We start from the raw sequence: 72,089 nt of genomic DNA on the forward strand, positions 1-72,089 counted from the left end.
ATTCGAGTTCCCAAGCTAAAAGCTCCTTTTTCCCCTTTCATTCCATTTAGGGCCGCAACATGTCCTTTAAGGTCGTGACCCACTACTAGAAATGGGGCAAAGCACTCCATACTGGAGGACACGGGCTGCGACATGCCCCCTTACGGCAGCGTCGCTTAGGCAAACCAGAGGCTTCTCCAGCCTCCTGAAACACGCGGGTCGCGGCTCAGGCCTTCGAAACCCAGAAATCCATCATTTTTTTTTATGTTTTCCCAAACCCTAAACCATGATTCATACTCCAAACACTAGCCAAACTCATAATTAAGCCTAAAACATTTCATAAATTTCATAAACAACTCCATACACTCCAAAAACACCCAAAAACAATCTTAGAATCCATTTTCATGCAAGCCTAAAGTTCTTATAGAATACCACATAATAAACAGAAACAATGGATGAAATTCCTTATGTTTGTGATATCTTTACCCTTGAGCTAACTGCAACCACAGTAGGCTTCCAATTCTTCAAAGAACTTAGTCTAAAATCCTCAAAGTTGAGAGAGAGAGAGAGAGAGACTTAGGAAGAGTTCTGTATTTTTGTGTCTACTTAATTCTGGTGTTTCCTCAAAGCCCCTTGCTGCCTAATTACCAAAATGCCCCTATGCCTATCCTAAACCCTTTAATGCCTCCAAGGGTCATTTTCCATACCCTGCTAATTCCTCTAGTGTTGCTATAAATTCCCATTTAATCCCAATATAAAAAAATAATTGCTAAATTACTATCTCTTACCCGGTAATTCTCGAACACATATTATATTCTCAAAATACCCCTAGGCTCCTCCCGGGCTGGGTATTCGACCCCGTTGTGACTATTTAGCTAAACTACTCCATAGGACCGTCTCAGATCATACTTCACAAATATATCATCACTAACCCGTGGTATCAATCACAATATACACATATCTCTCATTTATGTCCTCAACAGGCTAAAATTACATATATACCCCTAATAACAAGATGGGGTCTACATTCATATTTAATTCACCTAAACATGCATTTATAATCACATGATCATTAAATTCACATAACTAGGGATACCGATCAATTATTTCCCTCCCGGCACGCTAATCAAGGCCCTAGCCTTATTAGAAAATTTGGGACGCTACAACTATCCCCTCCTTATAGAAATTTCATCCTTGAAATTACCTGAATAACTAGAGATACCGATCTCGCACATCTCTCTCAATTTCCCAAGTCGCTTCTTCCACTTTCCTGTTCCTCCACAACACTTTCACTAAGGCGATGGTCTTGCTCCGCAAGACTTTATCCTTTCGGTCTAGAACCAACTTCTCTTCTTTTGATAAATCTTGATCCAGCTCCAAGTTCTCATAACTCAGCACGTGCGTAGAGTCTGACACATACTTACAGAGCATGGACACGCAAAACACATTGTCAACCCCTAATAGAGCTGAAGGCATAAAAAAATTTTAGGCTACCTCTCCAAAAAATCCATTTCAAAATCTCAAAGGGGCCAACAAAACTAGGGCTCAACTTGCCCCTTACTCCAAACCGTTTCACCCCTCTCAAGGGAGAAACTCTGAGAAACACGTGATCACCAACTTGATACTCCACGCTCCTGCATCTCAAGTCTGAGTAACTGTTTTGCCGACTTTGGGAGGTGAGCATTCGAGCTTTAGTCTTCTCAATTGCCTCATTGGTCCTCTGAACAACCTCAGGACCTAGATACCTCCTTTCACCTGTCTCATCCTAATGGATGGGTAAGCCACTCCGATAGTTGCTTGATAATTATTATTGCACGAATACTCAATCAATGGGAGATACTTACTCCAAGATCCCCCAAAATTTAGAACGCAGGCTCGCAACATATCCTTTAGTATCTGAATCGTACTCTTAGACTGTCCATCCATCTGAGGATGATACGCGGTACTAAACCACAACTATGTACTCATAGCCTCCTGCAGGCCCTCCCAAAACTTGGAGGTGAAGGTGGGGTCACTGTCGGATACTATCGACCTCGGAGCCCCATGTAGTCGAACAACTTCCTTCACATACAATTCAACATACTGCTCCACCATATAAGTTGTCTTAGCAAGAAAAAAGTGGGCTGACTTGGTGTACCTATTTACAATCACCCACACCGAATCATGCTATCTAACAGTCTTCGGTAATCAAACCATGATGTCGATGGTAATATCCTCCCATTTCCATCCTAGAATCCCTAGAGAATGCAGCAACCCTACTGGCCTTTGATGTTCAACCTTTACATGTTGACAAGTCAAACACTTAGCCACATAATCCACCACATCCCTCTTCACTCCTGGAAACCAATATAAAGTTTTAAAATCTTGGTATATCTTCGTTGTACCCGATTGTAAGGAATAGGGAGTGGCATAAGACTCATCAAAAATCTCTCGCCGGATAATGGAATCTATCGAAACGCAAATCCAACCTTTGTACTTTAGTAATCCTATCTCTGAAATAGAAAAGTCCTTAGCCGCCCCAGCTAAGACTCCCTCAGTGTGTTCCCTCAACTAGGGATCTCCCCCTTGTGCTTCCTTGATCCTCTCAAGTAGCATGGACTGAAGAGTGATGTTGGCTAGCTGTCCAACTACCAATTCAATACCTGCTCTAGTCATCTCTTCAGCAAACTTATCTGATATCTGCCTCAAACTGAATAACTGTCCTCGGCCCTTTCGACTCAGTGAATTGGCCACAACATTGGCTTTCCCAGGAAGGTATAGAATATCACATTTGTAATCCTTTACCAATTCTTGCCAACGCCTCTGGCGCATATTCAGATTCTTCTGAGTAAGGAAGTACTTCAAACTCTTATGGTCGGTGTATATTTTGCAATTCTTGCCATACAAATAATGTCTCCAAACCTTTAATGCAAATACCACCACTGCCAATTCTAGATCATGTGTGGGATACCTCTACTAGTACTCCTTTAAATTTCTCGACGCATAGGCTATTACTGTAACGACCCAAAATCGCTAATAAGGCTTAAGGGCCTTGATTAGGGTGCCAGGAGGGCATGATGGGATTTATGTGTGACTTTGATGAGTTAAATGCATGATTATGATTTAAAGCATGTTATATGACTATTTGTTTATCTGAGATGCATGGCTATGTATATTAGTATGCATGTAGGCCCGGATCGTGTTAGAAGGGCATAATTGTAATTTTAGCCCGCTGAGGGCATATATGTGATAATTGTATTCCGTGATTTGTACCACGTGAGTGTGGTGGTATTATTGTGATGCACGTGCCGAGACGGTCCTAGAGAGCTAGTTAACTCTAGAGTCGCAACGGGATTTCTATACCCGGCTCGGGAGGAGCCTAGGGGTACCTCGGGAATTTTATGGTTAAGTTGAGATTTAGCGGGTAATGGTTATTGGAGATTTAGTAACCTGGGTAACCATTAGTTACTGCTGAGAGTAACAAGTTTTAGAAAGAAAATGGTAGAATTGAAATATTAGGGAAAGGACTAGTGTACCCTTGAGGAATTAGTTGAGAAAGGATCATTTGGAGGGGTAGCATGGTCATTTGGCAAGGGTAATAGTCAATTCTCAGCTGGGTTTTAGTGGGTCACGGTTTGGGTATTTAGGGTCATTTGATGCCTTGACCAAAATTGGAAGAGAAGAAGAAGAAAGGAAAAGACGTGTAGAAGGGGCTGAAGTTTTGAGACCTAGGAGGAGATTCAAAGGGATTTGAGGAACCAAAAACCAGATTTGAGCTAGGACTACTCAAGCTAAGATTTATATTCTGTTATTTCTTGGGTTCAAGGTTGATTTCTCAAAGTTTTAGTGTGGAATTTAAAGATAGGATGGTTGGTTTAAAGTTTGAGGAATTTGAAACTCTAGATGAGATTTTTAAGTTTTCTTGGGTGTTTGGATGTCTTTGATGATGTTTATGGGTTGTTAGATGGTCTATTTGATGTTTGAAATTTATTTTGGGGTTTGGGTATTGGTTTGGTATGATTTTGGAAGGTTTTAGCTCGGAGAAACGCAAGAGAAAACCCAGATTTTCTGGGTTCGCGAAGGAGCGCCGCGGCCCTGTTCTTGGGCGTCGCGGCGCGAGGTTGCATCAGGAGAGGGGCATCTCGCTGGGCGCCGCGGCCCTTGAGGGGGGTGCCGCGGCGCTAGGCCATTTTCAGGGCACCAAAATTTGCATTTTTGAGCTTTTGCTCTGGGGGTTCGGGGGATGTTTCCGATGAATTGTTTTAGGGATTTGGGAGTCCCGAGAGTGTGGGATTGGTCCCGGGAAGCGGTTTTTGATTTGATTAGTGTTGAGGGATATTTCTTGTGTGTTGTGACTAGGTTATTGGAGAGGCTCATGCTTGAGGACTGTGCTCGCGGCTTTAGTGCATCAGGAGGCTCGGAATACAGGTAAGAAAACTATAACACCCATAGGATGGGGCATGGGCCCATAGTGTGATTGCGGGGCACGACCCTATATTGCATGATGAGATGATTGCCGGGCATGGCCCTATATTGCATTACATGTTAGGGTGTAGAATTAATGAATTAATATTTATTGGAATGTTGTTGTGTTATGCTATATGTGTGATTATAGTAAATTGAACGGCAAGAGCCGAGAACGGCGTAGGCCGGGTACGGCAGCGGGGCCGAAAGTAACACCTAGCACATGGGATGCTATAGTCAGGGTGGGACCCAAGGGATACATGAGTTATCCTCGCGGTGAGAACCGATACCCCAGGGCTTTGGTAAGATTTCTGGGGCGGCATGGCCGTGTTTGCTTAGTCTAATGATTAACTTGTTTATTTGTGGATTATCTGTTATGATAAACTGTATACATTGCATATGTTATGTTCTGCATGAGTTTTCTTGCTGGGCTTCGGCTCACGGGTGCTCTGTGTTGCAGGTAAGGGAAATGACTGAGTCAACCAACCATGAGTACGAAGAGCATGAAGCGACGTGTACATGTTTGGCCTGCCTGACTGCTTTGGTTGGGGGTTTATTTGAAAATGGCTGTAGTAATCTATGATTTTGTAACTGATCAACTGTAAACTTATTTCAAGATGTAAATTGTTTTCAAACCTTATTTTGGGATCCCAATTGTCTAATACTAGAAGTTTTTATTGAGTCAACGCATTTTCAAAGATTACAGCCTTAACTTTTATTAGTCACACTTTTGCTTCAAAACCTCGGTTAGCGAGTTCATTGCACTGTTTTGTCTTAAAAATCACTTAGTAACAGCTCTAAGGAAGTAGGGCGTTACAACTTGGTATCAGAGCGAGCCAAGGTTTATTGGTTCTGGAGATCGACCGAACATGTACGCTCGCTGTCAGTGACAAGCTCGACTCAGGGTTGGTTGGTATGATTGATTGACATGTCTAAATATATGTTTGAATGCCCTGTTTGCCTGCTTATTTTTATGGAGCATGAGGAATGAAATGACATATGCATGAGATACTGATAGGGCCTGACCCTTGACTATCGCATGTTGAGATTGATGCATGCTGGATAATACTATTATGCATATGGATGAATATTGGCATAATGGTTCACATATTCAGTGTATGTGGTTAATTTTCTGAATTAATTCATTAGTTATATCTGTTTATTTGATTGTGTGAAGCATGTTGAGATCTGGGTATACTTGGTGATGATAAATCTGGTAGCTAAATGTATATCATTGTGGATTTGGCCTATATATGCTTGTGTGTGCATTATACCTGTGGATATTTGGATCTAGTTGTGGTTTGGTTCAGGGTATGAACCACAGAGTTCAGGAGTTTGGTCAGTTTTGACAGATGAACTCGAGTTGTTGGTTCCTAGAAGGGTTTGGGGACCTGATATTGTGTTGGAAAGGGGATTCTAGATATAAGTTGGAGTTGAGATCTCTAGTTATCCCTGAAAGCAGCAGCAGTGAGTCACTAGTGTGTGAGTAGGCTGTGGAGTTTGTTAGTTGAGATGGGATAGAAGAACAACGGATTTCTCTGGGGAAAATAGCTGATTTGGATGTTCTAACAGTAAGGTTACCGGTGTGGGTTTACTGTGAGGTATGGACAGATAAGGGTATTAATGAGAGGCTTAAAGGGTATTATCCTCGGGTTTTGAGGAGAGTTCGGATTGATAAGGAATTTATCAATAGACGGGCAGAGTTAATTCCACCCTTGGTTAAGAGGATGAGAGATCCTGTTAGAGGGTTGCGTTAAATGTTGAGGAAGAGAGATGCCTGGAATTGGTACTCGGGATGAGGTACGGGCCCGATGGGTTGGAAAGAACCTAGATGATGATTGTTAGAAGGGATTATTAAGACATGATTTGAACTATGGAGACTGGTGGACTTACAAGTTTGGTTTGGACTGTTAGGGTAACAACAGTGTAAATCAATGGTTTTGGTGAATTGGGTAATTCATTTCGGAAAGTTATACTGGCAAATGTATCTGGAATTGATGGCGACCCATTTAAGGATTTGAGATCGGGAATAGTCTAAGGTATTTGGGCTGCTCTGAGGTATGAGTTTATCGTCTGCATGTGGATGGCGGAGAGGGCCATGTTGTTCGAGGAACTGATAGTCGATGTATACAGCATGAGTGCTAGAGCCGCAAGGGCGGTGCTCCCTTTGATGGAGTTAGTAAAGGTAGATTCGTGATAATCAAGTTGATAGAACCCCGGATAGTTCTGTGGCTTCTGATTTTGCCAGAAAGGGGGAAAGGTCTGATTGATAAGATGGTACTTTTGTTGATAGGACGCAGCGAGGTCGAATTCTCGATTTTTGAGGTAAAAGTACCCCAGACAGTGCTTGGGCACCTAGATTGAGATTGGAAAGAAGCCTGATCGAATAGGTAGTTATCGAGATGGCGACAGGAACCAGGAGGTTATTTGGTATGCATATGAAGAAGAGGATGCCACCTGAGAGGAGGTCAGGTGAGGGCATGAATTCTACGTAAAATGACTCAAGATGTTAGGATGGGTTTCCCATGGTCCGGGAAACAGAGAACTAGAATGCAGCGTTACATTCAAAGTTCGAGGCTGAGTCCTCAAGGATGAGTATTTAACTGACGAGCTTATGCTCTGGGCATGTAACGAACTGGAAAGGCTCGGTGTTGAAAATGTTCCGAGAGGAAGATCGATATAGAGAGGAAGCCTCGAAGGTGCTATTCGAGAGGTTGATGATAGTAATACTTATTGAGAAGGAATTTGAAACCTATGGCAGGTGAATTGGGATGCAAGTGATCAAGAAGTTCATAGTAATAACGACAAGGGTTGTCTTAAGGAAGCTTTAGCATGAGTCGCAGTGAGCGAGCTGATTAGTTAAGAAATAATCATGGATTGTTGAGGATATCATCTGGAGTATGTGATTGAGACTGAGTGGAACAGAGCTGACCAGTGGGAAAGCTATGTGGGTATGCAAAGAAAGATTTAGGGGATACTTCAAGGTCAGGCTATAGATAGGATTGGTATAAGGAATGTTGTAAAAGACGGTTTTGGCCGACAGAAAGTCTATCGAAGCAATTAAAGGAATCTGAGCCTGGTATAGCCAGTGTGTAATACTGCGGGGATCGTTAGCATCGTCGGGTTAGAACGAAAAGTACAATGTTGGGTACCAGTGGGGACGATGTCTCCAAGAGTTGATCTACGACCTGGTTATTACCAGTTGGAAACCAAGGATGGAGACATTTCGGGAAATTATCTAGTTTGCGCCGGCTGGGGCGTGAGGAGCTGGTAACAAAGACTCTAGAATGGTTCAAGTTGCAGCAGCACATGTAAGTTCTTTAGGAAGAGAATTCATGAACGGTATGGACAAGTCCCCTTCAAGCTCATGAGTAGTGCGTGTAGATTACTCCCAGATGGAAATGGTGAGCAAATGATTATGCTGAAGACGTTGTACCCAGAAGGCGAAGTCACAGGTAAGGTTCTATGGAGTGTTAGTTTGGATGTCGTCAGGAGTACTCAGACTAGAGCTACAAGGTGAAAGGACAGGTAAGAGAAGAATTGATCTGAAGCCGTAAAGAAGCTAATGAGTATCTGAAGAATTGAAGGCATAACAAGACTGGTAAGCGCATCATCTATTGCACAAGCATCTCCAGGGACAACTACATCATAGACGAGGAGAACAGTAAAACTTGAGGTTAGACGGACTGAGTGGTGTCACATCAGAAAGAAATTCAGAAGGCAAGGTAAGGTTTGATTGGTTACGGACGATGATGGGATTTGCATGTGTTTTGATTAAGTAAAGAGTGATGGCATAAAGGACTTGATCTATGTTGAGGACATGGAGTTGTGGGGGTGCATTACGGATTATGCACACCCAGGCGCATCTGGCGCGAGGTTGGATCGAACCTTGCGGGAGACGAAAGTATGGATCATGGTTGATACACTTGGAACGTTAAGTCGACTGTTGTACATGGCATAAGGTATTTAAGTCTTGGGTATTAGTAAGAAAGGTTAACGTTGAGACCCAGAGGTGGTGAAAAGTAGCAGACAAATGATCAGTGTTTGAAATCCTCGATTGAGCGAGGGGAGATTTAATGGGAGGCGTGTATCAGTCAAGGAATAACGCTATAGGCTGTAATGGAGGACAAGGCAACGACTGAGATCGGCATGATGTTAGTAGGTAATGGTTAGCTGGTGGGTGTCACTGAGCTATGGAATTCAAAGTGTTGGTTTGAGTTGGAACAGGGAAGGACCCTGTCACGGTGGTACAAAGAGGATACCAGGATCGAGTGAGGGATCCAGTTAGGATTTGGTTTTGAATGAGGGTTCTGAATGGACATCATTCCACCTCCTAGGGTACGCGGTACCGGGTGGGTGGAGCGGGTGTCAGGATCTAGTGTTTTCCTTTGGACCCTGAGGGGTTGAGTGATGTGGTGGTGTATCGTGGAAATGGACCACAATAGACCTTAAGAAAGGTATCCAGACATGAAAAGTTTTAACTCGGTTGTTTGAGTTAACGTGTTGGATCAAGTGAACTGGTTTCAGGGTAAAACGTCGATGATACGGAATTAAGACCCCATAGTATTTTAAATTGTTGGAATGGAATTGGAGGACGAAATGAACAGGGTGGGAACCTGGAATTATCAGTTGATTGCAAGTGGAATGGCAGTCTGAAAGTTTATCAAGGATCTTAAAGAATTAAGCGCTAAGTAGGCGAATACTTGAGGTATTAAGGGAAGTGTAATCCCTGGTAAGTTAGTCGTGGTGGCGGTTGCTGGTGTCTTGCTAATGTAACACGACATAGGGCTTGGTAAGAGGTGAAAGATAATGAATACTACAGTTTGGCTTTAGTTCAGAGGGAAAGCCAAGAAGGTCGTTGAAACTTCTTAAGGCAGGAGTGTTTGCCTATTTGAAAGAATAAAGAGCTGGTAAATTTCTAAGTTATGAGGAAATAAAGTTCCGGGAAGAGAGAGTTGCATCTCTGCGTGGTAATAGACGAGGATCTGTAAGGTGTTCAGAGAAAGGAGGGAGAGTTCTGACTCTTAATTCAGCATAAACTGAAGTTGTACTAAGGATAGGCCAGCGGGGCCTACAAGTTGATCCCACCTAGTAGAGGTGATGACTTTTGAGTATCTCTGGAATCAGGAATAAGACAATGAATTGGTCATTGTACTCTAGGCAGACCCTGGGCTTCGGCAGGGTTGCAGGGTTAACAAGGGGCTATCGAGAGCATGGCTATTAGACAAGATCTGGTGGGGCAAGATAGTTACTCTTGTAAGAGTGTTGTTAAAAAGTAAAGTAAAGGCGGTGGGCCTTGGGAAGTATGGTCAGAGTTGCGAGTTTACAGACTGATATGTTGGATAAATTTCGAGGACGAAATTTTTATGAGGAGGGGATAGTTGTAACGACCCAAAATCTCTAATAAGGCTTAAGGGCCTTGATTAGCGTGCCAGGAGGGCATGATGGGATTTATGTGTGACTTTGATGAGTTAAATGCATGATTATGTTTTAAAGCATGTTATATGACTATTTGTTTATATGAGATGCATGACTATGTATATTAGTATGCATGTAGGCCCGGATCGTGTTAGAAGGGCATAATTGTAATTTTAGCCCGCTGAGGGCATATATGTGATAATTGTATTCCGTGATTTGTACCACGTGAGTGTGGTGGTATTATTGTGAGGCACGTGCCGAGATGGTCCTAGAGAGCTAGTTAACTCTAGAGTCGCAACGGGATTTCTATACCCGGCTCGGGAGGAGCCTAGGGTTACCTCGGGAATTTTATGGTTAAGTTGAGATTTAGCGGGTAATGGTTATTGGAGATTTAGTAACCTGGGTAACCATTAGTTACTGCTGAGAGTAACAAGTTTTAGAAAGAAAATGGTAGAATTGAAATATTAGGGAAAGGACTAGTGTGCCCTTGAGGAATTAGTTGAGAAAGGATCATTTGGAGGGGTAGCATGGTCATTTGGCAAGGGTAATAGTCAATTCTCAGCTGGGTTTTAGTGGGTCACGGTTTGGGTATTTAGGGTCATTTGATGCCTTGACCAAAATTGGAAGAGAAGAAGAAGAAAGGAGAAGAGGTGTAGAAGGGGCTGAAGTTTTGAGACCTAGGAGGAGATTCAAAGGGATTTGAGGAACCAAAAACCAGATTTGAGCTAGGACTACTCAAGGTAAGATTTATATTCTGTTATTTCTTGGGTTCAAGGTTGATTTCTCAAAGTTTTAGTGTGGAATTTAAAGATAGGATGGTTGGTTTAAAGTTTGAGGAATTTGAAACTCTAGATGAGATTTTTAAGTTTTATTGGGTGTTTGGATGTCTTTGTTGATGTTTATGGGTTGTTAGATGGTCTATTTGATGTTTGAAATTTATTTTGGGGTTTGGGTATTGGTTTGGTATGATTTTGGAAGGTTTTAGCTCGGAGAAACGCAAGAGAAAACCCAGATTTTCTGGGTTCGCGAAGGAGCGCCGCGGCCCTGTTCTTGGGCGCCGCGGCGCGAGGTTGCATCAGGAGAGGGGCATCTCGCTGGGCGCCGCGGCCCTTGAGGGGGGTGCCACGGCGCTAGGCCATTTTCAGGGCACCAAAATTTGCATTTTTGAGCTTTTGCTCCGGGGGTTCGGGGGATGTTTCCGATGAATTGTTTTAGGGATTTGGGAGTCCCGAGAGTGTGGGATTGGTCCCGGGAAGCGGTTTTTGATTTGATTAGTGTTGAGGGATATTTCTTGTGTGTTGTGACTAGGTTATTGGAGAGGCTCGTGCTTGAGGACCGTGCTCGCGGCTTTAGTGCATCAGGAGGCTCGGAATACAGGTAAGAAAACTATAACACCCGTGGGATGGGGCATGGGCCCATAGTGTGATTGCGGGGCACGGCCCTATATTGCATGATGAGATGATTGCCGGGCATGGCCCTATATTGCATTACATGTTAGGGTGTAGACTTAGTGAATTAATATTTATTGGAATGTTGTTGTGTTATGCTATATGTGTGATTATAGTAAATTGAACGGCAAGGGCCGAGAACGGCGTAGGCCGGGTACGGCAGCGGGGCCGAAAGTAACACCTAGCACATGGGATGCTATAGTCAGGGTGGGACCCAAGGGATACATGAGTTATCCTCGCGGTGAGAACTGATACCCCAGGGCTTTGGTAAGGTTTCTGGGGCGGCATGGCCGTGTTTGCTTAGTCTAATGATTGACTTGTTTATTTGTGGATTATCTGTTATGATAAACTGTAAACATTGCATATGTTATGTTCTGCTTGAGTTTTCTTGCTGGGCTTCGGCTCACGGGTGCTCTGTGTTGCAGGTAAGGGCAATGACTGAGTCAACCAACCATGAGTACGAAGAGCGTGTAGCGACGTGTACATGTTTGGCCTGCCCGACTGCTTTGGTTGGGGGTTTATTTGAAAATGGCTGTAATAATCTATGATTTTGTAACTGATCAACTGTAAACTTATTTCAAGATGTAAATAGTTTTCAAACCTTATTTTGGGATCCCAATTGTCTAATACTAGAAGTTTTTATTGAGTCAATGCATTTTCAAAGATTACAGCCTTAACTTTTATTAGTCACACTTTTGCTTCAAAACCTCGGTTAGCGAGTTCATTGCACTGTTTTGTCTTAAAACTCACTTAGTAACGGCTCTAAGGAAGTAGGGCGTTACAATTACCTTTCAAGCTTGCATCTACACACACCCCAAACTTTGCTTGGAAGCATCATAGTAGACTACAAACTTTTCATTGTGGGATGACAGACTTAATACTGGAGCAGTGATCAGTCGTCACTTCAACTCCCTAAAACTGTTCTCACACCTATCTATCCATACATACTTAGTCTTCTTATGCGTCATCTAGATCAATGGTGTGGCTATTCTAGAGAATACCTCAACGAACTGTTGATAGTACCCTGCCAATCCCAAAAAGCTCCTAACCTCTTGTAATTGCTCGGCCTGGGCCAATCTCTCACTGCCTCAATCTTACTTGGGTCAACCAGAATCCCCTCCTTATTGACAATATGACCTAGAAATGTTACTTGGGGTAGCCAAAACTCATACTTGTTGAACTTTGCATATAACCTATGCTCTCTCAACCGTTGTAATACCAGTCATAGATACTGTTCATGCTATGTCTCTGCCTGGGAGTACACAAGTATGTTATCAATGAATACAATCACAAACTTGTCCAGATAATCCTTTAAGACCTTATTCATCAAGTCCATAAAGGTTGTTTGCGCATTAGTTAATCCAAAGGACATAACCAAGAATTCATAGTGTCCATACCTTGTGCGGAATGTGGTCTTTGGTATGTCCTCCTCTTTAATCCTTAACTGGTGGTAGCCTGACCGAAGGTCAATCATAGAGAACATTGTCTTCCCCTGTAGCTGGTCAAAAAAGTCGTCGATCCTAGGTAGTGGGTACTTGTTATTAATGGTCTACTTGTTCAACTCTCTGCAGTAAAAACACATCCTTAAGAATCCATTCTTCTTCTTGACGAGCAACACTGGAGCACCCCACAGCAAAAAACTCTGTCTGATGAATCCTAAATCCAGTAACTCCTGCAACTGAATCTCTAGTTCCCTCAACTCTGTCGAAGCCATTCTATAAGGTGTCCTAGATACTAGCTTCGCCCCTAGTGCCAACTTTATGATGAACTCGATTTCTCAGTGTGGTGGCAACCCAGGCAAATCTGCTGGGAACACATCAGGAAACTCACACACTAGTCTGGTCTCATCCGGTCCAATCGAAACAACTCTAGAAGTATCCACAATGTTCGCCAGGAATCGTATGCAACCCTTTTGCATTAGGCCTCTAGCCTTTAGTTCCATAATGATAGGTATTCGTGGTCCACTAACTGTCCCCACGTATACAAAGGGGACCTCCGCTTCGGGTTCAAAGGTCACCATCCTACGCTTGCAGTCAATCATCGTCTCGTACTTTGATAACCAATCCATCCCTATCATCATATCAAAGTCATCCATTGCTCGCTCAATTAGGTCAACAGACAACTCCCTACTGTCTATCTCTACTAGCAATGCTCTAACACATCTTCTAGAGACTACCAGTTCCCTAGTTGGTAACAAAGTCTGAAATCCCCTAGCATACAAATCACTAGGTCTACACAGCTGATCTATAAATCTAGCAGATTCAAATGAATAAGTAGCCCTTGAGTTAATCAATGCAATAAAAGAAGAACCACCACTAGAAATCTGACTTATCACGACCGAGGGGCTAGCCTTAACCTCAGTGTGGGTCATGGTAAATACTCTGGCAGGAGTGAGGCTATAACTCTGTTTCAGCTCTTCCTTCCTGGATTACGGAATGTCCTTCCTTAAATGACTAATGATCCCACAAGTAAAGCAGGCCCTGATCTTGCACTCTCCCTGATGTCATCGTCTACAGCGTGAACACACTTGGAAACTCCTCCAGTTGTCTCCCCCGCCCTGACGGCCACTGAAAGCATGTCATGCCCTCCTATTTAAGCCAGAAGGAATAAAAGAATTTGGGGCATTTCTCTTCTTTTCATTGGGTTCACTACCCTGGCTAGATCCAGTGAAGGGAGACACCATTCTCCGAGCATCGTGCCTAGCAACGCCCTCCTGCCAAATCTGATCCTCGGCCCCTGCAAATGTAAGGTCCTTCTCCACCACTTGTGCATAAGTGGTAGTTACCAGATCCAGAGTTGTCTTGACATCACAGGTGATCATAGCATTCAATCCCCCCATAAATCGATATCTCCGTGCCATGTCAGTAGGTACCAAATCCTACGCAAACTTCACTAACCAGTCAAACTTCATGGTATATTCTGTGACTGTCATCCAATTCTGAGTCAAGTTAGTAAACTCATCAACTTTTTCAGCTCTGACTGTGACACTGTAATACTTCTCATTGAAAAAGTTATGAAATCATCCTAAGTCACGACTACAACATTCCTTCTCTGAGACACAACATCCCACCAGATGCGTGCATCTTCTCTTAACATGTAACTAGCGAAGGCTACTCTTTCATTCCCTTCCACCCTCATCAAATCTAGGATAGAAGAAATCATGTTCATCCACTACTCTTCCTGCAGTGGGTTTGGGCCACCCTCGTAGGTGGGAGGATGTTGCTTCCTAAACCTCTCATACAAAGGTTCCCACCTATTTTCCATAGTAGGTTGGGCAGGAACTGGTGCCACAACCAATTGAACTTGTAACCCAATGCCTTGAGGAGGGGCCTGCTACCTCAATTGTTGAAGTTCTTCTTCTATTTGTTAAAGTCTAGCTTCCATCTCGGCAAACATCTGTTGCTAATTCGGTGGGGCAGGTGGAGGGTGTTGACTCTGGTTGTCATCCTCGACCTTATTGACGCGGAGTCTGGTTGATCGCCATGGCATTACTACAATATGCTTGCAATCAATGACGCCGCACATAAACATGATAAGTGTACGCTCTAATTATCCACGGGCTATTAGCGAGCTAAGAGATGGCATAATTATATCAGCCACGTGGATGCCACGTACCCGGAGCTGCTGTTACCAGGTCCTACCTCTTTAGCTCGAGGTAACCAAAGGCTTACTAAGATTACGAAGGGGTCGGATCAAAAGTATGGACACCATAGGCAAAGAATACATCAAGCTCGAGGTACGAGCTTGAGTTGGCACCTCTGACCTCTTATAAAGTCAACCACGCAATGTAAACATGCATATATCAGACATCACGTGTCTGATATATCCCTGAATTCTTGGACACGCAGTATAAACGTGCGTGTTCAGGCACCCACGACTGGGTTGGGCCGTGCGGCCCATTACCCTCCTTACCTATTGATTAGACCACACTTCATTTGTCAGGTTTTAGGAATTAATCATGAATGTCACAAAAGTGACATGATGGGTAAGAAGGTCACGGGATTACCCCCCTTGCCAACCCCCAGGTGCCCTCTCCCTATAAGTATGGAGACCCGGGGTAATCGGTCCAGGCCTAGCCGGTCGGTCAGACCCCCGACGTCAAACTCTACATCAACATCGCACCACCGGGAGACCACTTTTGAAGAACTACCTAGGGCCGAGAACCAGTACAGCCGATCGGTCCGGACCTCAAATCCCAACTCACTTCCGCCCTTGTGCGCGCCTAGGAGGGCCGAGAACCAGTACAGGGACAGCCCGCCCCGCCCGGCCATCCTGCGCCCCGCTCAAACCACCAAGCACAGGACCCGGAGGTTGGTAGAGCCGAGCGGCCCCGACCTAACCTGATCCGCCCTGACGGGACCAGAATCGCATCCTTGGTCAGGCATCCTCCTTCACCGATAAGATACCCGTCTCCTCCCCAACCAGTCCGAGACATTCCGGCTCATGGGAGAAATCCTCTTTCCGTCGGACCATCAAATCGTAACAGAGCGCCCAGAGAATTCCCGGATCCTCATCCCCCGAGGCGGGCTCCAAGCTTCTCAAACGAGAGCTATATGACCGGAAGCCGTCGAAGTGACCTCTCCGGCGGAGATCTACGCCAACGCTTGAGCTCAGCGCAAAGTCCTCAAGCCACCCCAAGGGACGACCTCCGAGATCGTCTAAACTCTTAAAGGGGAAACCCGGTGGCAAACGGCAGCCGTGCTCGCCAAAGGGAAGACCGGTCCGAGGTACGCAACAGTGGGAACGTCCCATATAACCTGTCTCAAGATAGGAGGGACAATAACCCGCCAAACGTGTACAATGGATCCGGAGCTGTTGAACAGCCCCGGAACAACCAAGGAAATCAGGACAAAACCCTTGAGTGCCTGGCTCAGATGGAGGAGCTGATGAGGAAGCTCCTATTGGAAAAAGAAAAAGATGAATATGATTCAGGGGATGAACTCGAGCTCTTCGCCCCCAGCATAGCAGCAATGACGTATCCACCTGGTTTCCGTATGACGCACTTGTCCAAATTCAACGGAGACGGGGATCCGTCAGATCATCTGGGTATGTTTAATATCCTGATGATGGCCCACAACATTGGCCCCAAGTTGAGGTGTTTAATATTTCCCTCCACCTTTACTGGGACGACCAGACAATGGTTCAAACAGAGTAAGAAACAGTCAATCAGCTAGTGGAAAACTTTCCCCACTGACTTCAAGAGAGCATTCTGAGCTTCCCGGGCTATCCGCGTCAAGGCCGACACCCTGGCAAACGTAAGGCAGCAACCCGACGAACCTCTGAAGGCCTACCTGAGCAGATTTGCGAACGTCACTGCTCGGTCCAGGGACACAGATGACAGCTCCAAGCTCATGGCTTTGAGGACTGGGATCCTCGTCGGAGGGGGAATTTGGAAAGAGATACGAAGAAAGGAAGTCAGCACCGTAAATGAATTCCTAAATAGGGCCCAGGGATGGATCAACCTAGAGGAGGCGCAAGCCTCAGCCGCAGGACCCAGCCAGGCCCCTGAAAAGCCCGCTGGAGTGGGACCGGAGGTCGTGATAGCGACCCAAACTGTTACATAGAATAACCAGTTTGGTGGAGGCAAGAGAAAGGGGAGCAGCGACGGCAACCAGCACGGCCCAAAGAAGAACAAGTCCTTAGAAAAATTTAAGCCAGTCTACGCGACTTATACGGAGCTCACCCACTCTAGGGAGAACATCTTCCTAGCAAATTTTGCTCGCCTTCCCTGGAAGAAGCCGGAGCCGCTAAAGCACAAGAAGGGTAAGCGAGACCCTTCCAAGTTTTGCCGGTTTCATAACGACATTGGCCACAATACCGATGACTGTAGAGACCTGAAGGATGAGATAAAAACTCTCATCAGAGCCGGACCCTTGGCTTAGTATGCGCGGAATAGAGTTCCCGCAGGCCATCCAGCTCCAGAACTCCCGGTCTGTCAGCTCGAGTCTCGAGTAGATCAGGACGTTCCGCCTCCCGTGATAGGAGGAGAGATCTTCATGATCTCTGGAGGTCCCCATCTGGCTGGCATGAGCAGAGGTGCCCAAAAGAGGTACATCAACGAACTTAAGGCTCATAATGGAGTGGAGTTCGTCCTTGAGTAGCATCTCCCAAAGCAACAATGATTGGAGAGGCAACCAATCATATTTACTAAAGAAGATGCCAGCCATGTCCATTTCCCTCATTATGACCCTCTGGTCATAGCAGTGCAGCTCGCTAATCGAAGGGTTAGGAGAGTGCTGGTCAATAATGGGAGCTCGGTAAACCTACTGTTCCGGTCACGCTAGAGAAGATGGGTTTGTCTGTCACCGAGCTGAAAGCAACCTCCATGATGCTTTACAGATTCTCTGGAGAAGGATCGGCGACAATAGGAATGATCGAGCTAGTGATCACCTTGGGAGAGGGACCTCGGACAGTCTCGAAACTCCTCGAGTTTGTGGTCATCAATTGTCCCGCCGCGTAGAATGCCATTTTGGGTCGACCTACTCTTATAGCGTTTGAAATCGTTACCTCCATCTGCCACCTCACGCTAAAATTCCCCTCTTCCACAGGGATATGCACGGTCCTTGGCGATCAACTTGCTGCCAGGGAATGCTACAACATTTCCATGAAGGGAAAATTTAAACCCGGGCCGTTAATGATGACCGTTCAAGGTGGAAATGAGGAATCTCAGGAACCTGTGCCTAATCCTGAGATTGAAAAACCCCAGAGTGCCGAAGGGGAAGATATCGTCCTAAGTGATGATATTGACCCCATAATAGGCGAGGATAAATTCGAGCTCCAAGCTATCAAAGAGCTCGAGGAGGTAAATATCGATCCACAGAATCCCTCACGGATGGTAAAGCTCGGGAAAAATCTATGTGGCGAGAGGAAGGCGGAGCTGATTAAGTTCCTGCTGGAGAACCTGGACGTGTTCGCATGGTCCCATGAGGACATGGTGGGAATCAATCCGAGCATCATTATGCACACCCTCCATTTAGATAAAAGCGTGCCTGCGAAATCCCAGAAACAGAGGCGCCTAGGAACGACTCGAGCTGAAGCCCCAGAAGAGGAAGTAGCCCAGCTCAAAAAGTACAGATTTATACGCGATGCTAAGTTCCTGGTCTGGGTCGCCAATCCTGTGTTGGTCCCAAAGCTCAACGGGAAATGGCAGACCTGTATTGACTTCTCCGATCTAAACAAAGCTTGCCCCAAAGACTGTTTCCCCTTACCGAGGATCGACCAATTGGTAGACGCCACAGCGGGTCACGAGCTCATGTCCGTTATGGATGCGTACTCGGGCTATAATCAGATCGCCATGAATCTAGCGGACCTTGTAACAATAAACGTTAGTTGGGGTCACAGAAGATGCAGCTTGTACCGTATTGGTCTGAGAAGAAGACCGGGTTCAGAAGTCAGTCTATTACATCAGCAAGAGGCTTCTCAGAGCTAAATCCCAGTATCCATTGATGGAGAAGATGGATTTCTGCCTCATTACGGCCTCCCGAAAGCTCAGGCCGTATTTCCAGTCCCACTCACAACATGTCATAACCGATCAACCTTTAAGGCAGGTTTTGCAAAAAACCTGAAGCATCGGGACGTTTGTTGAAGTAGGCTATTGAGCTTAGCCAGTTTGAGATTTTGTACATTCTGCGAACTGCAATAAAAAGTCAGGCCCTGACTAATTTTGTGGCAGAATGCACAGGATTCCGAGAAGATCTCGTGGAAGATTCACCCCAGGCCACCTCGGTCCAGGCCTCATGGAAGGTCTTCGTAGATGGCTCATCTAATGAGAATGGCTCTGGAGCTGGAATCATTTTGAGATCCCCAGAAGGACATAGATTCCACTCGGCATTGAGATTCAGATTCAAGGCATCTAACAACAAGGCTAAATATGAAGCTTTACTAGCCGGGCTAAGGGTGGCCCAGGAGCTGAAGGCCAACTCTGTTCAGTGTTACAGCGATTCCCAGCTCGTGGTAAACCAGGTGCTAGGTGAATACCAAGCACAGGGAACCAAGATGGCTGCTTACCTGGCCAAGGTAAAAGTCGAGCTATCTACATTTGAACGGGGCTCAATCGAGCAGATAACTTGGGAGCAGAATGCGATTGCAGACACCCTTGCAAAGCTCGCTACCTCTGGGGAGACGGGGACTTTGGGGTTAGTACTGGTAGAGTTCTTGGAGAAACCAATCATAGAAGAAGTCGGGGCGGAGGTCGAGATGATCGACGCCAGACCGACCTGGATGACCCCCATCCTCGAATATCTTACCGAAGGAAAGTTACCTGAAGAGCGTAATGACGCAAGGTGGGTACTTTACCAGGCTCCAAGGTATACAGTGGTAGATGGGATGCTATACCGACGTGGGCACTCTCTACCTCTCCTACGATGTGTTCTGCCAGGCGAAGCGAAGACCATTTTGCAAGAAGTGCATGAGCTTTTTTGCTGAGATCACACTGAGGGGCAAAGCTTGGCCCTGAAGATCTTAAGGCAAGGATATTACTGGCCCACTCTATCAAAGGAATCAATCTCTTACGTCACGAAATGTGACAAGTGCCAGCGATTCGCCACAGTTGCCCGAGCTCCCCCAGTCAAGCTGGAGATGATCTCGTCCCCGTGGCCATTCGTGGTCTGGGGAATCGACTTAGTTGGCGCCGTCCCTACTGGAAATGGAGGAGTCTGGTACGCGATGGTGGCTATCGACTACTTCACCAAGTGGGCAGAGGTAGAACCCTTGGCAACAATCACTTCAAATAGAGTCCTCGACTTCGTGCTCAAGAGCATTATCTGCCGATTCGGGCTGCCAAAGAAGATCGTATCAGATTCTGTGAGAGCGACCTCTTCACCTAATTCTGTGAGAGGCATGGCATTGTAAAAAGCTTCTCCTCCGTTGTAATGACCCGAATTTGCTAATCGGGCTTAGGGCCTTGATTAGTGTGCCTGGAGGGCAATAAATGCCTAAATATGCTTATATGTGGATTTATGTGATGGATGTGATAAATGTTATATATATGTGATATGTTTATGCAGCACGATCCGAGACAGTCCTGGGGAGTGGTTAGCCAGAGGTTCAAAATAGGGTTGAGGTTTCGACTTGGGGCGAGTCGAGGGGTAATTTGGGTATTAGATATATTTTGGGGTTATCGGGTTATGAAAATAAATATTTGGAGATATATTTGAGGTTAGGAAGTCTAGGAGGGAATATTGGGGAATTTACCATTTTGCCCTCGGGGACGTTTTGGTACCCCGAGCCTTGAGGTAACCACATATACATAAGTAGAATGAAACAAACCTTAGAATTAAACAGAACACTCCAAAAACCGACTCACTCTTTCTAAACAAGTGGATATTTTCTCTTTGGAAGTCTAGGGAGAAACATGGAGGAATTGGCTAGAAACTAGAAGGATTTCAGCTGAGAAATCCTGGGAGCTAGGAGCTTGAGGATTAAGGATCACCTTCAGAGTTTGAATTCAGCAAAGGTAAGCTCTAATTATGGGGATTGTGTATGGATTTCAGTTGTGTTTTTTGGGTTATGCATGTGGGTAGAACTTCACCTGTTTTTGGGTGCTTTAGTTGAGTTTTGTAGCAAGTTTTAATGGGGTTTAGATGTTGATATTGAGCTGGAATGTATGTGTTAAATATCTGGGTTTGTTAGATAAGTTTTAAGTGAGTTAGCTTGAGGAAAATGCAGGGAAGAAGATGGAAAATTCTGGGTTTGGAGGTGAGGGCCGCGACCCTAGGAGGGGTGCGCCGCAACCCGTGTGTGCGCGACCGGGTGTGGCTGAGGAGTTCATCAGCGCCGCGGCGTTTGGTGCGCATGCCGCGGCTCATGTGTGTTGCAGGGGTGTGCTAGCCTCTGTTTTGAGGCTAGCCGCGACTCTTGAGGGTGGGGCTGCAGCTCTTAGTGCTAGTCTGCATTTTTTAAGGGTGTTAGGCTTGGGAATTCATTGGTTAAGGCTCGGGATGGATTTTATCACCCGGATTGATAGAATTCAAGGTCTCGGAGGTTAGAGTTATGGCTCAAAGTTATTTATTGGGTTAGAACTTGATGGATGGATGCTGTTAATGTGATGTGACTGGGGTTTCGGAGAGGCTCAAGTTAGTGAACTGTGCTCTGGACATCGTTGCTCGGAGAGCTCGGGACTCAGGTAAGAAAACCTTTGTTCCCATAGAGCTTGTATGCAGGGCTGAGCCCAATATGCTTGAATAGAACTTGTATGCAGGGCTGAGACCATTGTGTTTGGACTGTGGGGCATAGCCCTTTAACTGAATATGCTAGAATTCTGTACTTGCTTGTTATTCTATCTAGTCTATTATGTGAATGATCGGTAAGAGCCGGGAACGGTGTAGTCTGAGAATGGCGAAGGGCCGAGAACGGCGTCGGCCACGTTGAGTGCAAGGCTAAGAACGACAAGGGGCCGGGAGCAGCGTTGAGCACGTGGAGTGCAAGTTTCCAGGGTGAGTCCCTAAAAGGATACCTGGGATATCCTCACAGCGTGGTCCGTGAACCCAGGGCTTGGTAAACGCTTGGGATGGCAAGGCCATATGTGTTTAGCCCATTGGTGGCCTGTTTATATGCCTGTTATATGTGTTGCATATGTTATTTGTGTGTGGGTTTTCTTGCTGGGATTCGGCTCACAGATGCTCTGTGGTGTAGGTAAGGGTAAAAAGAAGGTCAGCCAACCATGAGTATAGCAAGCTTGAGGCGGCGTGTACATGTTTGGCTAGCCTGGCTGCCACAGCCAAAGGATTTTGGGAGATGCTTGTAAATAAACTTAGATTTTGTCGTTTAGTCGATTTTGTTCAATTTTCATGTTGTAAATATTTCTAAACTGTATTTTGGGATCCCAGGTGTCAAGCTTTTATTGTTTTCAATGCTATGGTGTTATTTCTAAAGTTTTTCCTCTCTTTATGGCTTAATTACACTATTTGACCTAAAACCTCGATTAGCGAGTTGAAAGCACGTTTTCAAACTCACTTGGTAACGACTCTAAGGAAGTAGGGCGTTACAACTTGGTATTAGAGCGAGCCAAAGTTATTGGTTTTGGAGATTGACCAAACATGTACACACGATGGCAGTGATAGGCTCAAATCAGGGTTGGTTGGTAAGATTGGCTAATATGTCTGAATATGTGTTTGAATGCCCTGTTTGCCTGCTTATCTTATATAGAGCATGATGAATGAGTTAACATATGCATGATGCCAGAGCATGGCCCGTTGTGTGTTTTATGCTAAATGAGTTATTGTTTGTGGATGACTAATGTGTTTGGGAGGTGGTTTTTGATGTTGTTATCATGCCTGATGAGTGGCGTCGTTGGTTGCCGGCATATTTGTTGAGATGCCTCGACAATCAGCTAGACTCTGCGACAGTAGGGCCAAGGATGTCAACCAGGGTCAGGACCCTCCACCTGCCCCACAGAATTGGCAAGAGATGTTTGGCGAGATGGAAACGAGACTGCAGCGAACAGAGGAAGAGTTGCGATAGTTGAGGCAGCAGGCCCCGCCTCAGGTTACTCGGCTGCCAATGCAGCAGGTTGCAGCGCCAGTGCCAGTGCAGTCTGCTATGGAGAATAAGTGGGAACCTTTGTATGAGAGGTTCAGGAAGTATCATCCTCCCACCTTCGAGGGTGGATCAGACCCACTGCGGGTAGAGCAGTGGATGAATATGATTGCCTCAATTATGGATTTTATGAGAGTTCAGGGGAATGAGAGGGTAGGCTGTGCTAGCTACATGTTTAGAGAGGATGCCCGCATTTGGTGGGACGAGGTGATTCAGAGAGGGGATGTATCAGTTATGACCTGGGAAGAATTTAGGAACCAGTTTAATGAGAAGTACTACAGGGTGGCAGTACGAGCTGCGAAGGTTGATGAGTTTATCAACCTGACCCAGAATCGATCGACAGTGACAGAGTATGCAATAACGTTTGATAGATTGGCGAAGTTTGCGCCAGATCTAGTGCCGACTGATGCGGCAAGGAGGGATAGGTTTGTGCGGGGATTGAATGTTATGATCGCTCGCGATGTGAACATTACCTTGGATCCAGAGACTACTACTTATGGCCAAGCTGTGGATAAGGCCCTTACTGCTGAGAGGGCTGAGGATCAGATTTGGAAGGATAGCGCTGCTAGGCGCAATGCTAGGAGGACAGTGCCTCCCTTTGTTGGGTTTATTCATGGTGGTGGTTCTAGTGAGCAGAAGAGGAAGACCCCAGATTCCTTTGTTCCTCCCAGTTCAGATAGGAGGATGCGGGGTGCTTCCACTAGCCGTCAGGGTGGCAGTGATAACTGGAGGAGTTTTCCAATGTGTCCGTGGTACAGGCGTCAACACCAGGGTGAGTACAGGATTAGGGCCTGCTTTGTTTGTGGGAGTGCCAGCCATCTGAAGAGGGACTGCCCTCAAGTTAAGAAGGAGGAGCAAAAGCAGAGTGACAGTCCTACTCCTGCCAAGGTATTCACTTTGACACAGACTGAGACGGAGGCTAACCCCTCAGTGGTGACAGGTCAGATCTCTAGTGCTGGTTCTCTGTATATTGCATTGTTTGATTCAGGGGCTACCCATTAATTTGTATCTGCTAGAGTGATAGATCAGCTTTGTAGACCTAGTGGTGTGTATGCTAGGGGATTTCAGACTTTGTTGCCAACAGGAGAATTGGTAGTCTCTAGGAAGTGGATTAGAGCATTGCCCGTAGAGGTAGATGGTAGGGAACTGTCTGTTGATCTGATTGAGTTAGAGATGGATGATTTTGATATGATTTTGGGAATGGATTGGCTATCCAAGTATGGGGCAACGATTGACTGCAAGCTCAGAATGGTGACTTTTGAACCAAAAGGGGAGGTACCCTTTGTGTTTGTGGGGTCAGTTAGTGGACCGCGTGTACCAATGATTTCAGCCTTAAGGGCTAGGGACCTGATGCAGGTAGGTTGCATAGGATTCCTAGCGAGCGTTGTGGATACTTCTAGGGTAGTGTCGGTTGGACCGGGTGAGACTAGATTGGTGTGTGAGTTTCCAGATTTGTTTCCAGCGGATTTGAAAGGGTTGCCGCCACAGGGAGAGATTGACTTTGTTATAGAGTTGGTACCAGGAGTGGAGCCAGTATCTAGGACACCCTATAGAATGGCTCCAGCAAAGTTAAAGGAGTTGAAGATTCAGTTGCAGGAGTTACTTGATTTGGGGTTTATCAGACCGAGTTTCTCGCCATGGGGTGCTCCAGTGTTGTTCGTTAAGAAGAAGGATGGGTCCCTTAGGATGTGTATTGATTAAGTTAACAAGTTAACCATTAAGAATAAGTATCCACTGCCTAGGATCGACGATTTATTTGATCAGCTACAGGGAAGAACAGTGTTTTCCAAGACAGATCTTCGATCAGGTTTCCATCACCTAAGGATTAAAGAGGACATACCAAAGATCGCTTTTTGAACGAGGTATGGACACTATGAATTCCTGGTTATGTCCTTTGGATTAACCAATGCCCCAGCAACCTTCATGGACATGATGAATAGAGTTTTCAAGGATTATCTGGACAAGTTTATGATCGTATTCATCGACGACATCCTAGTCTACTCCCAATCAGAGGCAGAGCATGAGCACCATCTACGGTTGGTTCTACAGCGGTTGAGGGTGCATAAGTTATATGCTAAGTTTAGTAAGTGTGAGTTCTGGTTGCCACAAGTTACAGTTTTGGGCCATATCATCAGTAAGGAGGGGATTCTGGTTGACCCAAGTAAGATTGAGGCGGTCAGAGATTGGCCTAGACTGAGCAATGTTCCTGAAGTGAGAAGCTTTCTAGGTTTAGCAGGGTATTATCGGCAGTTTGTTGAGGGGTTCTCCATAATAGCTACGTTATTGACAGAACTGACAAAGAAGAAGACAAAGTATGTCTGGACAGACAGGTGTGAAAACAATTTTAAGGAACTGAAGCGGCGAATGATTACTGCGCCAGTGTTAATCTTGCCGACGGAGAGTGAAAAGTTTGTGGTCTACTGTGATGCATCTAGGCAGGGTTTGGGGTGCGTGTTGATGCAAGCTGGTAAAGTGATAGCCTATGCATCGAGACAGTTAAAGGAATATGAGCAGAGATATCCTACGCATGACTTAGAGTTAGCAGCGGTGGTGTTTGCACTTAAGATTTGGAGGCATTATCTTTATGGTGAAAAGTGCGAGATATACACCGACCATAAGAGCCTAAAGTATTTCTTTACTAAGAAAGACCTGAATATGCGCCAGAGGCGGTGGCTGGAGTTGGCTAAGGATTATGATTGTGATATCCTATACAATCCTGGGAAGGCTAAAGTAGTGGCTGATGCATTGAGTCGGAAGGGCCCAGGACAGTTGTTCAGTTCGAGGCAGATATCTGATAAGTTAGCTGAGGAGATGACCAGAGCAGGTATAGAATTAGTGGTTGGTCAGTTGGCCAACATCACTCTTTAGTCTACACTCCTTGAGAGGATCAAGGAAGCGCAGGAGAAAGATTCTCAGTTGAGAGGTCATAGGGAAGGTGCCTTAGTCGGAGCGACTAAGGACTTTTCCATTTCAGAGGATGGGTTACTAAAGTATAAGGGTCGGATCTGTGTTCCGATGGATTCTGATATCCAGCGAGAGATCTTGAATGAATCGCATACCACCCCCTATTCTCTGCACCCGGACTTAAGAGCTCTGTATTGGTGGTCGGGCATGAAGAGGGATGTGGTGGATTATGTGGCTAAGTGCTTAACTTACCAGCAGGTTAAGGCTGATCACCAGAGGCCAGTAGTGCTGTTGCAGCCTATGGGGATCCCAGAATGGAAATGGGAAGATATTACTATGGACTTTGTGGTTGGTTTACCGAGAACTGTAGGACAGCATGACTCGGTGTGGGTGATTGTGGATAGGTATACCAAGTCCGCCCACTTTTTGCCTGTTAAGACAACTTATACTGTGGAGCAGTACGCTGAGTTGTATGTGAAGGAGATTGTTCGACTTCATGGGGCTTCGAGGTCAATAGTATCCGACAGAGATCCCACCTTCACCTCCAAGTTTTGGGAGATTCTGCAGAAGGCTATGGGCACGCAGTTACGGTTCAGTACCACTTATCATCCTCAGACAGATGGGAAGTCTGAGAGGACGATTCAGATATTGGAGGATCTGCTGCGAGCCTGTGTGCTTGATTTTGGGGGATCGTGGAGTAAGTATCTCCCTTTGATCGAGGTCTCGTACAACAACAGTTATCAGGCGACCATTGATGTGGCTCCGTACGAATTGATTTATGGAAGGAAGTGTAGATCACCTATCCATTGGGATGAGACAGGTGAGAGGAGGTATCTGGGTCCAGAGATGGTTCAGAGGACCAATGAGGCAAGAGAAGATTAGAGCGCGTATGCTCGCCTCCTAGAGTCGACAGAATAGTTATTCAGACCTGAAACGCAGGAGCATGGAATTTCAGGTTGGTGATCATGTGTTCCTTAGGGTTTCACCCATAAGGGGTGTGAAACGGTTTGGTGTTCGGGGCAAGTTGATCCCTAGGTTTGTTGGCCCCTTCGAGATTCTGGAACGGGTTGGAGAGGTAGCTTACAGATTAGCGATGCCCCCAGCTTTATCAGGGGTTCATGATGTTTTCCATGTATCCATGCTCTGGAAGTATATGTCAGATTCAACGCATGTTCTATGTTTTGAGAATCTAGAGCTTGATCAGGATTTATCCTATGAGGAGAGGTCGGTTCACATTCTTGACCGAAAAGATAAAGTCTTGAGGAACAAGACCATCGCCTTGGTGAAAGTGCTGTGGAGGAACAGCAAGGTTAAGGAGGCGACGTGGGAACTTGAGTCAGAGATGAGGGAGTGGTACCCCGAGTTGTTCAGGTAATTTCGAGGACGAAATTTCTGTAAGAAGGGGATAGTTGTAACGACCCGAATTTGCTAATCGGGCTTAAGGCTTTAATTAGTGTGCCTGGAGGGCAATAAATGCTTAAATATGCTTATATGTGGATTTATTTGATAGATGTCATAAATGTTATATATATGTGATATGTCTGTGCATCACGGTCCGAGACAGTCCTGGGGAGCGGTTAGCCAGAGGGTCATAACTGGGTTGAGGTTCCGACTTGGGGCGAGTCAAGGGGTAATGTGGGTATTAGATATATTTTGGGGTTATCGGGTTATGAAAATAAATATTTAGAGATATATTTGAGGATAGGAAGTCTAGGAGGGAATATTGGGGAAATTTTCCATTTTTCCCTCAGGGATGTTTTGGTACCCCGAGCCTTGAGGTAACCACATAGACATAACTTGAATAAAACAAACCTTAGAATTAAACAGAACACTCAGGAAATCGACTCACTCTCTCTAAACAAGTGGATATTTTCTCTTTGGAAGCCTAGGGAGAAACTTGGAGGAATTGGATAGAAACTAGAAGGATTTCAGCTGAGAAATCCTGGGAGCTAGGAGCTTGGGGATTAAGGATCAACTTCAGAGTTTGAATTCAGCAAAGGTATGCTCTAACTATGGGGATTGTGTTTGGATTTCAGCTGTGTTTTTTGGGTTATGCATGTGGGTAGAACTTGATCTGTTTTTGGGTGCTTTAGTTGAGTTTTGGAGCAAGTTTTAATGGGGTTTTGATGTTGACATTGAGCTGGAATGTATGTGTTCAATATCTGGGTTTGTTAGATAAGTTTTAAGTGAGTTAGCTTGAGGAAAATGCAGGGAAGAAGATGGAAAATTCTGGGTTTGGAGGTGAGGGCCGCGGTCCTAGGAGGGGTGCGCGCGCGGCCTGTGTGTGCGCACGGCCGGGTGTGGTCGAGTTCATGCGCACCGCAGCCCATGTGTGTTGCAGGGGTGTGCTAGCCTCTATTTTGAGGCTAGCCACGACTCTTGAGGGTGGGGTCGCGGCTCTTAGTGCTAGTTTGCATTTTTTAAGGGTGTTTAGGCTTGGGAATTCAATGGTTAAGGCTCGGGATGGATTTTATCACCCGGATTGATAGAATTCAAGGTCCCGGAGGTTAGAGTTATGGCTCAAAGTTATTTATTGGGTTAGAACTTGATGGATGGATGTTGTTAATGTGTTGTGACTAGGGTTTTGGAGAGGCTCAAGTTAGTGGACTGTGCTCGGGATATCGGTGCTATGAGAGCTCGGGACTCAGGTAAGAAAACCCTTGTTCCCATAGAGCTTGTATGCAGGCTGTTGACGGTGAGAACTCGTCAAGTAAGTTGAGTTAGAAAAAATTATCAAGTAAAGATAGTCAATGAAAAAGCTGTAGAAATTTAAGTAATAACTCAAGGACAATGACAGAACAACAATGGAGAAATCAATCTTTCATTCACTCTCAAGCACTTGCTACAGTAAATTTTCCAACCCTCTTTCAGGTGGAGTTAGAGTTCATTTTATAGTAGGCTCTAATGGCCCTTGGTACATGGTGGTCCAGGAGACCAAGTCTTACATAAGTACTTTGTCAGGATTGTAGTTCCAGAGGTAGTGGTTGTGCATCCAGTACAGGGGCAGGCATCAGGAAGATGTCTCCACTACTTGTCCGTACCCGTGTCATAGGACTGGTGGTAGATGTAGTGGTGTAGGTGGTAGTGGTGTCGACTCTGACTCCTGGCCGTGGACGTACGGGCCATAACTCCTATCCCAGCATTCCTACTCCCCCACTGGTACGGGTGTCCGTATTTCAATATACAAGGTCTTAAGGGCCGTACCCAGTATGAGATCATACAAGTACGTTCCATTCAACTCATACGCAGGCCCCTAAGCATTGGGATCCCAAGGTATAGGGAACGAGACACTTGGCGCGCGTAAAGGTGGTGGCGCGAGGCGAGGCTCTCGGGTCCTTGACACGAGATGCCTGAAGCACCCCGAGGTCACCTGCGTGCATAAGTCATAGGCATGGCGCCTTGACAGATGGGTGCCAGGTTAGATGACTTCCTCGTGGGCCCCTTGGTGGCGAGGCTCCTTTGACGCATGGCCTCATTGTCGAGGCCACCTGGTGCTTCAGGCGTGGCTGTGCGATGCCGAGGGCCTGGTGGGGCGTGAGGCCAGCTGGTGCTTTGGGCGTGGCTGCGCAAGGCCGAGGGCCTGCTGGGGCGCGAGGCCACCTGGTGCTTAGGGCGTGGCTGCTCGTGGCCGAGGGCCTGCTGGGGTGCCAGGCCACCTGGTGCTTCGGGCGTGGCTGCGCGAGGCCGAGGGCCTGCTGGGGCGCGGGGCCTTGGGCCGCACCTGACGTTGGCATGCGCGAGGCGGATGCGCGCAGGGGTGCGGGGCCGTGGGACGCGCCTGACGCTGGCGCGCGTGGGGCCATGGGACATGCACATGCGAGGCCATGGCGCGGGGCATGAGCCTAGGCACGCGAGGCCATCTCGTGGGGCTCGGCCCTAAGCACCCGAGGCCTTCCTACTAGACATGCACCTGGGCACGTGAGGCCTCCCCTGTGCGTCACGCACCTAGGCACGCAAGGTCATCTCGCGGGGCGTGGTCCTAGGCATGTGTGGCCATTGGAAGAAGGCGGTGGCCTGAGCGTCTCATGGCTAAAACATGCATTTAGGCCTTTAAGGGACCTTTGCACACGTCTTGGACCTTTTATGAGCCAGGGAATATTCAGCGTCCACACTTGCCCCCCAGTCTAGGAGGGGACCTTTAGGTGCTCTTGTAGACTATTCTTCTTGTTTCATATAAATAGGCCTCAATGCATGGCCTATTATTTTCACCTTACTTCCTTGGCTTAGTGATTTGGAGAATCCTTCCTCTTTCAAGAGGTAAGGGGTTCAATCCCCCACAACCTCACTCTTGCCATAGCTCCATTTGTTTTATTTTTTCACTTCATTTTCATCATTCACCGCTTTTTTTTTTTTTATACATACGCTAATTTTTGGCATGTCTATTTGGAGGCTAACACATCTTTCTGGCCTATTCTTGCAGACGCGCACCTTCGACCCTTTGGGGCTTTTGGCCCTCGACCTCCTCCCGACCCCGACAACACTCCATCTTATTTGCCTGAGGTATATATATTTATTTAATTTTTTTTTTACACTCATCGGTTCCAAATTAGCATTACTCGGGATGGGGTACCTTGGCCTGAGCTTGTAGTGAGTTTGACCGTATGCATGCCCTCTTTTTTACACCTTGTAGTGGGCCATTTAGGACGTTTGTATATAGAGATATTAAGCCTATTCCTTTGTGTTTTGTAGCCATCCCCTCGTTTATATGTGAACCCCTTTTTGCTGTTGGGACGAGGTCTCATGGCCAGTGACGGCCCGTTCGACATACCTCCGGGGGTTGAGTTTATTGACCTGTCCTCGGACTCAGAGTCCCCTGAGGGAAACCCTTACCGGGAACATGACTCCTTAAGGCAGGCCCGTATCTGCCATCTAGAGTACATGGCTGAACTTAGGCGTAAAATTTGGGTGGTGGAGAGCGAAATTGACTCGGTGTTGAGAGGAGACGGAGCTCATTTCCCCCAAGAATTTAATAACCATGTAGCGAGCCTTAGGATGACCCTCTTAGAGTTGCAGAGGGAGTTGGAGTTTATGGAGGAACACCTTCCGCCTGAGGCTTCCAGCCCATCTTCGCCTGATGACTGTTATGGGGCTGCCTTTGCTTCTCCTCAGCCCCTAGTCTTGGTTTTTCCTAGCTTAGCACTCCCGCGATCGCTCCCTCGATGGAAGACTCTTGCTAGGAAGAAAAAATGGAGGCTCAAGTGTTCTGTCCCTTCCTCACATTTTTCTTTTGATTTTGCAGATATGTCGAGGGCAAGACGACAGGTATCTACCCAAGAGCAGGACGACGCCCCTCTACTAGCGTCCGAGCTGGTGTCGCGTGTGTCCGAAAACAAACTGATGGACATCGTCAATAATTAGCGCGTCCCTCCAGATTATGCTCTATACGCCCCTTTGGAGGCATGCCGGGCTGACCGCCATATTTCCGGCCTCGTGGCCCTCTGTGAGCACATTCTGAAAGCGGGTGGTACTGTCCCGTTACACCCGTTCTTTGTTGCGGTCCTCAACTACTTCGACCTTGCCCCACTTCAGCTAGCACCCAATGGCTGGCTGACTTTGAGTTGCCTTTTCATTGCATATATAAAACTGTTGAAACGCGCCCCTATGGCAACTGAGGTGCATTCCCTCTACAACGTCATGCCCCTTCACAATTCAAAAGGCTTTTACTACTTACAAAAAGCCAACAACGGGGCCTCTTTGATAGAGGGTTCGGTGTCTAACCCGGGGGCTTGGAAGCGGGACTTTTTCTTCGTGGAAGGCCCACTCTCCGTCCGCGAGCATTTCCGGGCCACTCCCAGTAAGTACTCTGAGCATCACTTCCTCTTTTTTTTCTTTTTCTTTTTTTGCAACTTATGGTTTCGTGCTTTACGCTCACATCGACTATGGTGCGTATTATGTAGAGCGATTCGCCGAACCCATTGTCGTCGGGTCGATCCTACCACGACAGACATGAGAAGGTTCCTCAGCGCTGATCCTACCACGGAAGAGGCGGTACGCCTTTTTACCGTGAAAAATCTGAACCGCCACAAGCTATTGCCCGTCTCTGACCCCAAGTTACTGTGGACCATCTCTGGGTCCATGAAGACGAAGGAGGCCTTGGCCGAGCCTTGCCCAGACGACGATGAGGATCAGGAAGAGCCGGAGGAAGCCCATCTTGACCGCGAGGGATCTCACCAGCTGCCTCAATCTCCTGGGGGATGCCCCCCGTGTGCCTCCTATGATCCGGACGTAGCTCTTCGCTCTCCAGGCCAGCAGGCCATTCCAGGGTATTCTGTTTGCCCTGACCCTGAGGGTTACGACGCCTTCACTCAGGCTCCTCTCAACCCCGGACCATCAGGGGCCTTTTACGCCGACCTTCCGGAGCCTCCCTCTGATCTACCAAATCCTCCGTTTTCCACCTTCACTGCGCCCCCTCCCGTTTCGGCGAGCGGGTCGTCCATCCTCATCCAACCCGGTGCCCCTGGTGCAAATGGGGAACCCTGGGTGACTCGGATGGCGACATCTTATGGGCAGCAATACATCCAACTTGCCTCGAACCTCCCCGTATCTGACTGGAATGGCCTTTGGAACGTTGCTCAGGTGGACCTTGGGGAGAACCTGAGGCGTACCATGACTTGGGTGAGTTCCTCCACCTCGTGTCGGCCCTATTATGTATAGGTGTTTATGTACATGTCTTTTTCTTTTGTCACTTATTGTTGTTGTTGTTAACTTTTTTGTGTAGGCCTATACGGTGGCTATGCGGTTTGCCGACACGTCTAGCAACCTCTCCGCGTCTACTGCTGAGAAGGACTGCCTTACAGCCCGAGTCTAGGAGATCGAGAAAGAGCTTGAGAAAACCCAGTCTGAGTTGAAGAAGGTTCAGGTCGAACTTGCCACCTCGTCGGGAAGGAAGCTGAAGGCGGTTTCCAAGGCCAAGGAGCTGAAGGACCAAGTTGCCAGCCTGAAGAGCGAACTCCAGGCGACCAAGGATATCGTGATAGTGTCGCAGGAGAGGGTTACTTATTTAGAGGCCAAAGTCGAGTCTATCAGGGTTGAACTCCAGACTGCAAGGACCAATGTCGCTACGTTGCAGGAGAGAAATGCTTCCGTGGAGGCGGAGAAGACTGCCACTAAGTACAGGTCCATAGACCGTACCCCTTACAACGTATGGAGGCGGGATCCCAATTTTGACTTCTCTTCTTTTGGTGAGCATGCCGTCGTTCGAGCGGCCATGTGGAGCGCCCATGGTAGGAGGCCCTAAAGTAGTCATTTCATAACTTTTGGTAGCTAGCCCACCATGGGTGTACGCACTCTTTTTTTTTTCTTTGACGTTGTAATACCATTATCGCTACTACTTTTCTTTTGTAACTCTTGTACCATCTTTGAAACTTTCTTTTTCAATGTATATATATACATGTGTTGCTATTTATCTCTTATTCTACTGCATTTGAGGCCCTTTTAAGCTTGTATGATGGGGTTTGGTTGGTTCCCCTCTTTTATTTACCAGGCTGGAGGTCCTTTGGAGCCCATGTGAAAGGGTTCACTAGGGCCTCTTTTCGTGCCTCTTGATTACTCTTTTAAGGATATTTTGACCCCTTGGGTCCTAACTATCCTTTTATATATTCTTGCTCGCGCTTATTGTTTGTTGTGAGAAGCGTCCTTCTCGTCGTTATTCATAGTACTATTTTTGCAAGGGTCTCTTTTGGGACCCTTTTTGGCTAGACGGCTTGGCGGCCGCTCTAGACTTATTATTGTCGTTACCATATATTGGCTAGACGGCTTGGTGGCCGCTCTAGACTTATTATTGTCATTACCATATATATATATATTTTAAGTCCTTATGGCCTCCTTGATGTTCACAAGGGCAGCTAATCCTTGTGATCCCAGGAGATGCCTTGTAAGGACTCCACTTAAGGCCCTGATATAGGGGGTCCCTCTGGGATCTCCAGTAAAGGGTCCTTTTTAGGGTCATGGACCCTTTTGGGTCCTCCTGATGGAGGGTTGCGTTTTAGGATCCTCCTGGTAGAGGGTCCCTTTTAGGAGTCTCCTTCTTAGGAGGGCAAGGGGTCCTTTTTAGGATTCTCTGTCAGAGGGTCCTTTTTAGGAGCCCTTTTTGGGTTCCCCTTGCGGGCTGCTCCTGGTAGAGGATCGCTTTTAGGAGTCCCCTCCTTAGGAAGGCAAGGGGTCTTTTTTAGGATCCTCCGTCAGAGGGTCCTTTTTAGGTTCCCCTTGCGGGCTGCATGTTTTTGCCTCCTGTCCTGCCCCCCAAATGCTTGGTGAAATTTATTTCGGTAGGCACTTTGGCTGATGCCCGCGTAGCGAATAAAAGTACATATGAAGTTGCAAACAGTTTCATTCATAACACACGGTTTACAGCCAACTTTGTAAATAAAAAGGGTGTTACATCTAACAAGGAGGTTACCTAGGTAGCCTCTTTGATTCTTACTTACTTAAGCTAAAACAACGAAGAACAAACTAGACATAGGTTCTTTTGGCACTGAGAGCCGAAGCCTTGCTGGTAGCACTTCTCGAGAGGCTCCGTAACCCGTGGGTCCAATCTTGTGCGGATCTAACTTGTGTGGGTCGCTCTTTCATACACAGCCATTGTCATTGGTATAGATGGTTTGGTGGCTGCGCGGAGGGACTTGTTATAGCATTCCCTCGTTTCCTTCTGCTCCCCTTTCACGCATGCTACTCCCCCAGGGGTTGGGAATTTCATAGCTAGGTGATACATAGAAGTTATCGCCTTCAATTCTCTCAGAGAGGGTCTCCCTAATACCCCATTGAAGGCTGAGGTGCACTCCACCATGACAAAGTTAGCCATTACGGTGGTTTGATTGGGTTGCTCCCCCATGGTGAGGGCTAATTCGATTGTCCCTAGGGGTTGCATCGAATCTCCCATAAACCCATACAAAGTCGTAGTGCAAGGATTTAGGTGACGGAGGCTCAATCCCATCTTTTCCAGCGCTGGTCGATACAAAATGTCCACAGAGCTCCCGTTGTCCACCATGACCCGATGTACCCTCATGTTAGCAAGCTGGGCGGTTAGCACCAGGGGTCATTATGAGGGAAATGCACCCCATGCGCATCTTCTTCAGTGAAAGTTATTGAGTCATTCTCGCCCTTGAAGCTCTTCGGGGGGCGTTGCTCTAAACTTAAAACACAAGGTGGTGGACTTCGTCGGGCCTCCTTGGCATACCTGTCTCACCCTTTCCTTGAATCACCTCCGAATCCTGGTCCTCCAAAGATGGTCCTGACCTGTCCTTGCACTTCTGGGGCCACCTCACTTGCCTGCGATGGAGACACTCCTTTTTCTGGCCTCTGGTTATCCTTGCACACATACCTGCCCAAATGTCCTCTGCGGATGAGTTCCTCAATATCCACTTTCAAATGATAGCACTCTGCGGTGGTGTGGCCAATGTCCTTGTGATATTGGCAATACTTGCTGGGGTCTCTTTTAGACCGATCTTTTTTTATTGGCGGGGGCCTTTTGAAAGGGACCTAGTTTTCGTTCGTAAGGAAAATATCCTCCCTCGCGTGGGTGAGGTCAGTGTAAAAGGTGTAGGGGCTCTGCGTGCGCTCATCAGAGCGTTGGTTCTTTCGGGGTCGATCATCCCTCGTCCCCTCATAAGTCCCCTTCTTCTTTGCACCGCTTTGGTTATCCTGGACCGATGGTTTTGGGGGCGATGGGCCTTTTCCTGCTTTGAGGTTCTCCTGACCATCCTCCACGCGAATGTACTTTTGTGCCCGCTCGTAGAAATCATCCAAGTCTGTGACCTCTCTCTTGAGCATGTTATCCCATAACTTGCTCCCTGGGTATACTCCTGTCGTGATGGCCATTTTCAGCTCTTGGCGGGTCAAGCTTCCTACCTTAGCCGCCTCCATGTTGAACCTGTGGATATAGCTCTTCAGACTCTCGTTTTCGCCTTGCTTCACATTGGCGAGGCTGGTGCCTGGCATTGTGTAGTCTCGCACAGCGTGGTGCTACTGGAGGAACTCATCAGAAAGTTGCTGCCAAGATCGGATGGACCCTGGTCTAAGCCTCTTGAACCATTTGTACGCAGGTCCTTTTAATGTGACGATGAAGCAATGACATCTCGCCCCGCTGCCAATTCCCCTCAGCTTCATCAGGTCGTTAAATGTGTCTAGATGATATTTCAGATTTGTGCTTCCTTCGTAGGGGGTCATGTGGGGCTCTTTAAAGTTGGAAGGGAGCTTGATGGCCTGGATCTCCCTGATGAAGGGTGACTCATGGTCGAACTCCTCATCAAAAATTTGACCTCCTGATGCGATGACGATCTTGCTTCGCAGGCTCTTCATTTCTGTGTCCAAGTCTTTCCTTCTCTTGCTTAAGGAGTCCTTTAAAGCGGACGGGTTAGGGTCACCCCCCTCTTTGCCCTCCCGAGGCGCCACAGGGGGCGTGGTTCCTTTACCCGCTCTCTTTTTATTGAGCTCCTCCCGCAGATCTGAGGGGGCTCTCTTAGAGGTGACCTCGTCCTCGTTGCGAGGGGCAGCATTGGTCCTTGGCTCTGGTTTCTGGGCCTGCTTCGGTGGTTCGGGATGTTCGCGTTTCTTCGCTCGGGGGGTGTTACTGGTAGAGTGCCGGGTTCTCCCATCATCTACTGGTACGGTGGTCTCCACCCCCTCCTGACCTTTTTCCTTCCCCTTAGGCAAGGTCATGCTTGACTTACCCTGCAATAGGCCATTCAGCACCTCTTGCATGTTTTCCAGGGTGGTCTCCAACCTTTGGTTCTTACAGTGGAGCTCACGTATTTCTTCTTCATAGAATCGAGATTTCGAACTCAAACTCACGGAATGGACCCGGGGATGCTTATCACGCCTACGGATAGAAGGGCTCGGGTCCTGCGAACCGGAGTTCAGTACCTGTGGTGACTTAGGGAGAGGGAAATTTTTAGCATTTCCTGGTGGTGCTCTTGGAGGACTTTCACCAGATGGAGCGGCCGGTGACGAGGCCACTCTATCACCTCCGTGAACCTCAGGGTCCTTCGGGGGCTCCACGTCTCTGGGTGGAGGAGCGTCCTTCATGGAGGCCTTCAGCTGGACTCCGTTCAGGTGAACCTCTACCTCTCGTGGCTCCCTGAGCCGCTTCGAACGTCTTGGCATTTCTTCTCACCAGAAAAAATTGTAGAACAGTAGCTTGGAACTAATGTTCCCACAGACGGCGCCAAACTGTTGACGGTGAGAACTCGTCAACTAAGTTGAGTTGGAAAAAATTATCAAGTAAAGATAGTCAATGAAAAAGCTGTAGAAATTTAAGTAATAACTCAAGGACAATGACATAACAACAATGGAGAAATCAATCTTTCATTCACTCTCAAGCACTTGCTACAGTAAATTTTCCAACCCTCTTTCAGGTGGAGTTAGAGTTCATTTTATAGTAGGCTCTAATGGCACTGGGTACATGGTGGTCCAGGAGACCAAGTGGTACATAAGTACTTTGTCAGGATTGTGGTTCTAGAGGTTGTGGTCGTGCATCCAGTACAGGGGCAGGCGTCAGGAAGATGTCTCCACTACTTGTCCGTACCCGTGTCAGAGGAGTGGTGGCAGACGTAGTGGTGCAGGTGGTAGTGGTGTCGACTCTGACTCCTGGCCGTGGACGTACAGGCCATAACTCCTATCCCAGCAGTCCCACTCCCCCATTAGTATGGGTGTCCGTATTTCGACATACAAGGTCTTAAGGGTCGTACCCAGTATGAGATTGTACAAGTACGTTCCATTCAACTCATACCCGGGCCCTTAAGCATTGGGGTCCCAAGGTATAGGGAATGAGATAATTGGCGTGCGTAAAGGTGGTGGCGCGAGGCGAGGCTCTCGAGTCCTTGACACGAGATGCCTGAAGCACCCCGAGGTCACCTGCGTGCATAAGTGATAGGCATGGGGCCTTGATAGATAGGTGCGAGGTGAGATGACTTCCTCGCGGGCTCCTTGGTGGCGAGGCTCCTTTGACGCATGGCCTCATTCGCGAGGCCACCTGGTGCTTCGGGCGTGGCTGCGCGAGGCCTAGGGCCTGCTGGGGCGCGGGGCCTTGAGACGCGCCTGACGCTGGCACACGTGAGGCGGATGCGCGCAGGGGTGCGGGGCCGTGGGACGCGCCTGACGCTGGCGCGCATGGGGCCATGGGACACGCACATGCGAGGCCACGGTGCGGGGTATGAGCCTAGGCACGCGAGGCCATCTCGCGGGGCTCGGCCCTAATCACGCGAGTCCTTCCTACGAGACATGCACCTGGGCACACGAGGCCTTCCCTGTGCGTCACGCACCTAGGCATGCAAGGTCATCTCACGGGGCATGGTCCTAGGCATGCGTGGCCATTGGGAGAAGGTGGTGGCCTGAGCGTCTCGTGGGTAAAACATGCATTTAGGCCTCTAAGGGACCTTTGCACACGTCCTGGACCTTTTATGGGCCAGGGAATATTCGGCGTCCACACAGGATAAGCCCAATATGCTTGAATAGAACTAGTATGCAGGGCTGAGCCCATTGTGTTTGGATTGCGGGGCGTTGCCCTTTAACTGAATATGCTAGAATTCTGTACGTGCTAGTTATGCTATGTATGCTATTATGTGAATGATCGGCAAGAGCCAGGAACGGTGTAGGCCGAGAACGGCGAAGGGCCAGGAATGGCATTGGGCCCGTTGAGTGCATAGCCGAGAACAGCAAGGGGCCGGGAGCAGCGTTGAGCACGTGGAGTGTGAGTTGGCAGGGCAAGTCCCTAAAAGGATACATAGGATATCCTCACGGCGTGGTCCGTGAACCCAGGGCTTGGTAAACGCTTGGGACGGAAAGACCGTATGTATTTAGCCCATTGGTGGCTTGTTTATATGCCTGTTATATGTGTTGCATATGTTATCTGTGTGTGGGTTTTCTTCTTGGGCTTCGGCTCACAGATGGTCTGTGGTGCAGGTAAGGGTAAAGAGAACGTCAGCCAACCATGAGTATAGCAGGCGTGAGGCCACGTGTACATGTTTGGCTAGCCTGGCTGCCACAGCCAGAGGATTTTGGGAGATGCTTGTAAATAAACTTAGATTTTGTCGTTTAGTCAACTTGGTTCAATTTTTATGTTGTAAATATTTCTAAACTGTATTTTGGGATCCCAGGGGTCAAGCTTTTATGGTTTTCAATGCTATGGTGTTATTTCTAAAGTTTTTCCTTTGTTTATCGCTTAATTACATTATTTGACCTAAAATCTCGATTAGCGAGTTGAAAGCACGTTTTCAAACTGACTTGGTAACGGCTCTAAGGAAGTAGGGCGTTACATCCATGGCCTACCCCCAGGCAAATGGGCAGGTCGAGGCCGTCAATTAGATGCTAAAGGCGAGCCTTAAGAAAAGACTGGACGAAGCCGTCAATTAGATGCTAAAGGTCAAGGCCGTCTGACTAGAACAGCTCCCCGAGGTACTGTGGGCATACCGGACCTCGCATCGAATGCCGACAGGTCATACTCCTTTCTCCCTAGCTTTTGGGAGTGAGGCAGTCCTTCTTGTCGAAGCAAAGGTAGCCTCGCATAGAGTCCAGGCATATGACCAGGACCACAATCACGAATTGCTCTGCGCGTTCCTCTACTTGATTGATGAAAGATGAGAAGATTCACAGCTCCAGCTTGCGTATTATCAGCAGAAGATCACTCGTTATTTCAACTCAAAGGTCAGAAAGCGTACCTTTAGCATTGGTGACCTGGTCCTCAGGAGAGTCTTCTTAGCCAGTAAAGATCCCAAATACGAAGTATTGGGTTCGAACTGGGAAGGGCCATACCAAATATCCGAAGTCATTAAGGAAGGAACCTACAAGTTAGCTCGGCTTAATGGAGAACCAGTCCCGCGAACTTGGAACGCTATCCACTTGAAGAAATATTATCAGTGATACCTTCGTAAGGCTTAATCAGAAAGGCCATCTTTTGTTTATTAAGTAATGAGAATTAAATCTTTTTCCATTATTGTGTATATTTGTGGATTGAATCTCAAGTAACCACGAAAGACCCTTTCCTAATTATTTGGGGGGCATATGTTGCCTGGATATAACCAGGTCATCTTAAAGACTTAGAAGTTAATTCAAATCGATTGATCGATGTTTTTCTTAAAAAGCAAGAGATATTGATAAATGATTAATGCTAACTAAGTCGTATCCTGGATATAACCAGGTCGTCCTAAAAAGCTTAAAAGTTAATTCAAATTGATTGATCGCCGTTTTTCTTAAAAAGCACGAGATATTAATAAAGAATTCATGTAACGACCCGAATTTGCTAATCAGGCTTAGGGCCTCGATTAGTGTACCTAGAGGGAAATAAGTGGGTTAATGTGCTTATACGTGAATTTATGTGTATATATGATTATGATGCATGTTTAATTGAGTTAAATGTGCATGTGGGCCTCTTCTGGATATTAGGGGCATAAATGTGATAAATGAGATATACGTTGTATATGTGTGATATGTCTGTACAGCACGATCCGAGACAGTCCTGGGGAGCGGTTAGCCGGAGAGTCACAACGGGGTTGAGATTTGGACTCGGGGTGAGTCGAGGGGTAATTTGGGTATCAAATGAGTTATGGGGTTATTGGGACATGAAAATAAATATTTGGAGATATATTTGAGGATAGAATGTCTAGGCGGGAATATTTGGGGAATTTGCCATTTTGCCCTCGGGGACGTTTTGGTACCCCGAGCCTTGAGGTACCCCTTTAGACTTAAGTTAAATAAAACAAAAAGGAGAATTGATTAGAAACTTAGGGAACTGACACATATTTTCTTGAACTGAAGAATAGCTTTTGTTTCTCTCTCTTTCACTCTCTAAGGGTAAACTTGAGGGAAATTCAAGGGAATTTGCTGGGAATTAGGAGGATTTCAGCTGGGATACTCTAGGGACTTGAAGCTTGGGGATTGAGGATCTAACTCAAGGATTAAGCTCTGCAAGGTAAGCTTTAATTACTAAGGTTTGGTTTTTAAATTTCTGCTTGTTATGGGAGATTGCATGCTAGCTAAGCTTGATTTGTCTTTGGGGGTTCTAGCTGAGTCTTGGTGCATATTTTAATGGGGTCTTGGTGTTGTTTCTGAGTTTGATTTAGTGTGCTGGATATCTGGGAATATTAGTCAAGTTTTAGGATGAATTAGTTTGGAGAAAGGTTTAGGAAAATGGTGAAAAATCTGGGTTCGGTGTCGCGCGCTGCGGCCCTAGGAGGGGTGCGCCGCAGCCCGCGTGCGCGCGCGGCCATGGGAGCCCGAGAGATTCATGCGCGGCGCGGCGCCTGGTGGGCGCAGCGCGGCGCCTGGTGGGCGCGGCGCGGCCCGTGTGGGGGTCAGTGGGGAGCTAGCCTCTGTTTCGAGGCTAGTCGCGGATCTTGTGGGTGGGGCCGTGGCCCTTAGTGTCAATTTGGGTTTTAATGGTATTTTAGGCTTGGGAACTCAAGGGGTAAGGCTCGGGATGGATTTTATCATCCGGATTGATAGAATTCAAGGTCCCGAAGGTTAGGGATTATGGCTCGCAGTTATTTATTGGGTTAGAATTTGATGGACGGATATTGTTAATGTGTTGTAACTAGGGTTTCGGCGAGGCTCACGTTAGCAGACTGTGCTCGGGGCATCAGTGCTCGGGAAGCTCAGAATTCAGGTAAGAAAACCCCTGTGTTCCATAGAGCTTGTGTGCAGGGCTGAGCCCAATGTGTTGAAAGGAAATAATATGCAGGGCCGAGCCCTATATGCTAGAATTGCAGAGCGTAGCTCTTTATCTGTTTATGCTTGAATTCTGTATTTGTTATTATATCGTGTATGATATTATGTGTGTGATCGGCAAGAGCCGGGAACGGTGTAGACCGAGAATGGCGTGGGGCCGGGAATGGCGTTACGCACGTTGAGTGCAAGGCCGAGAACGCCAAGGGGCCGGGAGCAGCGTTGAGCACGGGGGGTGCAAGTTTCTAGGGCGAGTCCCCAGAAGGATACCTAGGATATCCTCATGGTGTGGTCCGCGAACCGAGCGCTTGGTAAATGCCTGGGACGGCTAGGCCGTATGTGTTTAGCCATTAGTGGCCTGTTTATATGCTTGACCTATGTATTGCATATGTTATCTATTATGGGTTTTCTTGCTGGGCTTCGGCTCACAGATGCTTTGTGGTGTAGGTAAGGGTAAAGAGAAGATCAACTAACCATGAGTACGGCAGGCGTGAGGCAGCGTGTACATGTTTGGCCAGCCTGGCTGCCACGGCTAGGGGATTTTGGGAGATGCTTGTAAATGAACTTAGACTTTGGCGTTTAGTCGACTCAGATCGGTTTTGTGTTGTAAATATTTTCTAAACTGTGTTTTGGGATCCCAAGTGTAGACTTTTATGATTTTCTATGAAAAATTACTTTCTCTAATATTTTCTTTTAATTATGGCTTAGTTACACAGTTTGACTTAAAACCTCGATTAGCGAGTTGAAAGCACGATTTTAAACTCACTTAGTAATGGCTCTAAGGAAGTAGGGTGTTATAATTAACGTGAGCTAAGTATTCAAATTAACGTCCTGGATGTAACCAGGTCCTAAAACGTAGAAGTTAATTCAAATTGATTGATCGTCGTTTTTCTTAAAAAGCACGAGATATTAATAAAGAATTAACGCGAACTAAGTTTTCAAATTAATGTCCTGGATGTAACCAGGTCCTAAAACTTAGAAGTTAATTCAAATTGATTGATCGTCATTTTTCTTAAAAAGCACGAGATATTAATAAAGAATTAACGTGGACTAAGTTTTCAAATTAACGTCCAGGATGTAACTAGGTCCTAAAACATAGAAGTTAATTCAAATTGATTGATCGTTGTTTTTCTTAAAAAGCACGAGATATTAATAAAAAAATTGACGTGAACTAAGTTTTTAGAGGCAAAAAGATGTAAATCAATTAAAAATAAAGTTGATAAAATCAATTGTCTCGAGGCTAGAAAACCTTATAATATAAAGTTACAAAAAAAATTGATAAAGATAAAAAAAAAAGGGGGAGAAAGTTCCTAGGCCCCGCCAGGTCGCTCTATTGAAGACACCACCTCACTGTTCTGCTCGGTCGCGGCTGGAGTTTCCCCGGTGTCGGAGGGCGCCTCTTGTTGGAGGTGAGCTTTGAACTTCCCGAGGAAAGACTCCCACGCTTCCGTCCCCAAGAAGGAAAAGTCACCCTCTGGGTTGAAGGCCCAGCAGTGGTATAGCATGTTCTCCATGGAGGTGGTGGAGGTCGCCTTCTCCGCCGCAAGCGCGGCCTTAGCCTCTTCAACTTCCACCCTCGCAGCGTCCAGGGCGACCTTGGTGGACTCGGCCGCTAGCAGCTTAGGTCGAGATGCGTCCAACTCAGCCTGCGCGATTGCCAGGGCGTCGTTGGCGTCCTGCTTCTATTTCTTGGCACTCGCAAGGGCGGCCAAGGCAGTCTGATGCTCGCCCCTCATATCCTCGAGCCTGGCCCTAGATTGGGATATGCTTCGGTGAAGAGGCAAAGCACCCTGCAAGACCAAAAGATAATAAGGCAACTACCTTACAAAAAAAAACATGTGATGCATACGAGCAAGGAATACTAATGGCAAGGCCAACTTACCGTGAGAGCCATCCCCAGCGAAGACTCCATCACGTTCTCTGGGCTCCTTGTCTCAATCGCCCGCAGGTCCCTCTTGGCAACATTGTAATAATGGTCCACGGTGTAGCTCGTCGTCACCTAGACCGTCCCTCGAAAGACATCAGGGATCTTCTCCAAGGCCCAGGGATTCACCTGGACGCGCACCTCGGGGGGCGTAGTTAGCGAGGTCCTGGCGGCCGCCTCCTTTTCCCAACCAAGGATGGGAGGTGGAGGTGGAGCCATCTCCTTTGCGGCAGGAGGGGGTGGAGGTACCTTTTCAGTGGCAGAAGGGCCTGGATTCTTTCCCTTAGCCGGGGACTTAGAGGATGTCCCAACGGTCTGCTTCGTCAACCGAAGCTTCTTCACAAGAGGCCCGGACGGAGGATTGGTCCCCTGGAACATAGCTCGCAAGTTGTCATCCCCGGCCTGCGACATCTCCTCTAATGAATCAAAAACAACAAAGTATTAGAATACATGTTAAAATGTTTGTGTAAAGCAACGAAAATAAAAGGGAAAACAGAGCTCAAGTATGTATTGAAAGGGATCCTACCCTCCGAGCTAGAGGAGGAATCTATGGTCACGACCACCGGCCCCAGAGCTGCAGTAGGGGAGTCTAAGATAACGACTTCGTGGGCAGGAAGAGGCTCTGGGTCTGAATCTACCTCGGGACTAGACTCTTCTACGTACTGCCTAAGACACGGAGCTACTACACCCTCCCGGAGGGAGGGCCATGACCGAAGGTTGGTCCCGTATTCATCAAAAAAGGCCGACCTAAAGGCTAGGGTATTATCTACGACTACAGTACCCCAAGGGCAGCTCATGTCATAACACAACACGAGCTGGTCAACACATTGGAGTAGGGTTATATCACGGTCTGGGTCATTTCGATGGCGATGAACGAGCTGGCTGGGATTGAACCTAGCTAGCCGAAGGTCTGCGGTGGCCTTATCTAAATCCCTAAACAGATTAGGATTACCTTAGTCAGAGGGGCCGGCTGCTGCCCCAGACTGGGCCCTCTCCACGTTCTCCCTCTTCCATCGTACGAGGGGTACCTCATCCTCCTCGTCCTCTTCCTCTCATACGGCCTCCTCCTCGGGGATGGGCGCCATCTCACGAGGTGGAGGGAGACCCCGCGGTCTCCTCAAGGCCAAATTCTGACCTGGAGAGATTAGCTTGCACGCCAGCATCGTCTCGTCGGACACGAGCTGGTGATAATCCTTTTCGCTTGGGGGCAGCCCCGCCAATGTCTCTTATTGACCCCCAAGGGTCACGGACTTGGTCGCCCTCATGAAAATGGCTGCATGATTATTTCTAAGTCAGGAACGAATAAAAGAGGCTAATCAACAAATCAACTTACGAGCTAAGAGTAGAAGGTACTTACAAGGGCGGTTGAAATAGTGGTGTTCGCAGTTGCGAAACACCTTGGACATGAAGAACTGGTCTTTAAAGTCATTGGGGTGGCTAGGCAGCTCGATGACCGTAGCTGTGTTTGGAAAACGGGTCGATAGTAGAACCCGTCGCCTAGCCCCCGCTGCTCCAAGCTGGCCTTGAGGCAAAAGAAGTAGAGGATGTCCGCCGGTGTGGGGACCTTCCAATCCTGCTTCAGGAATAAGTATTTCAGCCCCGCTAACAAACGATATGAGTTAGGAGGGAGCTGGAAAGGTGCCTGCTTCACGTAATTAAGAAAATCTGCGAAGTACTGGTCCAGCGAGAGGACGGCCCCAGCCTTAAGGTACTGGTCGGTCCAAGCGGCGTACTCCTCATTGAGCAGCACACAGCTCCGTTCACCTTCAAGGGGAGGTCGGGCGTCTAGGGCGTCCCTCCCTAGTTCAATGTTGTGGGAAAGGAAGATTTTATTCACTTTCCCCTGGTTGGTGACCTTTGAGGCGATCCTCTTGGCCTCAAAGAAAGCATCGGGCCCCACCTGGAGCCCCACCTCGTGCTCCTGCTCCACGGTTGGGCCGAAGGTGGGGATTGGGGAGTCTATGACCACCTTCTTCCCTTTGTTGGCTTGCTGGGAAGACGACCTGCCAGCACTCTTCTTGGATACGGTTTTCATTGGTCTCATCTGGTCGCCTAACGAATGAAAGAAGAAAATTTAGAAAGGGCGACCTAAGCATATGAAAGAATGTAACGTAAAGTGTTTCCTTTACACGGGGTGAGGTAATCTCATTCCGTGGAGAGTGAGACCACGCGGTTCTATGAACACGCGCCTGTGCTCCCAGCAGGTCCCCAGTTACTCGGAATCCATGTGTTAGGAGGGTCCGAGTAAAAGTTTGCCATGGAAGGAAAGTTTCAGTAGGCAAACAGTGCAAAACCGCTTGTGAAGCGTGCCCCCTAAGCTACCCGATTTTGCACCCTAAAAACTAGTTATTTCAAACAGACATACAAGAATTCTACCCAGAAAATTTCCCCAGAGAGTATACCCTATGAGTCATGCTACTAAATGGTTTTTTCTACGGTCGATGCCCTAGGATAAAAACCTACGCCTAAAATACCAGCAACAAAGCAGCAATACACTGCATGCGACTACAGAAGCAATTTACCTAAGCAACAATGAAAGAAAAAATTTAAAAGCATGCACAAACGGAGGACTTACAGAATTTTTTGCTGTGGTGAGGCTGAAAGGGTCGTCTGGGTTGAAATCCTGCTGAGATTGCTGGTACTGGAGTCTCGAAGGAGTTCTCCTGCCTAAATTTCTGGAACGCTGGGAACAATAACTGGAAGAAAGAGAGGGTTTCTTTTTTTTTTTTGAGACTGAGAAGATGAAGAAAATGAGAAAATTTTCAAATGAATGGGTAGCCCATGCGAAAGGTGGCCACCCCTTTTATATACGTAAGAGGCCAAATGAGGAGGGTCGTTGGATTGCCTTGATGTAGGATACGATGATCACTACTCAAAAGGCGGAACGACGGCCGAGTATAGGCTAGGCCATTTAATTCAGTTCTCGGAAGACGTACTGTCACCAACCACGATGCTCCACGTTTTTGATACCAGCGTAATGAGCGAAATACGAAGAGTCTACAAACAAGCCTAAAAGCCCCCACTGTGGCCCCAGGTGATGTCATACGCCATGAGCAAGGGCTTGGGGGGAAAATGTACGCCCTAATTATCCACGGGCTATTAGCGAGCTGAGAGATAGCATAATTTTATCAGCCACGTGGATGCCACGTACCCGAAGCTGCTGTTACCAGGTCCTACCTCTTTAGCTCGAGGAACCAAAGGCTTACTAAGATTACTAAGGGGTCGGGTCAGAAGTAAGGACACCACAGGCTAAGAATACATCAAGCTCGAGGTACGAGCTTGAGTTGGCACCTCGTACCTCTTATAAAGTCAACCACGCAATGTAAACGTGCATATATTAGACATCACGTCTCTGATATATCCATGAATTCTCAGACACGCAGCATAAAAATGTGTGTTTAGGCACCCACGACTGGGTTGGGCCGTGCGTCCCATTACCCCCCTTACCTATTGATTAGACCACACTTCATTTGTCAGGTTTTAGGAATTAATCATGAATGTCACAGAAGTGACATGATGGGTAAGAAGATCACAGGATGACCCCCCTTGCCAACCCCCAGGTGCCCTCTCCCTATAAATATGGAGACCATGGGAGTTGCAAGGGTTAGATTCTATTGTGTAATGAAATACCCTATAAAGAATATCAGAGAGATAGCAATAATATTGGTTGGTGGACTAGAAGGATTTTAACCTTTGAACCACCTAAAAAATGTATTCGTGTCACAATTTTGTTTTAAGATCATTCATCTATTACGGTTCATTACTTAGCACAATCCCACTCTTTATTCTGTTAATTATTTGTTGGCGAAGAATCGCGTCAACAATAACAACACCAAAAACAACGTCCCAATTTCACCAATCAACCAAAACAAGCAAGCCCACATATCACACATAACATATAACAATCAAGGGGGCCATGCACTTACATCATGCATATATCAACACATTCATCATGCCCTATCTTTATATTCAGGCAAACAGGGCAACTTAAACAAGAAGTTAGGCATATAATTCCCTAAATACCAACCAACCCTAAGTCGAGCATCTCACTGGCAGTGAGCGTACATGTTCGGTCGATCTCCAAGAACCATAAACCCTGGCAATCTCTGATACCAAGATTTAACACCCTACTTCCTTAAATCCATTACTATGTGAATTAAAAATGTGCCATTAGCTCGCTAATCAAGGTTATATGTTAAAAGTGTGACTAAAACGAAGTAAAACTCTGTTTACCCAAAAGCGGACTACTTGATGACATGGCAGGATTGGTCTACATGTGGGAGGCACGTGGTTATTTTAAGTAAGTGTATCATGCTTAGTCATCAACCAGAAGATTATTGGCTTATCAAGCATCATACTTATGTGCGACTAGCCTCGTCGCATATATTCATTTATTTCCTTCAGATGTGCAATCTTGTAAATATGCATTAATTGTAATTTCTCTTATTATCTAGATACGCAAGTTGTAATTGTTATTAAGGCCCATTGGCCCATGTAACCTTCTTGAGCCTATAAAGAAAAATCAAAGGGCTCCAGGGAAGGGACATTTGACTAGGAGAATTGTGAGAGAAAATTATAGTGTTATTATTCATTGAAATTGTAATCATCCTGAAGCTTGTGAAACTCGTGAACCCTAGTTCATTGATCAAAGTGTTGGGATTCTACATCAATAAGAACACTAAGTGGATGTAGGTCATTACCATCTGATTGGGGCCGAACTTCTATAAATTGTTTATGTCGTTTACCTTTTCGTCTTAATTTCTTCTTGTTTTCATCTCATTCTATATCCACTCAGCCTCAAGACATTTTGGTGCTTTCAAGAGAATGTGGCTGAGATGATGGCGTTGCAACAAAGGGATGACTTCTGGTGCTACATCCACTCAGCCTCAAGACATTTTGGTGCTTTCATTGAGATCTCAACTCAAGACATCCAAGGAAATCAAATGGAGAAAACATCCAGAAAGAAGGGGCTGACTTCTAGTGCTGCATCCACGCAGCCTCCTCCGTAAAATTTGGCTGAAGATGAACCACAGTTGGATTTTGAAGAGGAGGAAATGGATTCTCAGTCCCTGAGGAGAAAATTGATGGTGTTGCAGGAGGAGTTGGCCAATCTGAGGGCCAATAAAGAGAATGTGGCTGAGACGATGGCGTTGCAACAAAGGGAGATTAACCGTCAACGTCAAGAGTTTAATGAGCGGTAGGCTAACATGGACCGCCCACAAAGAGATGCCACCATCATCCTGGAGGAGTAGAATCCACTGAGTAGGGGACATCGTCCTTCTGCTAACAAAAGTCATGCCAAGTCAGGCTCTGCGGTCAGAGGCCGCCCACGACATAATATTGCCCGGGGACCCCCCGACCAACGCAGGCCTTCCCCTGACGCTCGAGAGGCTCCAGTAAGAGGAGGAAATAGTGCGATCAATAAGTTGCACCATAGCCAGTCACGTTTTCGGGACGGTCATGACTACAACGAAGTTGATTCTGGATGAGGGAATGCTCATCGAGGGCAAGGAGAGAAAGGTGGAGAAAGGAACCCCCCACAAAGAGAAAATAGGCCTGTGAGCCAGAACGCTGGGGGCAGCCTAGGCAACCTAACGTCTTTTATCAGCTGGGCGCTAGCGAGCAAGGGCATAGAGATGATGACTTGAGGGATGTACTCAATGATAGGCGTGAAAGGCATGATGAGTATGCTCCTCCAGCACCAGTCGCCCTAGTGATACCAGGCGCAGTGTAGGCTCTGATCGATGCGCTGAATCAGACCGTCCAGCAACTGGTGGGGAGCCGAACATCCCACATCGAGTATGATCAGAGAAGAGACACCCCATTCATACAAATAATAGCAATGGCAAAAACCCCTAGAAAATTCAAGATGCCAGTATTTCCCAACTTCGATGGATATGGAGACCCAGTATCTCATGTGAATAAGTTCGAGATACAGATGGATATCCAAAACGTGTCAGATGATGTCCGCTGCAGGATCTTTCCGGCCACCCTATCTGATACTACTCAGCAATGGATTTTTAAATTCCTTTCTTCTAGTATTGTGTCATGGGAAATGTTCGTGAAGGAATTCTACGGGCAATTCTATGCTGGTCGTGTACACCCGACTAAAGCCAACCAACTGGTCGAGATACGCCAGAAGGAGGGAGAGTTTTCAAAGGAGTATGCCAGCGTTTTATGTGAGTGGTAGCTGGAGCTAAAATGAATGGTGATGAGGGAAAGATGATGGCACTTACTGCTAGAGTGCGGTGCCACTCACCCCTCCAGAACAGTTTGAGGAAGAATGGGGTGAAGAGTACCCAAGAATTCCTTGATCGGGCAGACCGGTACATTAAGCTCGAAGAGGTGATTGCTAGCGAAGGGAAGTCACTTGCAAAAGACAAGGGACCAAAGGAAGATCCCGCTAAGGCCGCCAACGGGTCAGATAAATCCAATGGCAGCGGCAAAAGCAATAGGAAAAATGGTGGGAAAAGGGCGAACAACGAGTCGTCAACATTTGAGAATAAGCGCCCTAAGGGCAATAGGTACGAGCCAAGATTCACCAACTACATGACCCTCATCGAAAGCAGAGCGAAGGTGTACCAGACGACCAGCACCAATGTCCCTTACAAGCGACCAGTGCCAATAAGGAAGGATATCTCCAAGAGAGATACAACGATTTTTTGTTGTTTTCACAATGACTATGGTCATGACACCAATGAGTGTAACTAACTGAAAGATGAAATTGAGTTCCTTATCAGACAAGGACACATGAGGAGATATGTACGAGCCACTGGAGGTTCTCAACGAGAGGCTTAAGGAGGCAACAAGCAGGCACCTATATGCCAACGCTCACCCCCTTTACAGCCAGCTCCTGTGGCGGGTACATTACTGACCATCTGTGGTGGCCCACACTATGCAGGAGATAGTGTGATGACAAGGAAGTGATACACTCGGACCTTACACCACCAGTAGGACATCGAAATGCTGAATGTTGAGGAGCGAACTCTTAAGAAAGCTCAAACAGAAGAGCTAATAACTTTCTCTGAGCTTGACACTCAGCATGTCCGGTTCCCTCATTCGGACCCACTAGTCGTGGACGTCTAAATAGCCAATATGATGGTTAAGTAGGTGTTAGTGGACACAGGAAGCTGAGTGAACATTTTATACAAGTCTTCCCTGGAAAGAATGAAATTGTTAGTGAAAGACTTGGAACCATGCAACCAAACTGTTTATGGTTTTTCTGGCGAAGGGCTTGCACCAACAAGGTCGATCAGGCTCTCAATCACAGTAGGAAACAAACTTGCAAACAAGACATTACTCACTACTTTTATAGTATTTGATTGTCCTTATGCATACAATGTTGTGATTGGAAGGCCTATTCTAGTCGACCTGCGAGTCGTAACCTCGGTCTGGGAACTCGCTATGAAGTTCCCAACTGACGCGGGGATAGGATGCATGTTCGAAAACCAGCGAGAAGCGAGGGAATGCTACAATTCCTTAGTTACTAAGGCAAAAAGGGGTGGATCGAGGGAAGGAGCCAGAAAGGAGTTGCAATTGACCGAGGAGGTATAAGCCCAATCAGGTGAGCACGACACCAAATAGGGTGTTGCCCAATGTAAGGATAGAGATTTAGATCCTCGCTTTGGGATTTTGATGAAGAAGTAGGACCAGTCGAGGACCTCGAGGAGGTCCAAATTGATGAAGCAGATTTGACCAGGGTTGTGAAAGTCAGTAAAAACTTAGAGACAACAACAAATCAAAGAATGGTGGAATTTTTGAAGAGGAACCAGGAATTCTTTTCCTGGTCGCATAAAGATATGGTTGGAATTGACCCAGTAGTTATCAGCCATGTCTTGAACATAGATAAAAGTTTTCCACCAGTACAACAGAAAAGGAGGTTGCTCGACAAAGATAGATCGAAGGCTTTAAAGGAAGAAGTCGAGAAGCTAAAGGAGAATTGATTCATCAGGGTAGCATTTTATCCATCGTGGGTCTTTAATCCTGTACTAATTCCCAAGCCGAATGGTAAATGGAGAACATGCGTTGATTTCACAGACCTTAATAAAGCCTGCCCTAAAGATTGTTTCCCGCTCCCAAGGATCGACCAGCTGGTCGATGCCACTACAGGGCATAAGATCTTATCATTCATGGATGCATACTCTAGATACAATCATATCATTATGCACCCACCTAATGAGGATCATACTAGCTTTCAGACCGATACAGGGCTCTACTATTACAAAGTGATGCCTCTTGGTTTGGAAAACGCTGTTGCGACTGGTAAATCACATGTTTAAAGAGTTGATAGGTGTAAACATGGAGGCATGTCTTGACGATATGCTGGTTAAGTCGAAGAAGGCAGAACCTGCAAGAGTGCTTCAACATCTGAAATAAATATCAGATGAAGCTAAATCCCCTTAAGTGTTCCTTCGGAGTTGGATCAGGGAAATTTTTGGATTTATAGTGAACTCACGAGGTATCGAAGCTAATCTCAAAAAGATCAAGGCACTGGTAGATATGAAATTTCCAACAAAGATAAGAGATGTGCGAAGATTAACCGGGAGGATTGCTGCTCTAAGTAGATTTATCTATAAATCCACAGACAGGTGCTTCCCATGTTTTAATCTACTTAGGGGCAGTAAAAAATTTGGGTGGACGGAGGAGTGCGAGCAAGCTTTCTCTAAAGTCTCATATGTCGCAGCCACCGATTTTGTCTAAACTGGTTGAGAAAGAAACTTTGTTCATCTATTTGGCGGTCATAGAATATGTTGCTAGTGCTGTCTTGGTAAGAAAGGAGGAACATGTGCAACAAGTTGTGTATTATATAAGCAAAAGACTAATAGGAGCAGAACTGCAGTATCCGCCCATTGAGAAATTAGCTTACTGCTTGATCTTACCCTCCAGAATGCTGCGATCATAATTCCAAGCTCACCCCATAACAGTATTGACCAACCAGCCCGTACCGCAAGTCCTACAGCCACTGGTCGATTATTGAAATGGGCAGTTGAACTTGGACAATTTGATATTTCTTACTTGCCACGAGCAACAATAAACAGACATGTTCTGATAGACTTTGTTGTAGAGTTCACTAGACTTAAGGACATTGAACCAATAGAAGAGCCTGAGCCTCAGAGTCAAACTCCCACCTGGAAATTATTTATAGATGGTTCTTCCAACGAGCACAACGCTAGAGCAGGTGTGATTCTAATCACACCTGAAGCGCATAAATTCCACTGTGCAATCAGATTCGACCTTACAGCGTCTAATAAGGAAGCCGAATACGAAGCTTTGCTCATAGGATTACGATTAGCCAAGGATATTAATATAAAGTAGCTTGAAGTCTATAGTGACTCCCAGTTAGTGGTTAATCAAATTACTGTTGAATATCAAGCCCAAGGTCTGAAGATGGTTGCTTACTTGAACAAAGTATAGGATTTCGTTGCACAATTTGAAAAATATACTCTCTGGCAAGTACCTCGCTACCAGAACTCAAACGTTGATGCTTTGGCCAAATTAGTAAGTGCAAAGATGGTGACACCTTGAATATAGTGCCTGTTGAACGACTATCCACCCCAAGCATCAAAACAGAAGAAACCTCTCTGGTAATTCAAGCAGCAGACATGTGGATGGCACCCTTTATTGAGTACTTGATGCATGGCGTACTGCCAACGGACATAAACAAAGCAAGAGCCCCCAGAGGTAGTCTGCTCGGTTTATCCTGGTTGACAAAATTTTATACAGAAGAGGGTACTCAATGCCACTCCTAATGTGTGTTTCTAAAGAAAAGGCAAAAGAATTAATGCAAGAAGTCCATGAAGGTTTCTGCGGAGATCATGCTGGGGAACAGAGTTTATCAAAAAAGATCCTGAGGCAAGGATACTTCTGGCCAAAAATGAATGAAGACTGTGGATTTTGTTCGAAAGTGCGACAAGTGCCAAAGATTTTCCAAGATACCCCGAGCAGCCCCTAATGAGCTAAAAAAGTGCAAAGCCCATGGCCATTCGTAGTGTAGGGGATAGATTTGATTGGGTCTTTGCCCATAGGAAAAGGCAATGTCAAGTATGTTGTGGTTGCTGTTGACTACTTCATGAAGTGGGTTGAAGCTGAGCTACTTGCAACCATAATGACCAAAAAGGTGATGGATTTTGTGGTCAAGAACATTGTGTGTCACTATGGATTGCTAAGAAAAATTGTCTCAAACAACAGCACACAGCTTGATAGTGATCTGTTCACAGATTTTTGGGAGAGGCATGGGATTATCAAAAGCTTTTCTTCAGTCGCTCATCCACAGGCAAACAGACAAGTTGAGGCTATCAATAAGACACTATAGAATAGTCTGACGAAAAGGCTTGAAGAAGCAAAGGGGGCATGGCCAGAGCAGTTTCCTGAAGTCCTCTAGTCATATAAAACATCACATCGAACAGAAACAGGCCATACTCAATTTTTCTTAGAGTATGGGTATGAAGCTATGTTCCCTGTTAAATTAGATCCGCCATCACATTGAAGGTTGGCATATGATCAAGACATTAATAGCCAGTTATTGATGGAATCTCTAGACTTGGTCGATGAAAGTCGTGAGAAAGCCCAACTCTGAGTAGGAGCTCACCAACAAAAGGTCGCCCGGTACTTCAACTCTAAAGTACGTGAAATAAAATTTAATGTGGGAGATTTGGTGCTTAGAAGAGTTTTCCTTAATACCCGCAATCAAGTTGCTGGTGTGCTTGGACCTAACTGGGAAGGGCCATACCAAATCAAAGAAGTCCTTCAACTAGGCACCTACAAACTTGCTCGCTTAGGTGGAGATCTCATTCCTTGCTATTGGAATGGAGATAACCTACGCAAGTACTATCAATAAAAAATTCTTCTTAAAGAATTGGGTTGTAATAATTTTACTTTTTACAAGTTTATGAACAAGGGTTAGTCAATCATGTGACTGATTGCTTATAAGTGTAAGATCAAATTTTTGATCACTCGTATAGACACAATTTTCCATTTATTACGAGAAATAAAAGGCACTGTGCGCAGCCAGTCAATCTTGCCAACTATTGTATTTATTACAAGTATTTTCTCATTATGTGTGTTGTTTTCCTATATTATCATTTTTTTTATATATCTTTATTACGAGCAGTAATGTTCGAACATGTTTTGGTCAAGGCAAGTGACCGAGGACCTTAAGCTCCTCAATCACTTGGGGGGCATATAAGGTATCTAGTAAGCAAAGCGTATCGACAAGTATATATAAACACACGAGCAAAATAAGTGAAATCATGCTACGATACTTAGAGTATTTTTCAAAATTTTGTTTAAATTTTGTTAAATCAAAACAAATTGTTATGCTATGTTTGGTCATGCGAACAAGATGTGGTAATATATTGCAAGTATTATAATATCTAAATACTAAAAGTAAATTGTTTTACAACGCGAACAGTTACTGCTCGGATGTAATTCTCTATTTAAAATAAAAAGCTGCCCGTGCAGCAAAAAATATATTGTCTTGACACTACGAACCGAGGTCCATGTGTCCTAAGATATAAATTTAAATAAAAAACAGAAGAAATTATGAAGCAGGAGGATCTTGAGGAATTTGCTGGTCGACAGAGATTCCAATTTCCTCGCCTACGCCATCGGTGCCCGTATCCAAAGAGATTTTGGGGGATGCTGGAACTTTCACTCTCTCCTCCTCTTCAAGGGAAGCCAGACACATGTCTAGCTCAAACTACCTCATATGGTCTGGTAGATAGCTAAAGTCTGCCTCGCGGTTATTCTTCCAGAACATATAGAAGCATTTGAAAGTGGCTCCCTTGTACTTCTCCAGGTAACTCGCATTGGTCTCCTCGAGCTCTTTGACGCATTCCTCCAACCCCTCAGTCTCGTGTCTGCTGATGACCAGATCATCTTGAAGCTTAGAGGCTTCCTTGAAATTAATCAAAGAAGCCTCCTTGTACTTCTCTTTAGCTTCAATGGCATTGGTAAAGGCAGCCTGATGCTGTTTCATCTCTTTGGCCAGCTTGGCCTTCTGTCCGAGCAGTTCAACATTTTTCTTCTAGGCTCCCTTGAGCTTCTCGGTGTATTTGGCCTCAGCCGTCTTAAGCTCCTCAGCGTGTTTATCCTCAGACGCTCTGAGCTATTCACCAAGCCTTGTCTCGTATTGAGCAGTTAATCCCCCAAAGCGGTGCCAGCCAGCGATCATGGTTAGAACTCCCTGGGACTAGAAAAAAGATAAAATTGTTAGTGGAAATAAAGTGACAAGATAAAAAAATAAAGCTCAACAAAAAATGGCAACTTACGCTGAGCACTTCATTCAATGCACAATTGAAGATCTGCTCGACTTCCATGGAGTCAGTATTACATATGGCCTCTCGGCTGCATTGGTGCCTCGATAGCTTTGTTAGCCTATCTTTTGCTGAGCTCAGAGCCATATTCATCAAAGCCTCTCCTATCTGATGAGGAGGGGTCTGGTCAGCGGGAGTGGGAAGAGTTTGGTTAGCAGGTGCTGGAGGAAGTGTCTGGTCCTCGGGGGATGGAAGAGACGGTTGGTCGATGGGACCTGGAGGAGGTGTTGTTTCCCTTGAAGGAACTGGTACTGGAGGACCCTCGGTTCAAGCCTTTTTCGTTGGGGGGTTGCTGCTGCTTTCCCCACGATGTTGCCTGCTCCCCTTTTTCTTGCTCGCAGGAGCAACGGGGTCAGGTTCGCTATACAAGTTGAAAGGATCTTTAGCAGACATGACTGCAAAATAGAAGCGAACAGTCAGGTAATATAGATGGAGATACCTACTAAATCAAGGAAATAAGATCAAAGAAATTACAAGTAAAATACCCGAGCTACAACTACTGGTCGCTACATTACTTATCGTACTACTGCTACACTCACTCTCTGCCTTGAAGAAGTCTGAATTTAAATTAGGTGTGTATTTAAAGTTGTCGTCCCCGTCAAATAAATGACAGGGAATGGGAAAACTGTCAAAGGTCTACTTGTGGGGTTACGTTGAGAAAAGGGAATTTCCGAGATTAGTAGCAACGGCTGTTCTTGATCTTTGAGCAGTAGTGCGAGCAAGTTGGCGTCGATTGGCCTCTCACCTCCACATAGGTCGTGCATGAAAATATGCGAACAGAGAAGGGGAGATGAGAATCTATAGCCAATAGACAAAGAACGAGAAGGAAAAACCTAGTTTTTTCCAAATGCCTGAAAAATCAAATTTTTACATCGATTTTACGCCCTAAATCAATAATCCTAACTCCCAAGACAATTCCTAAGCCTCATTTAGTGTTTTTTTCCCTTATCCTATCATGTTAATACCTACATGCCTAATTTCCCTAAATCATTTTTTCAAGAACTTTCAGGAACTTTGAATCCAAAGCAAACCAGAGAACTAAAAAGATTGTTAGTGCATAGCATCTCAGAGAAGAAGAAGTTCAAGAAACTCAATTGAGTAAAAATGGATGAAAATATCTTATATGTTAGTCGAGTGGTTGGACAAAAACTCAGTGGATCGCTGAAATCGTCTGTGTTTTCTGAGTTCTGTATGCTCCGTTCATCAGTGTTCCTAAGGAAAAATGAAAATTAAAAAGTAAAAAATGAATTTGAGGAGTTATTTATGTTGGTCGAAGCATGGTTAAAGAGGTAACGATGGGGAATGGTTTTTGAGGTATGGAAAAATGTGATAGTTGTGAAACTACTTTTTGGGAAACTGTAATGACATGATTGGTTGCCTTTTTTAAAGAAGGGATTGATGGCTTTGACAGATTTGACAGGTCACACAGAGGTTGATTGTTTAAGTTTACTTTATGTTGGTCGCAATAAAATAAACTTGGGGGCCAAATGTTTACCCAAAAGCGGACTACCTGATGACGTGGCAGGATTTGTCTACACGTGGGAGGCACGTGACTATTTTAAGTAAGTGTATCCTACCCGGCCATCGACTACAAGACAATTGGTTTATCAAGCATCATACTTATGTGCGACCAGCTTGGTCGAATATATTCATTTATATCCTTCAGATGTGCAATCTTGTAATTTGTCTTATTATCGAGATATGCAAGTTGTAATTGTAATTAAGGCCCATTGGCCCATGTAACCTTCTTGAGCCTATAAATACGAATCAAAGGGCACCAAGGAGGGGACTTTCAACTAGGAGAATTTTGAGAGAAAATTATAGTGTTATTATTCATAGAAATTGTAATCATCCTGAAGCTTGTGAAACTCGTGAACCCTAGTTCATTGATCACAGTGTTGGGATTCTACATCAATAAGAACACTAAGTGGACGTAGGTCATTACCATCTGATTGGGGCCGAACCGCTATAAATTGTTTGTGTCATGTACCCTTTCGTCTTGATTTCTTCTTGTTTCCATCTCATTCTATATCGTTTATTTGACTTCGTGTTGTTGACCAATTCGAGGATCAACAAACTCGTTTAATGACATTAATTATAAAGATTCAGACATTAATTGAAATCATAACAGAAGTTATACAGTTGGGATCCCAAAATACTGTTTAGAAAATACATTACAACTGAAAAATACAACTAAGGTCGACCTAGGCGACAAAACAGTTCATTACAGTACTTTTCCAAAAATAACCCTGGCTTTGGCAACCAAGTAGGCCGACCATGTACCTGTTGCTCCACGCTCTCCATAGTTATGGTTGGTTGACCTTCCCTTTGCCCTTACTTGCACCATAGAGCACCCATAAGATGAAGTCGAGCAAGAAAACTCAACATATAACATATAACATATAACATAACATTCCACAACATACAGGAAAATAACCACCGAGCTAAACATATAGCGCCCTACCCCGTCCCAGGCACTTTACCAGGCCCTGGGTTCGCGGTCTTCACCGAGCGGGTTGATACAGCACCCTAGGAGAGTCTTGCCCTAGTGACCTGCAATCATAGTGCTCAAACCCAATCCCAGCCCCTTGACGTATCCGGCATCTTTCCCGTCTCAGCCTTCGCCGTTCCCGGCGTTCGTCCTTCACTCACAAACATGCATAACATAGCATAATAATCACAAATATCCAAAAATATATTAAACATAATCACTAGGGTTGTGCCCTAGAACACAAACAATAGGTCCATGTCCTACTCTATGGGTACAACAGTTTTCTTACCCGTGTCTCGAGCCTCATTGAAATCCTAGTCACAACGCATTCATAATATCCATCAATCAAGCCTTAAACCAAAAAATAGCTTTTGAATATTATTCTAGTCTCTGGGTCTGGATTCTACTAAACCTGGTAGTAGAATCCTTCCCGAGCCTTAATATTCGAGTTCCTGAGCCAAAAACCTCCTTTTTCCCTTTTCTTTCCATTTAGGGTCGCGCCCCCTACTAGACAGAGGGAAAATGTAACGTGCCTAGAGGGCAATAAATGATTTAATATGTTAATTTGCGAATTTAATGAATATGTGAATAATATGCTATGTATGTGATATATCTGTGTAGCACGATCCGAGAAAGTACTAAAGAGCAGTTAGCCAGAAAGTCACAATGAGGTTGAGAATCCGACTCGGGGCGAGTCGAGGGGTAATTTGGGTATTAGCTATTATATTGGGTTATCGGGATTATAAAAATAAATATTTGGAGATATATTTGAGATTAGAGTGTATAGGAAAGATTATTGGGGAAAATTAACATTTTGGACCTCGAGGACTTAGCGGGATTTGGTAAATGACTAAATTGCCCTTGGGTTAATTAAGGATAGAGGTTAAGCTTAAGGGGCAGCTTGGTCATTTTGTAAGGGTAAAATTAAGTATGCTGAGTTATATGTGAAGGAGATTGTTCGACTTCATGGGGCTCCGAGGTCGATAGTATCCGACAGAGACCCCACCTTCACTAAAATCTTTTATTCCTAATCCGTACATGACGTTAGATTCACATTTTGTCTTAACGACTTGATTAGCAAGTCTTGCACTATTTTAAACACACAATGTAACGGTCTTGGTTACCCAAGGCGTTACAACTTGGTATCAGAGCCGTCTAGGTTTATAGGTTCCTGGAAATTAGCTGGACATGTACACTCGCCGCTAAACACAAGCTCGACTCAAGGGTTTGTAATTAAATACATGAAATTGTATGCTTAAGTGTTTGAATAAAATATGAGTTTATTAATTGGTATGATTAATAGGGAGCATGAGATACTAATAGGTCTTGGCCCTTGACTGCTGTGTGATGATATTAGGGCATGTTGATTAGCATTGCTCTTGCAAGTGGATGAATATGTGGATAGTGATGGTATATGGATTGCAGGTTATTATATGTTTAAGTTGAACTTGTATGCTGTACCTGTTTATCGGTATGGAAGGCATAGTAGGTATGAATGGATCTAGTGATAAATAAATTTCATAATTTATGCATAATATTGGTGTTTGGTATGCTTTATGTGTGTTTGATTATTATGGTTATTTGGATCTGTTCTTGGGATGATTCTGCAGATGAACATTAGGGTTAAGAGGTTTAGTCATTGAAGACAGATTAATTTAGATTGCATATGCTGTGAATGGTTAATTGGACCCAGTTTTGGTTTTAGTAAGGGTAGCAGATGACAGTTGGGGTTGGAATCCTCCACGTACCCCTGAGATTCGCAGCAGATGTTTGCTGATATATGAGCCAGGCTGTGAGGTCTGATAGAAGGGATTAGATGGATGAAAAAGTAGGTTACTAAGAGGGAACAGATAAGAATCATTATATGGAAGGCCTTGGAAGTATTATCCTCTAGTTTTGAGGAAGATTTGGGTTTTTTCAGGAATCGGTTAGTGAATGGGTGTGGTTAATTCCGTTCATGGTAATATGAGAAGGAAAAATTGAGACATAATAGCTGTATTAGGCATTTGTGGCAGAAGGATGTCGAAGGTGGTAAGATAGCGACAATATATGTTAACGAGTGTGGTGGATTGATCAGTCCACTTTGGATTATGGTACAAATGGATGTAGCTAGAGATGATAAGTCATTTGTGAGTTAAACTCTGAGATGGTTATCTGTGCTTGGGCAGTAGAGAGATGGCCTCATTATCTAAGACGTAAGGAATAAAGGTGATGATATTTTTGTTCATGGAAATGTAGTAAGAGTGGCTACTCAGTGATTGGAAAAATGAGAACCTCTAGTGGTTTTATGGCTCCTAGTTTTGACAGGAAGGGGGTTCAGTTTACAGGTTGGCCATCAAGACAGGGAAGACTGGGATATTTTGTTCATTTAGAGCCCAAGGTTAGTTCCTCGGAGGTGACCAGTGGATTGGATAGCTTTTGCTCTGGTTAGGAAAAAAAACTGAAAGAGCTTGGTGCCGTGTGCCTCCTAAAAAAAAGATTCAGATATGAGTACCTGCTGAGGAAGAATTAAAATATGAGTGGTAAGCGGGTTCATAGGGGAATTGGCTAAGCTCGTCATATGAGAGCTTTGTTATTGGCTTGAGGGAAAGCTACAGTGTTACATAAGGGACAACCCTAGACAGTCGAGGACATCTCTTGAAGTATATTGATTAGACTGAATGGAAATTAAATTGGTAAGTAAGGATGCAGCTGAGTATGCTAGGAGCTTTTGGGTACAGTTTGAAACATGGGTATGGAAGGATTTAGTATCAGGGACGTTATGAAGAATGATATTAGTTTGGCTTAAGGAATTATTGGATCACCTGAAGAAGTATGTGACTTATAAGTGAATTGGACAGAACATTGTATCATGGGACTCGTGCATATTGCCTGTTAGGGATGAAGAGTTTAAATGCCCCATTACAAGATAGGATGATGTCTTCACGAGTTGATCATCGATCTGGTTATTACCAGATAAAGATCAAGGAAAGAGACATCTCAGGAATTATTACTTGTACTGAGTGGGGTGTGATGCGTTAATAGTAAGGGTTCCTAATCGTTTTATACTTCAACGACATGGATAAGTCCGGCGAGCGAAGAATAGAGAAACGAGATGAATGAGTTACATTCAGGTTCATTAGCGATGTGTTGAACTACTCCCCAGCTAGAAGTAGAACGTGAGCGACAATTATATTAATGATATTATGACTAAAGCAACGGGGTCAGAGGTAAGGTTTGAGAACGTATTAACTTCGTTTCTCAAGGGTACTCAAGGTTATATTACAGGAAGAAAAAAGATCAATTATGAAGAAGTTTGATCAAAAGCACATTAAGACCGGTGAACATATCAGATACTACTTAAGGTATCTTTGAAGATAGTTATGACGTAAGGATTTTGAATGTGGAGGGGTTAGTCAAGTATGGGAACAGTGACGGGTTGTAAGGAAGGAACAGTAACTCTTGAGTTTAAAAGGGAGAAACCCTTGCAGTAGTTAGCACTTGTATTTAGAGTGGGAGATCTACTGCAAAGGGATGGTTGGAACCTTAGCTAGTGTGATGGACACTACTTGAGTTGTACCAGTGGGACCAGACAGACTGAATTAGTCTGTGAGTTTCCGGATAAGTTTCCAAGGAATTTGCCAAGGAGCTCATCTGCATAACGTGATGGAATGTTGATTAGATTGGTGTCAGGGGTGGAATCAAATCTAAGACGCTGTATTGAAAGGTTTCAACAAAGCTGTAAGAATTAAAGGCTCAGTCATTGAATAGGGTAATGTTCTTCAATGAGGATTTCTGATCTGGTTATTACCAGCTAGAGATCAGGGACAGTTAGGGATCTTTGATCTGGTTATTACCAGCTGGAGATCAGGGAAAAGGATAGGCAAAAGATTGCTATTATATTAGATAAGGGCACTGAGGATGCTAAGTCATGTGTTGAGGATTTGGTCAATGCCAAATTGCTTTTGTGAAATGAGTAAACAGAGTATTCAAAGATTATCTGAATTGGATTTATTATTGTCTTGATCGACGGTTTAGTGATGTATTCTGGTTGGAACTTTGCCAAGGTTAAGGAACGCCTTAGGAGTAGAGGTTTCCTTAGGCGACATGGTGGTACATGCATTTCAAGTTGAGTTCTACGGATTTTACCAGTCAGAATCAGTTTGTGAGTTGCTATGACACTTCAAAGGCAAGAGGAAGTGATGGTCTATGCATGACGTTGGTTAGAGGATCCAGCTAGAACTAGAGTGGAGTTTCTAGTGGGCTAGATAGCCAGTTGATACTTGGAATTATTATCTCATAAAGGGTCAAAGAAAGACAGTTAAGTAAACCCCAGATGGGAAGAATTGAGGGTAAAGTTTTAGTTGGATTTTACAGTGTTAGGTATAAGTTTATTGAAATACAAGGATCAGATCTGGAATCTGATGGACCACGGAATTACATGGAAATTTTGGATGAATCTTATACTACTCTCTTGGACCTTTCATCCAGATATTAGGAAAAAGTGCCAGAAGTTGAAGGTTTAATACTAATAGCCTGGGATGGAGAGAGGGAGACATAATGAAATATAGGACGAAGCTCTTAACTTGTTAACAGGTCAAGACAGGGTGTCAGAAACCGGTAAGGCTATTGCAGCCTTTGAGTATGTTATAATGGGAATAAGGAAATATCGCAATGGGTATCGCAGAGAGGCTGCCAGGATGGTTGGGTCATTATAGATCAACATCTGGGGAGAACTTGCTTTTATTAGTAAGGCCAAGTTATACAGTTGATAAGTATTCAGAACTCTAAGCAAGATGGATGGTAAGCCTTCAGGAATTCAGGGTTTATTTCATCGAGTGAGGACTTTGTTTTACTCTCAAGTCTTGGGAGGATTAAGAAAGACGATGAATAGATAATTGGAATTTGGTGAATTTTATTATCTTTAGACTGATGGTAAATTAGAGCGAAAGGGAGTTATCCAATTATTAGAAGAACACTTGACGAGATGGAGTATAATAAGAAATGTATATCATCCATTCGTTGGAATGAGATGTCGTATTTGGATCCTGAGGTAGTTCAGGGGATCGTTGAGAATATTAAAAGGTTAGAGCTTGGAGGCTCACTTTTCAAAGTAAATGGAAAAGTTTTACTGAATTGGAAAACATGAATATGGAGTTCCAAGTAGAAGATTGTATCTTCCTTAGGATATCACCAAGGATAAAGGGGTGAAGAGCTAGTTGAACCCCAGAGTATTAAGACTGTCTGGATCTGGAAAAGGATCAGTGAGGTTGTTTTTAAGTTTATAATGGTTTTGGCACTGTTAGCTATACGCGGTGTATTTTGTACTCCATGTTGAGGATATGGGTTGGAGAAACGCATGTGTTGATTTATGGGAATCTGCCACTAAAGATGGAGTTATTACATGTGGAGTGACCAGTTCAGTTATGTGGTAGAACGAATATGGTTTTGAGGAACATGATTGTACTTTGAGTTAAGATAACGTTCTAGAAATAGTACGGTAAAGGAATGACCTGGGTAACTGGAGTCAGTTGTGCGGAATTTATATTCCGAGCAGTACAGATAAAATTTCGAGGACGAAATTTCTGTAAGGAGGGGATAGTTGTAACAACCCAAATTTCCTAATAAGTTTTAGGACCTTGATTAGGAGGCCGGGAGGGCCATAATTGGTTTAGTGTGTTATTATACGATTATATGCATGATTATGTGGGTCATATTATTATATGATGATAAAGGCATGCATGGGGATATATACTCTGTTGTGAGGGTGTTTTGGTAATTTGGCTCGTTGAGAGCGTAATTGCATATTTGTGTGTATAGTGGTAGGCTAATGTTGAGACCGCATTATTATCTGGATATGTTTGCAGCTTGTGATTCGCGGCAATCCTAATAAGCGGTTTAACGGGAATGTCACAACGGGGATTTATACCCTGCTCGGGGTGAGCCAGGGGATGTATCTGAGAATTTGGAGAACATATTGGAAATTATTTGATAATGAGGAAAAATAGTTGGTGAATAATTAGATGATGGGAATTAATTGGTAAATATTTAGGACGCTTGAGGAATTAGTGGGAATTGGAAGCAATGACTAAAATGACCTTAGGATGTTTAAAAGCTTGGTTTAGTTGGGAGGGCAATATGGTCATTTGACTATAAGAGATATGTAACATCTGCCTTTATGCCTTAGTGGAATTGTTAGAAAGTGTGAGAAGTTGAAGGAAAGGGAAAGAAGGAAAGAAAGAAGAAAAACAGGGACTTTTCTTCTCCATTCGCTTCGTTCCTTTCCTCATCATTATCTGTGAGTTTTGGAGCTAAGATTTTTGAAAAAGTTCAGACTGGAGTTTGGGGCTAGAGACCTTGGTGAAGCTAAGGAGTTATCAGGGATTGGTTACTCAATTGAGGTAAGGTTTAAAGGGTTCTGTTGAGTTTTCTGAATTTTGCTAGAGTAGATTTTTAACTTGAGGCTTTGGATGGAACTTAAGGGAATTGAGCTTTGGGGATTGAGGAGCCAAGGATTAGAGGGATATTAGAGGAAACCTAAGTTGGGCTCTCCATGAAAGGTAAGGATTTATGGGTTTTGCTATCTTGAATTGCTTGGTAGTTGCTGGTTTTTAGATGAGTTCTTGAGTTTTTCAGTTCTACGGTTGTCTTCTTGGTTTGATGATGCATGTGGCTAATTTTTGGGTTTTTGGGCCATTTGGGATGAGATATAGGTGATGGTAGACTAAATTAGTTGTGTAGTTGAGGTTTGGCAGGGTTCCAAGGGGTTTTGGTTAGAGCAAATTGAAGAAGGGAAAAACAGAATGTTGCTGGTCTGTGACTAGCGCTAGCCTTTGAGCACTACAACACTAGGCTTGGGCTTTCTGGGCGTTTTTTGCTTTGCTAGTAGTGCTGTAGTACCCTCCTTAGAGCGATGTAGCACTACCCTGTTTCCAGAAAGGGGTTTTTGGGTTATTTCTTAGGGTCTTTGCCCGGGGGCTCAGGGTTTGATTCCACCACCCCGTTTGGTGGAATTTGGGCTTCCCGGGGACTCGGGATTGGTCCCAAGGCTAGGTTTTGGATTTGAAGTTTGGTGATGTTTCTGATCTATGGCTGTGAGTAGGGGCGGACTAAGGTCCAGGCGGGATCGTGCTTGAGGATCAAATTGAACGAACTAGCGAAATTTGAAGGTAAGAAAACTGCACCCGATTATGTGGTTAGGTTGGGACTAAATGTTCCCTATATTTGTATGCATTATTATGTGATTGCGAAGGGACTAAGAGCTCCCTAAATCTGTATGATGTCATAGATGGTATTAAGCCATGGGACATAAGATAAACGACCTAAGGCTGCCGTAAATAATATTTGCGCACATGGCGCGGCTCGGACACTGGTAGCCAGGGACAGCTTATTAATCACTGAGCTCGGTTAAGCTGGTCGGAGTCAGTGGGTATTACACTGGGGGCGGCCTAAGTGAGCCGAAGACAGTGGGTTAAACAGAGGGCATAGCCTATGGGTGCCGACCCTAAATATTGTGTAATGATTGAGATAAACTGTTGATTATGCATTTGATTGTTGTTGCAATCTGATAAATATGATATGTTGATTGTTTGGATGACAAATTGTTAGATTGTCGATTGATATCACTCAATAGGTGAATGTTGTGAATTGTGGAATTCTTAATTATGCGTTGTGAGATAATTGGTTATTGATATTCCTCATGCCATGCTGTTATGTTTTCTTGCTGGGCCTCGGCTCACGGGTGCTACGTGGTGCAGGTAAAGGCAAGGGTTTGTGAGTCAACCATGAGTTGGAGAGTTCTGGGGGCGAGGTGTACATTGTCAGCTGCTCCGCCGCCACGGTCGAGGGATTGTACAGGGACAGAAACCTAAAATGTTTATTTTGCCATTAGAGTGGCCTGAATTATTTATAACTTCTGGAATTTGTTGTAACTACGTCATCTGAACCCCGTTTTGAGTTTCCATGTATTAAATCGCCATTTTTAATGAATATACCCTGTTCATGACTAAAATCTTTTATTCATAATCCGTAGACGACGTTAGATTCACATTTTTTTTAAACGACTTGATTAGCAAGTCTTGCACTATTTTAAACACACAGTGTAACGGTCTTGGTTACCCAGGGCGTTACAAGAAGCCACTTCAGGTTCTTGACCGGAAGGATAATGTCTTGCGGAGCAAGACCATCACCTTGGTGAATGTTCTATGGAGGAACAGCAAGGTTGAGGAGGCGACGTGGGAACTTGAATCAGAGATGAGGGAGCGGTATCCCGAGCTATTCAGGTAATTTCGAGGACTAAATTTCTGTAAGGAAGGGATAGTTGTAATGATGCAAATTTGCTAATAAGGCTTAGGGCCTTGATTAGGGTGCCTGAAGGGTAAGAAATTATTTAATATGTTAATTTTTTAATTTAATGAATATGTGATTAATATGATATGTATGTGATATATCTGTGTAGCGCGATCCGAGACAATTCTAGAGAGCAGTTAGCCAGAAAGTCACAATGGGGTAGAGAATCCGACTCGGGACGAGTCGAGGGGTAATTTGGGTATTAGCTATTATATTGGGTTATCGGGATTATGAAAATAAATATTTGGAGATATATTTGAGGTTAGAGTGTATAGGAAAGAATATTGGGGAAAAATTAACATTTTGGACCTCGAGGAATTAGAGGAATTAGCCCTTGGGTTAATTAGGGATAGAGGTTAAGCTTAAGGGGCAGCTTGGTCATTTTGTAAGGGTAAAATTAGTAAAAGGAAACTGCTAGAACCAAAGAAAAGAATCAGTTTTCAGATTATTCCTCTCAAGGTCGATTTATCATCTTGGTTTGGGGTGTATGAGCTTGGGAGATTTCCAGCAGAAATCCAAGGCTTGAGGCTTGTTGTGAGAAAGCTTTGAAGGTGGAGGAGCAAAAAGGCTAGGAATTATCAGCTGAGGTAAGGAGTTTAACCTTAAGATTTCTTGAGTTTCAGTTGAATTGTAGTTTAAACCATGAGCTACATGTGAATTGGGATTATGAGTTAGGTTTGGTTGTGAGTTGAGTTTCATGGCTGTGTGAATTTATAGCAAAGCTTAGATGGTGTGGTAGAGAGGCTTAAGCTTAATTTTTGGGTTTAATTGCTAGGTTGAGGTGATTTTGGATGAGATGGTTTGAAGAAAATGCATGAGAAGATGGAGATTTCTGGGTTTGGAGGCGAGGGTCGCAGCCCTAGGAGGGGCATGTCGCGGCCCGTGTGCATGCGAGGCCTTCGGAGGCCATGGTGCTCAAGGTACGTCGCGGCGCTTGGCCAAGTTCGCCGCAGCCCATGCGTGTTTCAGGGAGGTGTTAGCCTCTATTTCGAGGCTAGCCGCGGCGCTTATGGGGTAGGGCTGCGGCTCTTAGTGCCATTCTGTGTTCTTAAGTGTGTTTAGGCTTAGGAACTCAAAGGTTAAGGCTCGGGATAGATTTTATCACCCGGATTGATAGAATTCAAGGTCCCGGAGATTAGAGTTATGGCTCAAAGTTATTTAATGGATTAGAACTTGATGGATGAATATTGTTAATGCGTTGTGACTAGGGTTTTGGCGAGGCTCATGTTAAGGGACTGTGCTTGGGATATCGGTGCTCGGAAAGCTCGGGACGCAGGTAAGAAAACCACTGTTTCCATAGAGCTTGTATGCAGGGCCGAGCCCTATATGCTTGAATTGCAGGGCGTAGCCCCTGATTGAATTTGTTAATGTTCGGTATATGTTTTATTATGCTATGAATACAATTATGTGAGTGTTCGGCAAGAGCCAGGAACAGCGTAGGCCGAGGTCGGCAGGGCCGGGAACGGAAAGGGGCCAGGAACAACGTTAAGCACGTTGAGTGCCAGGCCGAGTGCGGCACGGGGCCGGGAGCAGCGTTGAGCACGTGGAGTGCGAGTTTCCAGGGCGAGACCCTAAAGGATACCTGGGATATCCCATTGGTGTGGACCGCAAACCCAGGGCCTGGTAAAGCACCTAGGATGGCTTGGCCGTATGTGTTTAGCCTATTGATGGCCTGTTAATAAGCTATGTGTATGTTATCCATATGTTTTCTGCTTTCTAGGGTTTTCTTGATGGGCTTTGGCTCACGGGTGCTCTGTGGTACAGGTAAGGGCAAGGGAAAGGTCGACCAACCATGAGTACAGAGAGCGTGAAGCGGCGCGTACATGTTTGGCCTGCCTGGCTGCCATAGCCAGTGTTTTTGAGAGACGATTGTATTAAACCCTAGCTTTTGTCGTCTAGTCGACTTGGTTTGTACTTATATGTTGTAAATATTTCTAAACAGTATTTTGGGATCCCAAGTGTCAAACACTTTATGGCTTAATTACACTTTTTGACCTAAAATCTCGATTAGCGATTTGAATGCACATTTTAAACTCACTTAGTAACGACTCTAAGGTGGTAGGGCGTTACAGAGACTTGCCCCCTTAGGACCATGGCACCTGGGAAAACTAGAGACTTCTCCACCCTCTTCAAACACACGGGCACCTGAAGAACAAGGTCGCAGCTCGGGCCTCTGAAACCCAGAAATCCATCATTTTTTCATGTTTTCCTCGAGCCTAAACCCATGATTCATACTCTAAACACAAGCTAAACTCAGAATTAAGCCAAGAATCCTTATTCACATTGCCTAAACATCTAAACTATTTCATAAACAACCCCATACACTCATCAAACACCCAAAACCAATCTTAGAATCCATTTTCACGCAAGCCTAAAGTTCTAACAGAATTCCACAGAATAAACAGAAACAATGGCTGAAATTCCTTACCTTTGTGATATCTTTACCCTTGAGCTAACCCCAACCACAAATAGCTTCAAATTCTTAAAAGATCCTAGTCTAATATCCTCAAAGTTGATCAAAATCTCCATGCACCGAGAGAGGGAAAGAGAACTATGAGATAGAGAGAGAGACTTAGGAAGAGTTCAATTTTTTTGTTTCTACTTAATTCAGGTGTTTTCTCAAAGCCCCTCGCTGCCTAATCACCTAAATGTCCCTATGCCTATCCTAAACCATTTAATTCTTCCAAGGGAAATCTTGTCATTTGCCATACCCCGCTAATTCCTCAAGTGTTCCTATAAATCCCCATTTAATCCCAATATAACCAAATAATTGCTAAATTACTACCCGTTACCTAGTAATTACCGAACACATATTATATTCTAAAAATACCCCTAGGCACCTCCTGAGCCAAGTATTCTACCCCGTCGTAGATTGGAAACTAAATGTAAATCTTCTGCATTGACTAATCTTAGAACTAACTTATGTTTGAACATATAATCAGATTTATATTCCACTGTGATTACGTCACTATAAATACGATTAGCTATATGCTCGAGATTTAATAGAAGTTTATGAAAATAAAACATGTGAGCAAAGTGAATAACGAAGTCAAAAATTTATTTCTATTATTTTATTGATAATAAATGAGATTACAAATAAATTGGGTTTTAATTAGGGCATAAGACCCCAACAAACTCCCACATGCACTAATTGAAACTAATGCCTTAATTTTACTAATCCCATTTCCTTATATGCTTATGAAATGTAGCTTCTGGTAGTGTCTTTGTAAACAGAGCAGCAATATTGTCTTCAGAAGCAATCTTCATAGCCTTCACATCTTCTCTGACCACATATTCTCGAATTATGTGATACTTCCTTTCGATATGCTTACTCCTCTTGTGAGTACGAGGTTCTTTCGAGTTGGCTATTGCTCTTGTATTGTCACAAAACAACACAAGCGGTTTATCCATATTTGGAACGACACCGAGATCTGAATAGAAATTCTTTAGCCAGACTATTTCCTTAGCTGTTTTAGACGTAAATATGGTGGATTCTGAGAATGTAGACTGCTTTACACTTCTCCATATCACAACTCCACCCCCAAGAGTAAACACCATTCCAGAAGTAGACTTCCTGTCATCGACAACAGTTTGATTCTGAATCAATGTAGCCTATAGAGTTTAGACACCACCCTTGTAGACTAACATATAATCCCAAGTCCATCTTAAATACCTCAGAATATTCTTAAGTACTAGGTTTGACTGATACCTGCTCACTACTCCCATTCCATAACAGATATCTGGTCTAGTACACAACATAACATACATCAGACTTCCAACTGCAGATGTGTAAGGAACTTTTCTCATTACATCTTCCTCTTTAGAAGTCTAGGGAGATTACTTCTTTGAATAATGAATTTCATGGCGGGAAGGTAGAAGTCGTTTCTTGGAATTTGTCATTGAGAAACATTCGAGCTCTTTATAAAAGTAAGCTGCTTGAGATAGATCTAAGAGTCTGTTCTTTCTATCTCTAATGATCTGGTTACCTAGAACATAACTCGCTTCACCAAAATCCTTCATTTGGAATTGAGTGCTCAGCCAATTCTTCACATCTAATAATTTCTTAACATTGTTTCCAATGAGTAAGATATCATCTACATAAAGAACCAGGAATACAACTATTTGATTTTCCCTCAGTTGGTAGACACAAGGCTCATCAATATTTTGTTCAAAGCCATAGGTTTTGTTTATTTCATCATACCTAAGGTTCCAGGAATGAGAATTTTGCTTAAGTCCATAAATGGACCTATTCAACTTGCAAACTTTTCCTTCTTGTCCGTATAAATGACTTCATCAAGCTTCCCACTAAGAAAAAATTTCTTCACATCCATTTGCCAGATCTCATAATTGAGAGCAGCTGCTATGGATAGGAGGATGCAAACGAAATTGAGCATTTCTACCAGACTAAAAGTTTCCTCATAGTCCACGCCTTCTCTTTGGGTATAACCCTTTGACACTAATTATGTTTTATAAGTTTTCATATTTCCATCAATACCCCGTTTCTTCTTGTAGATCCACTTGCACCCAATGGTTGTGCTTCCATAAGATCCCAGACAGAATTTGAGTACATGGACTCTATTTCTTGTTTCATGGCTTCGAGCGATAGTTCTTTTTCAGGGCTAGCCACTTCCTGTTTGAAAGAAAACGAATCATCATCACTCGTGTCACCAACAGCCATATTGGTTTCACCATCCAAACCATAGCGAACTGGGTTCTTAGAAATCCTCCCACTACGACGAGGCTCTGTGACTGCTTTCTCGGGAATAATGGTACTTTCTTCATTTAAATTGTCTTGCATCGGTTGGACATGAAGAGTGGGAATTTCATCATAAACTTTAATTGATGGCGATGGAACATTGGTTAGAGTCAATTAATCAACAATCTCCTCCAAAACCACTTTGTTGTGCGGTTTGATGTTTTGGAAATAGTCATTTTCCAGAAATGTAGCATTCGTAGAAGTAAACACTTTCTTTTCTGAATGACTATAGAAAAGTCCACCCTGAGTGCCTTTAGGATAGCCAACAAACAAGCAAACTTCGGTTCGTGGTTTTATCTTTCCTTCCTTTTTCCTCAAGACGTGGGCAAGACACCCCCATATTCTAAAATGACGTAAACTAGGTTCATGACCATTCCACCGTTCTAAAGGTGTTTTGGTGATTGATTTTGACGGTACGACATTTAGAATGTCATTTGCAGTTTCAATTGCATGTCCCCAGAATGAATTTGGCAGAGTTGAGTAACTAAGCATGCATCTAACCATTTGCAATAAAGTCATCTTTCGGCGTTTTGCAATACCATTTTGTTGCGAAGTACCCAGGGCAGTAAGTTGTGATAAATTCCCAAGTCCAGTTTAATGATCTTGGAGCTGGATATCCAAATATTCTCCACCCATATCAGATTGCAAGATCTTTAACGTTTTACCTAATTGGTTCTAAGCCAGAGCTAGGAATTCGTGAACCTTTGAAAATGTTTTCGAATTTCCTATGAATTATGTAAAGACATGAATATCTAGAGTATTTGTCAATGAAAGTGACAAAATACTCAAACACACCCCTGGCCTGCACATTCAAAGGTCCCCAAACATCTTAATTAACAAGTCCATGTGGTTCTTTGGCCCTATGACCCTTTGCAGAGAATGGACGCTTGGTCAG

The sequence above is a fragment of the Humulus lupulus genome, chromosome 4 (assembly GCF_963169125.1).
Source record: "Humulus lupulus chromosome 4, drHumLupu1.1, whole genome shotgun sequence".
Classification (NCBI taxonomy): Eukaryota; Viridiplantae; Streptophyta; class Magnoliopsida; order Rosales; family Cannabaceae; genus Humulus; species Humulus lupulus.